At 38.4% G+C, this 72,089-nt stretch overlaps 1 long non-coding RNA gene across 1 annotated transcript; it reads right to left on the bottom strand.

The window, feature by feature from the left end:
- Positions 1-11,877: 11,877 nt before the first annotated feature.
- Positions 11,878-54,756, bottom strand: LOC142034038 (uncharacterized). Its single transcript, XR_012651437.1, has 4 exons — positions 54,634-54,756; positions 41,072-41,206; positions 33,446-33,515; positions 11,878-12,192 (listed from the first exon to the last, which is right to left on the bottom strand). It is a non-coding gene; the product is annotated as an uncharacterized LOC142034038 (long non-coding RNA).
- Positions 54,757-72,089: the final 17,333 nt, after the last annotated feature.

The raw sequence follows: 72,089 nt of genomic DNA, 5'->3' as shown, positions 1-72,089 counted from the left end.
AGTTCTTAAGACTGCAAACTCTGGAAGCTTTGCACACAATTAGAAGTAAAAAATATCATAAAGCGAAGAAATCATGAATATTCAAATATTTCTAATGTCACATCAGATAAATGGTATAGGATATTATAGTAAAATTAGCATTTATACCACTCTTCCTCAATCTGTTAATGAAAGCTGTAGGTAAGCACAGACTTATGGGGAAGAAGAAAGGCATCTTGCACTGCCAGTGAAGCTCTGATAGGAGAAGGATATAAATCTTTGTGAATGGAGGAACCAGCATTTTCTGCTCCTGTCCCTCAATTTTAGAGTCATTCCTTTCTCAGGGCTTTGATCTCATCTCCTCTGGCTTCCTTCAGACAGCCAAAGTGTCAAGAAGATAAAAACCCTAAAAGCCCTCATACAGCACCAGAAACTATTCCACCAGCATGGTCCTGCTTCTGCAGCTACTGTCCTCACTAGGACGCTGCTGCCTGATGGCAAAAGGATGTTTGTCAGAGCACTATCAAAAATTTACCATACATCTTTCTGGTGATGCTACTACTTCGATTTTACGTGTATGTCCTGCTTTTTTTTTTCAGGGATAGATTCCTAAAGACAAATTCAAATTATAATCTTGCAAATGGAGAAGTGCAGCAAATTAAAATTGAATGTAAGATTCTTAATATGCATTGATTTCCCTCACAAGACAATTCCTTTCATGGCATCTTTTAAGCAACTGAAAAAGCTTCTCTTATTAAGATTGCCCATATTAGACCATTTGTGAATTCTTTGCATTAACCAGGATTAAAACAGAACACTCAACTTGGCTTAAGAGTTGCTCTGCACTTTCACAAATTTGTTTTGGAAAGCTGTGTTTGTGAGTAGCTGAAGTAACTATTGTTTGCTTCCTTGTTTCTTTCTCTGCTGTCTGCCTTCCTCATTTTCTTCCCTTTCTTTAACAAGGAGTCACATGTGTTAGTCTATTTTTTTTTCCCTCATTTTCATTATGGTTTCCTACAGCATGGCCTGTAGCAAGAGTAGTCATGATCCCAAATAAGTGTTAAAAAGGATGCAGATGTTAAAAGGTTCAGTTGCACTTTCTTATTTCCTTATTCTGTACTTTTAATTTCAGAAATTATCAGCAGTGCCTGCTAGACCCCATAGACTCTTTCCCCTATCTGATAGAAAATGAATATGACACAGAATATTTCTGGTTCTCTCTTAAGGGAGTGGGTTAAACGGGGATCTTGAGATGGCAAGAGAAGGGGAGAGTGATACAAGGTTGGTATTGACTAAGGGAATGGAAGTGGTTTGGAAAGTCCAGAAAAAAGTAGTAGAGGGCTGATTTTTGTTCACAGCACTTCATTTGGTATTACAATGGCATATTTCTGAAGAGGACAAAGGCATGTTAAATAAAGCGGATACATCTAGATGTAGACTCCAAGCTACAAATGTTTGCAGATACAGCAGATCCAGAACTTTGTGTCATGAAGACTCGTTTAGTAACATTGCCAAATGCTGTATTTGAGGACCAGCACTTGCTATGCAGGACTTTTCTCTGAGAGATGGTTTTTGGAGCTGGCTGAAAACCAGGTTCCTCTGGGTGCCCAGAAAACTACCACCACTCCCCACTTAGTTTCTCTTAATGGGATATACATCCAAATCAGGATGAAACAACAGCATTTGGTGGTTTGGGGTTTTTTTATTATTATTTTTCTGGTCACCCAAAAGAGCTCTGGACGCTGCAGCTGCTCAATGAAATTATTGTGCTTGTCAAAATCATTGCTGCTAGCAGCTGTGAAACTAAGGCTGTCAGCTGCAATGACCAAATGCAGAGTTTTGTATCTGCAGGGTTATATGCAAGGGTACATTTGTCCTTGAGTCATGGACTTGGTAGTTTTCAGGATTTGGTGCTCTGGAGCAAAACCCTCAGGAATCCCTCCTGCCATTGATTTGAATGAAACGTTTCAGACTCAGTGATCTAGCATTTTCTGTCAGATCTTTGTTCTGCCAGGGATTTGCAACCAACTCTAGCAGATATATTACCATCAATCTTGTGAAACAGTTGGAATGTTTTTCCAAGATGTATGTGATATCTATTCTCTGAAATACAAAGATAAGAGAGAGGGGAGGTCTCATAAGACATTTTAATGATTTCCTACAGCTACTGTATTTTTTTACAGATTCCTTCCACTTTTCAGAATGACTGAATTCACCTCCCTTTATGTTCAAAAGTTACATTCAGAAAAGTTGCAAAAGTTGTGTTCAGAGAACTAGCTTTCATGAAACTTTATTGAAGCTGCAAAGAAGGTATAGATTTTTGTCTTCAGTTCACAAAAGATGCACAGTCAAGAAAGCAAGAGGTTGTAGGTGGCTTCTAAGTCAGTACTGCACAAGCTTTCTTTCTATGTGGAAAATTGTGGGAGCATATCTTAAAATAGTAATCCACATGGATGCTTCATCTGTTCTAATTGGAAAAAATGTGTCAGTTTGGGGTCTTTCACTTCTGAAGAAAATAAAGGTAATTGGGTCTCAGGACTTACACAAGCTATTCCAAACTTTTTTAATAACCTAAGCAGATTTTACTGTGCCTCCACTTTTCCACTACCAAGACCGTACACCACAGCCATCACAAAGTGCCTACTGTTTCCCTCCCTGCCGGTACTCTGTTGAGGACCATTCTCTCCGTGTTGGCAAATGTATTGATTCTGCTACTAGAAGAAACAAAAAAACCCAAACAAACAAACAAAGTTGTAGGTTGAGGATAAATTATAACTTGTTCTGGGGCTTTCTGGGGGTCCACAAAACATTCTTACCCCTTTCAAATTAGTATTTCATCTGATTACAAGACAACTGTAATACCACAAGCAGTATGACATTATTTAGCATACGGTATTCCTCTTTTGGCAAGTAGAGAGAATCACACAAGTTTTTCTTCAGTACTAATGTGTAATAGGCTTGAACTGGAGTGTGCATGTTATGGAAGCATGCTCAGTGTCCTGGTTTCAGCTGGGATAGAGTTAACTGTCTTCCTAGTAGTTGGTGCAGTGCTATGTTTTGTGTTCAGTATGTGAAGAATGTTGATAACACACTGATGTTTTCAGTTGTTGCTCAGTAGTGTTTAGACTATAGTCAAGGATTTTTCAGCTTCTCATGCCCAGCCAGGGCACCTGACCCAAACTGGCCAACGGTGTATTCCATACCATGTGATGTCCCATCTAGTTTAGGAACTGGGAAGGGGGGGGCAGGGATTCGCTGCTCAGGGACTGGCTGGGTGTCGGTCGGTGGGTGGTGAGCAATTGCCCTGCACATCATTTGTACATTTCAATCCTTTTATTACTACTGCTGTCATTTTATTAGTGATATCATTATCATTATTAGTTTCTTCTTTTCTGTTCTATTAAACCGTTCTTATCTCAACCCAGGAGTTTTACTTCTTTTCCTGATTTTCTCCCCCATCCCACTGGGTGGGGGGGAGTGAGTGAGTGGCTGCGTGGTGCTTAGTTGCTGGCTGGGGTTAAACCACGACACTCAGACAATTCTTTTTTTATAACTCTCGCATTTGGTAGGCAAGCTAATTTATGAGTTTTGCTATACAGGTTCCAGCTCTTCAAAGTGTAATATTTTTCCAGTGACATTTATTCATAAAGCTGTATTTTGCAGACCAAACAGTTATGACTAATTTGGAAAACTTTTCTCTGCACTTTAAATGTATGAGTTCACCCACTATCAGCACCTGTCAAACTCTGAGGTTTACTTATCAAGTAATGAAGTCTCAAGAATAAATGTAGCAACCAACTGGCTTTATTAGAAAACCAGGCTGATGACAGTGAACACGGAAAAAAGTATCTGTACAGAAATGTTCAGGGAAATGTGACTGATTTGACACTGCAGAGGACCACAAAGGTCTTTCTCCTTTTCAGTTTCTGTGTGTGGCCAAATACGGCCTCAGTCCTTACAGTTCCTGGGTGACGGGATTAGGAGCAATCCTGTGCACATTGATTCTGAGTGGAGGAGGTTTGACACCTCTTCACTTTCTTCTGTGTTTCCACTTTGCCACAGGATGTGAGAAATGTGATACATATGTGCACACATCCTATTCACAGTGTACTGCCCCTTTTCTACGGAGGCAGAGATACTGTGACTTGTCAGGACCTGCTCTGCATAATTTCATGGTGAAAGAAGAGCATCAAATCTCCCACACTTCATCAGATGTGCCTCTCCCTGTTTCTGATGTCCAGAAGCATGGGAGGTTCTCATAGTTTCATGGCCTCTATAAACCATTTTTAATTAATTATGTACATGCAGAAACAGCAGTTTAGGTCTTGTGGAACTTCATTTGTTGCACCAGGTTTAGTTAGTTCTTTGCAATACTGATATTCCTAATTTATAGATGGGTGAGCTCTGAATCAAACAATTTTTCTGTAGGAAAGATGATTTTGCAAATTGGAAAAAAATTAGTTAACTATGGTAATATTTTATGATAATTTGAAAAAGAATGGGTATGGGTCTTGATTACAGTTTCTATGTGTGTTAATTTACAATAGTTCAGAAGACACTACTCTCTTCAACTGGTAGCAGCTCACTTTTAACTTTTCGATGACAAAGGTCTGCACACAAAATGCAAAAAGTTAACAAGTCAGGCCTATTAGGTCTCAGAAAAGCGCTGAGAGCCATAGTATTGCACAGGGCTAATGTAAGTCTGTTTTAATAATGCTTTAATTATACATTAATTATTTATTCATTAAGTTGTTTATTCTCATATTTCATCAAAAGTCTCAGGTGTCCGTGCCCAGAAGCTGCAGTTGTTTCAGTGGCTGACAAATCTTCTGGCAGTGTAGTGCTGTGGTGTATGATTATATTTAGGCTAAAGCTGATGAGATGACGCTTTTAGCTGGAGGAGGAGGTCTCTGAAATTTCACAGCACTCAAATTTGTGAATTTTCAAGCTTCTCTGACACCATAACTGTAAAGCTAGTATATTACTAAGGAGCAAGTACTGAAGTATGAACATAGCACTTCAGTTGGCTTCATCACATCATATTTAATTTTGAAGTAGTAAAAAAAAAAAGAATATGTCTCAGAGGTGTCTTTTCCCCAGCCATGGAAGAATCCTCCTACTGAAGGAGTTGGCAATCTTTTAAGAGCTTTTCTACTTAATGTGCACAGAGTAAGCTCATCCTCAAAGTCCTCTGGAGTATTAGTAACTATCTATGTTGTGCTTCAGCATTGCAGAATCAAATGTGTCTTGTTCTGAGACATGGAGAATCACAAGATGTTGTGATTTAAACCTTATAAACTGTGCGCTGAACACTTGTCTGCAACCTGTAAATAACGAGTGGGGTTTATATCATTGATGAAATCAAGCTCTGTTCTTTCAGTTGGGCCTTTCTTTTGTTCTTTCCTGCATTGCTTTCTCTTTTAAAAGTATAATATGCAGAAGATGGGGTGGCAGTATCATAGCAGATTACTCTGATTTTCTGTGCAGTCAGCACCTAAATCAGTATATTTTCTAATACTATTAACCCTCATGATTTCAGAGTTTAATAACATATAATGCTTTTACCTCTTCTTTGGTTAGCATACAGTCTCCAGGCTACCTTCTTTTTATGCAGGTTATTAAAAAAGAGAGAGTAATATTTTGAAAACTAAGCTTTATTCAAAAAGCTGCCATTCTGACTTTTCCTCCATTATTGCCTATATTTATTTTCTGCCATGTCACGTTCATACAGATCAGAAGTGTCACAAAATCTTATACAGCGTAAAATAACGATAATGCACTTTAGATTATGATCAGCAATTGAAATCCCCAAAAAGAGTTTGTTGATTCAAGATTTTGGGGGTAGGGGGGCAGTGGTGTTAAATTTTTTAAAAGAAAACCCTGGCAGTCAAATCTATTTATTCTGTTTATTAATTAGCAAACAAGCCTTTTCATGAACATGGTGAGTTAATTCACAGGTTAGCGTAAAACCGAGAGATCTTTACATGGTCTGTAAAATAGCACCTGTCTCCTGCAGAGACCCAGTGGGTCCACGGTAAAACTGTTCATTTGTTTTCTGCTGGGCCTGCTTATAGGTTTAATATTTCTTCTGCTTTACTACCATAGCTACCATTTACTGCTATCTCCTGTGAGCATTTCCTTCTCCTTCTGAAAGAGACCCAGGAGTGATTGTTTTCATGATATTAAGCAGAAAGATCTTTAAGACATAGAAATCGGTGCCAGTGAGATTCTGTCCATGTACTTGTGACATCTGTTTTGATCCACAGTGCTGTTGCAGGGACAGTTCTGAGTCCCAGGTAACCTGGGCCATCAATTCTTCCGTAGCTTTCTTACCAAGATTTGTTTGCAGTCACTCTCCTCATATCTGTTATATGATAGACAGATGGATGTTTATGGAAGGTTTCAGATCTGCACCGTTTCTTCTACCTTAAGTTTTATGAACGTCTGCAGATTTTTAATTGCTCGACAAGCAGGATGTTGTAAACAACCCATATTTTATGTATATATGAAATGTAATCATGAGGTTTATGATGTTATTGATTGATGGCCTTGAAAAGTTGAGCAGGGAGGGTTAGAAGATTTGAGACTTGGCAAGAATGGAGTGCTTCTTTGTGATACTTGGTATCTTTGCAGTATGCTTTACATCTCAAAAGTGATTTTTAAAAATAAATCAGGTCTGTGGCTGTTCCTCAAGAACCCCTAAGTTGCTGGTGAACATATCAGCAGCCTCAGCTTTCAAAGGTGGGTCTCCTAAGAGAGGTATCAAACAGCACAAGTTTTCAGGCCCCTTTGCCACATTTTATCACATGATTATTGTCCTCTTTGGTCTTCTTTAGAAGGCTACATAGCTACCAAATTTTGGCTGACTGCTAGAGACATGACCTCTCTAAGGGAAGTCCAAAAGAACTCTAAAGCCTTTGTCCATACCCTAGAGGATGGTAAGGGTTTAGTCCCAAAAAGCACTAAGCATACTGAAATTCCTCAAAGGGTCAGATGCAGGTTAACTTTTGCAGTGACCTGCACTGTTTTTAAATCACAAGATGGAAGTTCATTTATTTTTATAGATAATTCACAGGCTCTGTATCTGCAAATCTGATCATCAGGGCTGGTCATATAAACAACATTATGGCTGCTTAGAATGAGAGCTGGTTGGAAATACTTGAAAATTCCTTTTTTTTCCTTTTAAAAAGCAAGGTAAAAAAAATTACAAACTGTTTCTACATTAGGATCAATTTTGGCAAGTATAGATTAAGGAGGGAGTAAATAAGGCATTTTCATCTGCTGTTGAGCAAAAGACATGGACAGCTCCCTGCTGCATCTCTCTCTCTCTCTTCCCCCCCCTCCTTTTTTTTTTTTTTTAATTTGCAGAGAGAGATGTATTTGTTCTTGCTGAAAACTGAGAACCAAGTCCATCTAAGGTCCACTAGGATCCCTGGTTACTTTGAAAATGTCTTAAATTCCTAAGTGGGCTTTCTGAGGCTGTGTCACCAGATACACCGAAACACAAGAAGTGTGATGGAATCACATTGGAAACCTCTCAGCCCTTTCTGCTGTTTGGGGAGAGAGGGAGGGCTGTTGGGGTGGAGGATGGGGGCTTGTTTGTTTGTTTAAAACAGACCTATGTTAGAACTATTTAATTTTGAATACAGATTGTTTCCAGAGGTCAAACTATTTTTCAAGCTTTAGTGAGAGTGCCTACAGGCATTGTGGTTATGTGCCTCTCATGTAAGTGAAGAGTGTTGTCCTACTGTTCAAGTGACTTTTCATATATGTATTAATGTATTTCAAGACAGAGGGAAGCAATGCTGAACTCAGTCACCTCAGGGTAACTAAGGAGAAGTATTTAGGATGGCAGAGTGGGTATAACTAATACAGCAGCTGGATGTCAACATCACATTCTCCTCTTAGCTGAAGTATAACAAAGCTGACTTTTTTTTCCCCCAAATTACTTTCCTATATTTCTTCAACATGTAAACCCAGCAATCATTCTTTTTCAGAGATTCTAGTTTTGCAGTGCATACCCCTTTTAGAGTGCTTTTTCTGGGGAAAAAAAATGAAGGCTCAAGCTGGCCTACGAGTATAATAGACTCCTCTAAAAACGCTTTTATTCTATGGCAAAGCCTATTGTTTTGTCAGAGAACTTCACTAACTTCAAAGGGATCTGTGCTGAACTACAGGTGTTGTTTTTTCTTTCTGTTTGCCATTGTTTAGAAGTATTGTCTTTGCAAAGGAGGTTTAGTTACTATTCAGTTGCTTTAGTCTTTTTTTTTTTTATTTAGTACAATTGAAAATGCATAGGAGTACAAGTATACCTTCAAGATTAGGTGAACAAAACCCATGCTCACTATTCTACTCAAAACTGTCTTTAGCCAAGCACCTATTTGGCAGCTTTGGCATGTAAGTGATAGCAGATTAAAAACATTGGGTCCTAGTGCCCTTTTCATTCCATTAAGAGCTAACATGTATAATTATAAAAGCAAATGTGCAGAAGGCAATCATGTAAATACCAATAAAGGTTTTTTAGTAGCAAAGTTGATTTCATGTAAATAATCATCTTAATCTGTTTTAATTAAAAAAGTCTAATTACAGAGAGCAGCTTACTTTGATCAGTGTATTTAGATGAATGCTGGTGTATGTCAGCCAGAAAAAAATAAATAAGAGGGAAATATTCTACATAAAGAAATCCAAAAATAGTGTCAGCTAACAAGAGTTGATTTAGAATACTGGCACTGAATATGTACTGCTGGATTCATCCCAGCCATTTAGAAAGTGAAGGACAGCTGAAAATACTTCCAATTAAAAAAGGTAAAAAACCAGGAAAAAAAGGAAAAATCGACATATGGTTTTGTATAAGAAACTCTGAATGCAAAGTGTGTGACTGACTGCAGTCAGATTACATCATGCATGCCCTGTCCTTTTGTGTGGGATAGTTCCCCACCAGGGATGACAAGGCCCCTTGTCCCCCTTCCACCCTGAAAGTATCCTTCATGTACTCACATACCTCTCGCTACTGAGAACATTAAGCAAAGGCTTAGTCTGGGTAACACAGATTTTCAGATATTTAGAAGAAATAATAGCGAACTAGTGGTAAATGGTGACTTGATGATTATCTAGAAAATTATGGAAAAACTGCAGTTTCCTGCTACTCAAAGGCAAGAAAAAAATGTTTCAAAACAGAATTTCAAAGCAGAATGGACAAAATACTAATTAAGCAATTTTCTGATTACTACTCTTCTTATAATAATTCAAATATTTAAGAAATCCTTTGAAAATCAAAGATTAACAGAACCATCATCAATAAGAAAAAACAATACATAATGAATAGATCAAGGCAGGGTTTTTCTCCCACAAGGTGGATTAAAGTCCACTTAAGAACAGATAAGAATTGGCTTTTTAATTTTAAATGTCATTTTTTTTCCTGCTGTCCTTTGAAGATAAGATTTACGTGATCACATTGTCTGTTTGTCTCCTGCTCCAATAAACTTTTGACCTTTCAAGAGATTTTAAGCCAAATTTGACAAAGGATTAGAGATCTCAAAGCCTCTATCATGTTCTTAAAAAAAAAAATTATCAAACAAGGATAGCAAGGAAAAAGGGAGATGACGGCTTTCTGTGAATTTGATGCCATTGAAACATGAGAGAATCTACCAATGCTCTCATGTGAACATAACCCCCCCCCCCTTTTTTTTTTTTACTGTACATACTGCAAAGGGAAGGTGAAAATAACCTATTCCAAAAAATATATTTATGATGTAACTCTATCACAACATTTTTAAGAAGGTCCATGTGTTTTTGGTGCAGCAATTGTTGATATTAGGTCATTTCTACAATAATGTGGAACAATCTCAACAGATCTTAGAAGCTGAAACTTCTCAGTCTACCTCTAACACCCTCAGAGGTGAAAGGGTGTAGAAGTTTCATGTTCAAATTCCTGCTTTATTTTAGTTCAAACCAGGCATTTTCCAACCACATCTTGAGTTCCCTAGCTTTCTAGTCTGTCTCATCATCACTAATGGGCATTTAATTGTTCACTGGGTGTAGAATAGTACAATACAAACTGTCTCTATAGCCCTATGGGTACAGTATTACAGGGAAGATGCAGATGAATCAGTCTGAAATTGCTGACAGAATATCATCAAAGAAATCTGGAGTTTATTCTGCTGTGAAAAAGAGGAAGTTTTGAATTTCATAGGAGAAGGAAATAATTTCCTAAGACCCTGACAATTCAAAATTCAGCTGTATCTCAAGAGCTAATGTCTCTACCAAACCTTGTAAAAGAAAAACAGTGGTGCATTTGCACTCCCTGAGTTGTCACGTGTGCATGTGCATCACTCAGCTGCTAATGGGAGTCAGATGAAGGCAACCTAATGAGCAGAATCGAAGGAGCTGTTGTAGGCTGCTTTAGGACAAAAGAACAAGAACTAAACTGGCTAATACACTACTAAAGGTGTAAGGAATAGCCTAGTGTCTTCCCAGGGGTGTAAGCTCTAACATGGAAGCTCCTTGGCATGTTAGAGATATACTAATAACTGTGGGAAAAGGGCAAAATTTCAGATATCACAAAAAACTTCTTGGTGGTGAGATGGATTCAGTTCCATAGCAGCCCCGCTATGTATTGGGTTTGCATGGCAAGATTTTAGTAGCTGGGGGGCTACAGGGGTGGCCTATGTGAGAAACTGCTAGAAGCTTCCCCCATGTCCGATAGAGCCGGCTCCAAGACGGACCCACGGCTGGCCAAGGCCGAGCCTGTCAGCGACGGTGGTGATAATGCCTCTGCGATAACATATTTCAGAAGGGAAAAAAACCTGCTGTGCAACAGCCAGAGAGAGGAGTGAGACCATGTGAGAGAATCAACCCTGCAGACCCCCAGGTCAGTGAAGAAGGAGGGGGAAGAGATGCTCCAGGTGCCAGAGAAGAGATTCCCCTACAGCCCATGGCAAAGACTACGGTGAGGCAGGCTGTCCCCCTGCAGCCCACGGGGGAGCAGACATCCACCTGCAGCCCATGGAGGACCCCACGCCGGAGCAGGTGGGTTCCCGAAGGAGGCTGTGACCCTGTGGGAAGCCTGCGCTGGAGCAGGCTCCTGGCAGGACCTGTGGCCCCATGGAGCCCACATAGGAGCAGGTTTGCTGGCAGGACTTCGTGACCCTCTGGAAGGGACCCACGCTGGAGCAGTTCGTGAAGAACTGCAGCCCGTGGGAAGGACCCACGTTGGAGAAGTTCATGGAGGACTGTCTCCCGTGGGAGGGACCCCATGCTGGAGCAGGGGAAGAGTGTGAGGAGTCCTGCCCTGAGGAGGAAGGAGCAGCAGAGACAATGTGGGATGAACTGACCACAACCCCCATTTCCCGTCCCCCTGCACCACTGGCAGGGAGGAGGTAGAGAAAATCAGGAGTGGAGTTGAGCCTGGGAAGGAGGGAGGGGTGGGGGTAAGGTGTTTTTAAGATTTTTTTTTTTTTTTATTTCTCATTATCCTACTCTGATTTGATTGGTAATGAATTAAATTAATTTTCCCCAAGTCAAGTCTGTTCTGCTCATGACAGTAATTGGTGAGTGACCTCTCCCTGTCCTTATCTCAACCCATGAGCCCTTTGTTATATTTTCTCTCCCCTGTCCAGCTGAGGAGGGAAATGGCAGAGCGGCTTTGGTGGGCACCTGGTGTGCAGCCAAGGTCAACCCACTACACTCTAGAAGGCTATAGCTGAAGCTGTGTTGTTCAAATTACTGTAAGTTAGACTGGAAAGAAGAAAAAAAAGCTTTCAGTCAAGGCCACTCTGTCCAGTGACAGAAGATTAAACAGGTTACTATTTTATATCTTTTCCCAGATATTATTATCTTCAGTCATAGATCATCCTGCTATTTTTCCACAAAAAACAATTGATTTAAACATGTCTTGGGAGGTAGAAGTATGTTCAGCAGAGTGATTGGTCTAGTAGAATCATAGGCTGTGCTCAGGAGCCGTGGGAAAACATACAACTTGTTTAACGTATTACGGATTTACTCTCTTATGTGGATATGTCACTACCAGTGGCAACAAGAAGCTGTGGCTTCTGATTTCAGACACTATCTTCCCTTAAAGATGTAGCCCCTCTTCTCCCACCCACATAGGTTGTGGTCATTGAGATTTGTGTTTGTGGTCAGGTGCATGTGTACCCACAATACTCGTGCATGCTTCCATCCACACGAAGAAAAAGGGAAACTTGCTTGTAGTACCTGTGAATGTGAGAGACAGTTCAGTGGGAGAGATTGAGAGTTACACTCCACTGTGTAGTATGATCAATTGCTTTTCTCTTTGAAAATGAAGTCATACAAAAGCACAGTAGTGTAGTTCTTCTATGCTCCATAGTTTTGCTTTACTTTTAGCCGAATCCTATTTACAGCAAGCAATGGATTGAAAAGAGTATCTAGCTGAGGTCAGCACATTCAGTGCTTACTCACAGACTGGCCTCCTGGTTGATGGATAGAGTACAAGTTTTCCTTAAAGGTTCAATAAGGAGGACTGAAATTGATGTCTTCACCCCTGTGGTACCTGCTTGTATGTTCAGCTGAAAAAATAAAATATGGCTTCCTGTTGTAGAAAGCATACAAAATATATATAGCTGCCTCAGACTTTAGTAGCAGCATTTTATTTATGCAGCTACAAAGCACACTCATGTCTTTAAAGTATCATCTGAAAGAGTAAACACAAATATTTGGAAAATGTTAGGAGTTTGTTGAGGAGTTAGACCTAAAAGAGTTGGGAGCAATGCTACCCTAAAATGCTGGGCTTAATAGGCTTTTGATTTTGGGGAGAGGTATCACTCAAGGAGAGAGAGGACGATTGGATAAGGTTTTATTTTGCTGTCAGAGTTTTCATATCAACCTTGCCCTGAATTCTTTGCAAGAAATGTTATGTCTTTCTAAAAGTCTTGAGTGAGCAAGTCGGTGTGCTGTAAGCAGAAATGTGCTGTGGGTCTCAGTGAAATGACTCTTTTGACTATGAGTATCAGCTCTTACTTAAAATAGCATCATTGTCATTCCCTAGGAGGGGAAAAATAACAGCTGACTCTCAAGAAAAAAAGCCATCAGCATGTTCTGCAAATATAGATGAGAAATGTCCAATGTAATAACCATAAACATCCTGTGGAAATATAAGGTTGCAATACTAGCAAAACAGTGTAAATGCTAAAACCCTAGTACAGATGAAAAAAATCAATCTCAGTTTTTCCCCATGAGTATACTGCTATACTGAGTGTTGTCTCTAGGTACCTATCACCTTTCAGAGCTAGCTTGTGTGGGGAAAGGCGGATGAGGTACATGCTTTGCCAGTAAGCAGCGCATTATAGGCATTTAAAAACACCAAAGATGGGATTTAGCTCATTCATCTGAGCTAGCTGTCAGGAAAAAGGCAGTTCTATTTTTATGTTTTACAAATCGGGCATTGTAAGAGCTGATAATCACTTACCTGCCTAAAAACCCTTATGGCATTCAATTTGTTCCCAAGAGTACACAAAGAGCAAACAGTGAACAAAACACAGAGGAAAGTGTATTTAAGAGGGACCCAGCATGGAGCCCAAGGACACTTCCAAAAAGCATTGCCGTGCTTCAGTCACTTGCATTTTGTTGTACCATTTATGCCCGTAAATACATGGAATATTTTTAATGATGCAGTACTTCATTGTTTGTGCAAACCCCAATATTTCAGCAACTGGAAGACACAAACTGAGCAAAAAATATCAGTATACCTCCGACATAAACATCTCTCTACCCAAAGGGCTTTTTATCAATCCTAGGCATTAGCATACAGCCAAGCAGTAAGGGTCTGTGAGTCCAGTACTAGCCCCTCAAACTTTTGCCCATACTGAGTAGGTTTTCAATAAAATCAGATTTAGTCTCCTACTCTCCCTGCTTGTCTCTCAGCTTTGAAGGTCTATGTGCATGTCTTTGCAGCTGATCGCAGACTGCAGCTGTCTCCTCCTTGATGCAGTGAAGCTGTCTCTTTGCTACAGCTTATCCTGTGGGACCACAAGATAAATGAATATTTCCCAAAATCCTGGTCCCTATTTATTTCCCCCTGCTGGATAACTTTTATATCTATGTCTTAGGATGCACAGACTTCCCCAGACTTAGACTCTATCTTTTGGTCACCCTGAAATTGTAGGAAGCCTGTAGTACGACCAGACATGAAAATACACATGCTGTTCATTTTACCAGTACAGAGCAGCACTACTTTCCTCTATTCAGAAGGATGTATTCAGCTGAAGCTTTAAGGAGTCTTTAGACAAGGAGAATGAGACAAATAAACTCGTTGTCAGGATGTTCCATGGATGACTTCCAAGTATACTGTGTGCTCTAACAACTGCAAGTGTGGGTTGACCTTGACGGTCTATGAAGCAAGACACTTCCAAAAACACACTCTTACGGAGATGGGAGTTTTCTTGAATTTACGTTCAAACCAGAAAATGCCACTTACTGAATCACATATGCTACTTCCTACAACTAATTACTCATTATTATGTTTGATAGTGTTCATTCTTAGTTTTAACTCTTTGGCTTGCAGTTTTGTAACCACTGTGTGTGAACTCGTATGGCTACAATTAGGGCTGTTCTAACAATGTTCCACAATCTAGGAACAAAAAGAAAGGAAAACATTTTTCAGAAAATATCATCATAAAATGTCATGAAGTCTTGGAAGTAAAACTTCCTATTTTTTTTCTTTGGAGGTACAGGGTGACTACCATTCTGGGTTGGTTTTTTTCTTCACAAGATAAAAACAAACCAACCCTAAGCCCATGTTCTAAGTGCTGTTGCTGAAATTTAGACAATACAATAGTGTTTAGAGAGTAATATTGCCTTTAAATAGCTTATGTAACACAATCACTTTAAAATGAGGTATGTCCAATATAAGGAAGAAATCATGGTTTTATCAAACCACTGAAGGTGAGTCCAGCTACAGTGCGTGCATGTATATATATGTATAAAAATATATCCTTTTCCCCCTAGGCTTCCTCTATAATGAATTGACAGAAACAAGCACTTTTAGAATGTGAATCTTCTGATCTATTTTCTACTTCAAGATGAGATGAATCATGCATTATAAATGCTGATTTCTTCCCACTGAAGAAGGGGTATATATATTCTCCATATAACAAAAATAAGGGTGACATATTCAAATGCAGATGTCTTCATTTGGACCATGTAGAGTTAAATAGACTCCTATTCCCACATGCTGCAAAACCTGAAAAAAATTATATTTCTGTAGCCATGAATGCAAATTTATAGTATCCACAAGTGTTGCCAGGTTTGCAAATCTTTTAGCACAAGTATGAGCTTAATTTGAGCATCAAGACACTTGTTTTATAGTCTGAATAGGAATGACACTCTCCTGAAAATCTGTCCCTCTCTGGGGATGCTGAGCCCATCAGAAAGCTTAAATTGAACTGATACATGTGACCCTGCATAGCTTGAGAAAGGCACCAAATACAAACCGGTCAGAAGTACTAAATAGAAGTTCATTTGATCGATTACTATTGATTGTTGAAGATATATCCAAACAGTTATCTTCTCTTAAACTAGAAACTGATCAATACTAGCAGATAAACAAGGATAACTCCAGGAGAACTTTGAAGATGATATAAAAAAATATTAAATAGACCTGTCTGGAAGAAATGTGGCTCTTTCACAATACAAAGAACAACTTTAACAGAAACAGCTGTGTATGTGAAGTGCTGTGCTTGCTCTTGATTATAAAGGGACTGATGATGCGGGAATGAATGTCTTGGCTGAGTTCAATAATAAAAGATCCTTGCGTTAACTTGGATGGACAAGTTCTGGCAAGGTTCACTTCCTCAGTTAATTTTCAAAACTTCAGGAGAGTTTCAGCCACATTCTCAATTGATCATTGTTATGCTATTGAAATCAATGACTTGTCACCAGTTGCTCTCTGGTGATACATTACTTTTTCTCCATCTCAGTAAAAAGATTTGATTTTTTCTTGTTCAAAATCACTTCAAAAAGGCTATATAATTTATCTGGTTTTATTACTTAAGCATTTTTCCTCTTTTCTTTGGAAAGGCCTTACTGGAAAAAAATTTCTCCTCTCAAAGTGATCCTTCACATTCATATATAACTGTGTTCCAGTCTTAGGACATGTTTTATATGGAGGTCTTTTTTAACTGGAACATATATCACACACTAGAATAAAAATCAAAGAGCATGGGGGGAAGCAATGAATAAAACTGTAAAGGACTCATACCCAAAATAACACAAAGAGGTGGGAATATCAAGATGATGGTGGTCTGGATCTGAAAGTCAATGACTGCTTGAGATTGCTCGTTCTTAACCTTTAACATTTATGTCTATTTTTCTTCCTGTTCTTGAAAAACTTCCACAGCATAACATATCAAAAAGGCATTTTACATTACTTGTGTTATAAATTTAGTCCAGATCTTTCTCTTTCCTCAGGATGCCTGCACTTCATAAAGTGAAACAAATGAAGCATACCCCAGCACCCATCAAATTCTTTTTTGATCTTCAGGCACAGGCTCAATTATTATTAAAATGGGTTTGATTATTAGAAAACAGTACATAGTATTTACGCTTTTCTTTCCGCTCTTACAGACTTCTCCAATTTATATTGAAGATTAATGATATGCAAATATCAAGATGTCCCATCAGAAATGCTTTCCATGTAATTTATTTACATAGCACTGATAAAATAATACTGAAAGTCATTTGAACATTCATTATTATTGTGTTCTGGGGGTTTTTATTTACTCATTACAGGAAATGTGGTGCCAGATTTGTAATTTTGGAGATAATAGCCTTTTGTCTAGATACATCCACATTACCAGCTATAGTATTCAGTTCCTCTGGGACAACAGCTCAACTGTAAGATTTTTTTTATCTGACCAGTCATTTTTTTCCCTCACTTACCCAGAACTTCCCACACTTAGAATAGTTGTTTTTAAATAGTCAGTTCATGTGAATCTGAATGAAGGCCTCTTAGCCACTCTACCTAGATCAGTCTGTCAGTGCTTTTTTGAGATGTTTTAGCTACTGAACTCCATAATATCAGGCACTGTTTCCTCTCTGAGTTACTGTGTTTCCCTTAAGCAGTCTTTGTTTCACTAGCTCATTCTTGCTACCTTTTGATAGTAGCCAAAAGGTTGTCCTACAGTCCTAAAGAAAACACGTCCAAGGAGGAAACCTGTAATTTTATTCTAGTCTACAATAATTATAAATACTGAAAATCCTTACTCTACGAAAAAAGAATCACAATGTGCTAAGACTCCAAGGGGCCAGAGTCCTTTGTTGACGTAAGTGTAGAAATCTTTCCTGTAAATTGTCCCTTCTGCTTGTATTTCATTTTTTCTTTGGACATTTTTCAGTTTATTAGAATTGGAAATATTTAAATCAAGTAGAAACGGGGGGGGGGGAAACACATGTATTTACTGTAGTGACCAGAAATATTTTCCCCAGTAGATGTTTATACTTAATAAAACCTTTTGCAGCTCTCTAAAGGCAGGGAACTTAACCTTTCTTTTAACAGTTCAGTGAACAGCTGCAGAATTAAAATTTAGGTTAAATATCTGTGATCTTCCTTTTGATTTATTTAAAGATGCTACCTGTTATGTGAATGAAATCCGTGAGAGCCTCTCCTTAGAGTTTACTGGGAATAAATCAGCCAGGGCACATGCCTGATTTCAAGAGGGACTTGCAGAATACCCCGGTGAGGACAGTGTCTGCATTCCCAGCAATTCTTCACTCTATTCAAAAGCCCAAAGAGGGATGACTGGAGCACTGTGTGATTCATCACGCTTTTGAATAAGTTGAAATATAACATATACTTTATCAAAATTATTTGAACTTCTAATGGCTTAAAATAGTAACATACTCAACATTTGCAACAGATTTTTTTTCCCCATTCCAAGAGAAAGTCAGGAGTACTGCTCTTCTGCTCTGATCCGTTTTCATTAAAATGTTTTAAAGTATATAAAAGAGCTGTTATAGAAAGAAGTTACTACCTTAATCTGTATTTGGCTAATTAAGGATACCCTAAATCTTGTCGGAGCGTTAGTCACAATCTAGTCAAATATAAATGTTTAAAATCATTGGCCTGCATTAGGAGCTTTGTGAGATTTCTAAAATCATTCCACTGTGCTGTCACACATTTGCTAAATATTCCCCCTGTGTTCAGTGCAGACAAGGTTGCTTCGGTATCAAGTTAGAGACTGTTCCCACTCACTACTTTCTTAAGTGTTTGCTCCTATCGGTCATTTTTGTTTGTTTCTGATTTATTTATTTTAACATTGTGAAGTGATCAACACTGGCTTTGCTGTCAGAAGATCCCATTTGTGTATGAATTCTTTACTTTCATTTCATAAGTTTGATTTATGACTTGCCTTTGAACCTATTCATTTTATCTTCTACTAACTGTGAATTTGAGATAGAGCTGTACTAATTTTTCATCTTTTGCTACATAAAGCTTTCTCCTCTATGCTGCCCTTTCATTCCTTGTAAAATGCATAGCCTACAGACTAAGACAGACTGTCTATTCTGCCAGCTAACGATAGCTAATGACACTAATGAATAGATCTAATGTCTGTATGTGCAAATAAAACTCTTCATCATAATGGACATACCAGATTAAAAGTTACAGGGAATTCCTAAATAGAAAGAAATATAAAGACACTTTTAATAAACCACATGCTTATTGAGGGCACCATTTGCCAATTTTGCTTAGCTGGAAAACCACCCAACATCTCTCAGAAGGATCATGAGAACAAATTCATCCTAAAATCTGTGAATAGTTGTTTTTCTTTTAATATCTTTAATGTCAAAATGTATTCAGACTGCTTGAAAACAGTTAAAAATGTCACCCTAAAGCTTTTTCCTACATAATTTGGAAAATCAATTACTAAAAAATAATGAATACAAAAATCACCTGTTTTGCATAGCCCTTATTATATTGGAATGTAAATGTAGTCAAAAGGAGGTAGGTATTTAGTTTGATTAAAAAGAAACCTGAATCTCTAGGCTGAGATTTACAATACTGTTTATATCGTTATGATTGGCTGTAGAAGCAGAGTTACCTTTCTAAACTAAAATTCTTTCAAGACTACATTCCTTTGAATTAACCTCTGTCTTCAGCAGTCCTAAGCAAATTTATTGCATTATTTATTTTTTGATTACTTATTTGGGTGGGCTTATTATGAGGCTGGTTACTTAGATAATAATAAGATTCTGTAGCCATACATGAGAGATGGACTGTAAGATATACCAGCCTAGAGCTAGCTAGGTTCATATTAGCTTCAATTAATTTAATTCAGCAAAGTGTTGGAGAAGTGGTTTTGGAGCAATGTAGGTTTTAGTATTAATGAAATTAAAAAAAAAAAAAAAAAAAGGCACATTGAGATGCCCTTGCCTTGTCCCAGGAAAGATCTTTGCTCAGGTGTTGACTTAAGAAGTTGTATTACAGTTTGGCTTGTGGATTTAAGTAATCACCAGATATATGCTGGGGGTGTGGAGATAGTAAAGGATTGCCAAGAAAAAGATGAGCAATGAAAAGTAAAAAACAGAGAGAGAAGGATATGAAGGGAAATAGAAAGTGAGAAACTTTGCAGGACAGAATGCAAGAAGAAAAAGAAAAAAAAGATTAAAAGAAAAATAAAGAAATTAGCTTTTCTATCTTTCAAAGATTTTGTGGGAGAAAAAAGTCAATGAAACTGAAAGGTATTGAAATTCAAAGGGCTTTTTAATTGGGATGTTCATGAGCAATTCCATAACCCTGGAAATAAATTTTTCCAGATGGACTCTGAACATCATGCCACCATTCTACTTTGGGTAAAAATCCTCTTTAGTAGCAAGTAGCAGACCACAACAGGGTCTGAAAGCAGGATATAAACAAGTAGTTGGTTGGTTGTGCTCCCTCCCTGTCCCAACTTTCAATGTTTCAAAAGCTTCTACACCTGATAAAGAATTAGTCGAATTGCCTAAAAGTTTTTCAAAGTTATTAAAAGTATACAATAATCTGGAAAAGCAAGGCAAAACGAACAAAATAAAGAACAGAAAAGAAATATTGTTTCATTCATCTGAAAATTAGATATAATTATTGATACATTATATCTTTATACTCTGCTATGAAACATTTTATAGAAACAAAAGTCCATGAGTAAGTTTTGCATGGTAAGCAGATATGCAATTAAAGGAAAACAGTTTGTTACTATAACAGCTTCTTATTGACCCTTTTATCGAACATAAGAATCTCAGAAGTACTGTATATTTTAATTGTATTTTACAGAGTTATAAAGTGGACAGAGGAAGTGATACATAAACCTGCTTTTCATATTTAGTTGGAAATACTACACATTCAGTTTCTGAAAAGCAGTCTTCGTTTTTGTTATATTTAAGATCTTCTTCACCCCTTTTGAAAGTCAGCAAATATAAAAAAAAATTAAAAGGTATTTTTTAACAGCTTTCTGGCTCTGTTCCAGATTCCTCCTTTACTGCATGCAGACAATAAGCAGACTTTCCTGCTACTGGTCAAAAACCATATTGTGAAGGTCGCAGGCTTCTTGGTGAATTCTTGTTGCGCCCTAACAGAGCTGAAGGGAAGCCTGTTAATACAGTTACAGCCATGGCTGGAAGAGGTAGCAAAGTGCAAAACCAGACCCAAAGCAGAGTTGGAAAACTCCTCCCAGAGGCTTATCTTTAAAATCATGCTGAGGCCATTCTTGAACAGTCTTGCCAGAACAACGCTGTGTACGTCTTTTAACGTGCACCCCTCGTAATCATGTTGATGCAAAACTCTGTACTTGAAAAGCATGCAACTCTCTGACTCTGTATTCAATAACCATGCACTGTTGTCCAACCACTGCTGAACAACAAACATTTAAAAAAAACACAACAAATGGTCTCTCAATGACTGACTTCTACTAAAGAGTTCAGCACTTCATGATAGCCTTCTCTGAAGCGCAGCAAAGTGTGCTTTTTTTTGGATCCAGGTACCACACATTAGGAAAGCATTATGAACAGGGACTGTTTAATTGGGTTAGGTTTTGTCTAGGTCTAATACAGACATGCTTAGTGTGCGTTTAGCTGAAATAACCCTATTAGGTTTTTCAGTTGCACCAGCGGAGGCCTAGGGGAGCCAAAAAGGCTTGTGCATGTTTGGACAGAATTTTGTGCAAGGTAGGGGAACAAGGCTGATGGGATCTGACAATGCCCAGTGGGGACGGGGTAAATTCATGGAGAGAAGTAGAATTTGAAGTTTAGTCACAGCATAAACAAAGACTCTGTCTTAAATCATCTATCTATCTTTCACTGTGACAGGTCCCCGGAGATGCTTCCCTTCACCTTTGTTAATCACATGCAAAGGATCAGAGTTAGACAAGCAGATAACTGATCTTTGTTGGCTACAAACTAATGCCTTCAAGGTCTGTGCTGCGGCTGCTTTTTCAGAAAATCTGTTAAGCTTATTCTCAGATTCCCTTTATTGGCATTTAGTTCATTGCTACTATCTGTTGGATTATCCATTATTTTTTTTCCAATTAAAGAAATCGTTAACACTCTGTGTCGGGTTTGAAGGGCATTGGGATATTTTTGCAGCCTGCACATTTTAGACATCTGGACAATACTTACTGCAAATGGTCTGGGTGCGGTTGGGGGTTTCTTTTTCCTGTTTTAGATTTATCCTTTTTTAATTAGGGTCACGTATCTTATGCATGTCTTGTCAATATTATAGGAAGGCTTCCTGTCTGTGCCAGTACTGCTGAATCAGGACCAGAGTAAAGGAGGGTTTAGTGGCAAGGAGAATCTAACCTGCCAACCAGCAACGAGGAAAAGAGATTCTGACCCTTCTTTGAGTGTTGGCTGGTGTCTCCCTGGGTCTGGCAGCTAGTCTGCCCAGAGCATATTGCAGAGTTCTCTGAGAAAGACATTAGGAGCTGATCCTGTTTCACCATTGCCTAAGCTTTTATTTTCATCATTGATTATGAATAAGAAGAGGAGATAGGTAGGATAAGATTAATTTAGAAGAGAGGAAAGGCTGCAACAAAAGCAGTATGGAAAAAAATGCAGAAAAGACTTTTCACTGAAATCCTCCATCTTGTGAAGGACGATGTTTGCCTGCTTAGTGTCTATACATAACGCTTGAACCTATTCTGCTGAGGAGACAAGTATCTCAGGTCTGATTTACCCTTCATGAACACATAGTAGGATAGGGCAGGCACGTGTAGGTGTACATGCATGCTATGAAAATATTAGGTCAGTATATGAAAGAATCTGAATTGTCTGACAACACAAAATACAAACTTTGTGCTGGATCCTTACGACTTCTTTTTTTTTTCCTATTGGACCCCTTTTCTGCACTCTCCTTTCCTGACAGCAGTGTTGTAAGGTATGTTGAGCTTCTGCATCCTTTAACTCGCTAAGAGATGACAAATAGAGTATCTCCAAGGAAGACCTAATTTATGGCACAGGAACCGTAAGGAGGTTTGCCTGAACACCAGCCTGGGCATCTCTGGTGCTGCATGACCATACGGCAGTCAGGCAAGTCTGCTTCTAGCAGGTGTGATCAGGCAGCAGGAGGGAGGCCATGAGACTACAAAAGCAGTGGGAAGGGGCAGCTACAAGGATATTTGTGCTCAGTGTGCAGGCCTGGGAAGGTCTGCCTGTGCTGGGAGTTGTTCTGGCTTGGGTTTAGCAGATTCATGGATTTTGGCATTCTGTTGCTGTGGAGAAAGCTGTTATCCCTCCTGACAAATCTTCTTTAGTCATAACAGCAGTTCTCTCTCCTTGACTCTTATTTCAGAAGATGATTTAAGAAAGCATTTAAGAGCTGTAATGAGGACAATAAATGATCCCAATGGAATTGATACGCAAATCTTTTTTTTGTACGTTGTTGAATCAGGTTCTCAAGTCTTATTTCTAACCACAGTGGTAGAACCACAGTTTTCCTACTGCTAACCACTTCCCCCTACCAAAGAGATTTCATTTGGGAGCAACTAATGCTTTCCCAGTAACCTACAGGGTACTCCAGTTGAACATTTCTGTGCTTAGTAAATATGCTAGTCAGTTGCTAAGAAGAGTAATGAATCCTTAAATGTACATAAGAATGATTTATGGCATAATGTGAATTTACAGCCCATTATGGGAAATAATTACATTCCACTAATTACAAAATTTAATAGTCACTTCAGCATAGGGAACAGCAGTATGAGCAAGCAGATTTGCAGCCGTGCACTCAGAAGCGTGAACTACACGAGAAGCAGTTAGCTGAAAATCAGTTTGCCATTTAACCCCAGCTCAATTCAGAGATCTAATTCATGACAAAGTTGTTATTGAATTAGTTCTTTCCATTGTCAAATTTTCTAAAAACCTGGAGGAAATGGGATCGTTAAAGAGACTGACTAGAAGTATATTAAGAAACTTGCTTCATCGTTCTTCAAATCCACCATGTTTCTGATAGAGCTCCTCAGAAGGAAAACCAAGACTTTTACCCATAGCGTGGGTAGTTTTTGTAACAGGTATATAATAATATACTTCATCCTGTGGGGTGCAAAGACACTCCTTTGTCACACACTGTTGCTCACACTGGGCAAGCAGTGTAGGACTTGGTTCTTTCCTTTGAACTGTATAAATGATTAGTAACTGTCAGAATCAGTTTTGTAAATGTGGAGAGAATAAAGCCCAACATGCCTGCTCTGAGATTTTCAGCTGAAAAGTAGACAGTCTTTATTCTACTCTTTGATACCTGATTCACCTGTCAGCCTCTTGACAAGGCTGAACACAGTGGTGCGGTCTGTAGTCTCTACATGTGAGATATGGAACCTAGGAGACAGATTTTGTACTAGGATCTGTTTAATAAAACAGAAAAATTGACAAGGACAATTTTGGTTTAATAGAATAGCATCTAATAGGAAGTGGAACATGTTAACTGAAATAAAGAATTTGATCCAGCTTGCATTATATTTAGGGAACTGAATGTGATGCAAAAAGAAAAGCCACCCATTATGTGGAGTGTTCTGTTTAATCTTCATAGCTCTTGTGGTTTTTAAGAATAGCTGCTTGACAGATTATTTGTTCTGTGTTGGACTCGGGAAAGTAAAACCATCTTTCACTGACCAAAAAAAGTTCGAACTTAACAAGATTCAGATGGCAAGAGCAGATTGTAAGCAAATTGTCAGTCAGTGGGCATATAATGGAAGTATGTGGCAAAACTGTTATTTTTGGATGTATGCATGTTCCAGAAGAGATGTTGTTAAATGATAATACTGTCCAGAGCTGATGAATTTTCTTGGAGAACAAGACAACTTCAAGAGCACAATCAGTTAAACAAAGGCTCATTTAAACACGGCTGCAGCTTTTGATTCTGTAAATTTACAAATTCACATCAGTGTGAAGCTGGGAAAGCAACATTTGAGCTAGTAGTGGATACTAGATGCTCTTCTCATATTCACAGGGTTGCAAATGATGGTCTTGATCTCATCAAGACATAGTAGAAAAGAAGTATACTTTTTTCATAATTATAGAACACCAAAAAATATTTTTATGTGTTTGAAGTCAAAAGCATTACATCAAAACATAAATTCCTTAACTAGTTTCATTGATTGTGCAAACAGCTGATCTGGGATTAAGGTTTTTTTCATTTTTCTTTTTCTTTCTAAGCATACTGCAAATTTAAGATTTTACCAAAGTTTTTTTCCAGCTTTAACAGAAAAAGTAAAAACAGTCTTATGCCACAATGAAAACACATATGCTTAATGCCATTGGGCGTCACTGTTATACCTTTAGCCAAGCTGGTTGATCTAAATGACTTTCATGGAGGCTCATAGACTCCTGTCTCAAAGGCAGATAGGCTGCCCTCATCAAAACACATACTGGCTTTTGGAAAAAAATGGTTATGCATCTATCATGACATTATATTGAGTTTTTAATCTGAATCTGACATTCTGGATTTACTTTGCTCCATCTCCATCTGGGATCATATGATAAAGCAAGCTGAAGAAAGGTGCAGGTAGAATCACCTTGATTCACTAAGGAAACAATCAATAGCAATTTGAGGGCTTTTTTGGTTGGGTTTGGTTTTTTGATGCTGCCTTCTTGAACTATACAATGTGAGCAACCTTTTTGTTTGTTTGGTTTTTTTCCCCCGTGTATCAGAAGGAAAGATGCTGTCTTGGTATTTGAGAAAAAAGAATAGCTATCAAAAAAGTTAACCAATTTCTATTTTGTTCATGTCTATAAACAGCCTGGATCTAACGTCAGAGGAATTGCGAAAGAGTGAAAACAGCATCAGGTCTGCAGTACATATGTGTGCTGACCTTCCCTCCACAGCCCAATTGTCTTCTGGAAGTCAGCATATTCTTCGATCTTGATTCAGCTTGTTCAGTCTCACTCTCTCGCATCTGCTGCTTGCCTAACTTGCTTGCCATGAAATTATCAGTCAAGCAGGAATGCTAAAAATTATCTACCTTTAATTCTCTGTTAGTTAGCTTCCATCAGGTCATATGATTTACAGACCCTATAAGAAAAATGCATTTATTTTCTTTTCTACCTGCTAATCTACATGCAGATTGAGGAAGGTGCACTTCTTCTGTGCAATTTTGGCGTTGGCTATTTATTCAAAGGAGCCTTTCAAAAAATGATAGAAGTAAAAAAAGATGCATAGAAACCAGGAGGGTATTCAGTTATATGATGGTACTTGAACTTCTGTTTTGGAAGTTGAAGTCTAAGGTTATCTTTTCTAATACACACACCTTCCCAGGATTACAAACACAAGGCTAAAGTTGTTTGGTTTTACCTCTGTTTACAAACTGACTGCAGCAAATTGCAATATGCTTGAATAAATATGTTCAATGTTATTTATTTAAATAAATACTTGCAAAACAAGGAGGTCAGATCCTAGGTTTTTCCAAGTAGCTAGAGTACAAATGAGTCTTGGTTTATACCATCTGGCCTGAGATCAGTAGTTCACAACTACTCAACACTTGATATTCAGACTGCTTGCAATGACAAGCAGTCTAAGTGTTGTTTCTGTGTCCTTAAGGGTGACCACCTCTTAGATCAAGGTTTTTGGCATAAAAGGTTAAATAGGAAGATTCTTACAATATTAGGTAGCCTTGCCACTGACTTTCTTTCAAAACTGAAAAATAGCTTTTACTACAACTCCAGCAAAAGCTGCTTACCTTAATGATTGATGCATACAGTCAACAGTTGCTAAATGACACAGTGAGGGACCATTAAAATGAGTTAGCTGATATATGAGCATTGGCCTGAAATTTATGACTGACAGAAAATGGACTGACCAGACTCCAAGACAGCCAGGATTTAAGTTCACAGTTCAGCTATAATTATCACTGCATGATACCGTTAATATTAGGCAACAGTCTTTCCACTCATATTCTGTAGCCTTGGTACTCTTGGGTGTATTTGGGCTTGGTCACATCCTATATAATTAGAACTGCAGAGATCACATGCCTTAAGTATAATCTTATTTTATTATGTAGACTGTTTCTCCTCAGCAAGGAGCTTCTCCTTAGGGCCTTGAACTTAATATTCACTTTAGCTTTACCTAGATTTTTACAGATTAGCGAATATGAAAAACCTAGGAAATCTCTGTGTGAGTTATAAAAGAAATGTGTCCAGGAGTGAGCAGTATAAAAGGGTGTCATACTTCAGAAAACTTAGTCAGGTTACTGCAGCCTGTCTTCCCAACGGCACTGCTGAATAAAGAGTACAGAAGTAATCTTCATTTTGGCATGACAAACTTTTGAGTGCTTGATATTGAACTCTTTGTATTCCTTTTAGCACTCTGTGTTATAAACTCTACTTTCGGCAGATTGCACAATGCCTATTACCAGTGTAGACATTTGACCATACCCACAACCGCACTTTTAGAAGACAGGCATTTGCACCTTACTTGTTAGCAAAGAGTAAGAGTTGATGGGATACTACCATTCAGTAATACAGCAGCGTATGCGTGTTATTATTTATCAAATATTAATTAATTGCACTTATGAGAATTCCTTCTATCTTTACGTGTTATTCCTAAACCTCTATTGCAAATGTAATCGTATCCACAGGTCTTGAAGTACTATCATAACATTTGCTACCAGCACATACTTCTAGTCAAGAATTATTTGACATTAATCCCATATGTAAAAGTTCTGTATACTATTTTGTGGTGAGACTCAGAGCTATAGTATCTGAAGCTCCTTGCATACACATACTTGTGCATGCATGCACACACCACAAATAGAACCACCCAAGATATATGTGCATTCATTTGGGATTATAGAGTTAAATATATTTGGGCCACTGACTTAGCTGGTGTAGAGATCTCATTTTTCATTTAGTATTTATTAAAATGCATAAGTGTTTAGTTGTGTAAGACACCTGTATAATAATTTATTGTAAATTTGTAACTGATTTCAGATGATCTCTACACTTTCAAAGGTAATGGCTCCTGAAAAAAAAAATGTCCCTATATAGCCTGTATCCTTAAGTAACCAAGGTAAAAATGGAGTGTTGCTGGGGTAAAGGAGCATGTATAATTGACCAAGAGAGGGATTATAGAGGGGCTTGAAGTTAAGCTTCTCTTTTGTTGCCCATAAAGTTGTTTACCCCAAGAACCATCCTGCAACCTCTCCTTATTTATTAAACAGTAAATTATATATTAGAAAATATGCTATCTGCACAACTTGGCAGATTTTTATTTTTTTTTACCCTTTCCTGAGGTCACAAACTCAACCAAACTGAACCTTCAATAGACCTGAGAAAATTCATTGTTGGTGCTCATTCACCCTTACTTTAAGAACAGAAGTGAAATCATTAGCTAGTTTCATATATACTTTCAGACAAGCAGCAGATGGTCAGTATAACTGCACTATACCGCTAAATAAAACAGGTCCAAGGACTGTTTTCTTGTAGCTAGATTGATCCTGTCAAAATAACTGCATATCACTTGACCCCTCTGGACCCCATGCAGTGTGTCATGTCCCTAAGACAATATTTGTATATACGTGTGTGTCTGTATGTGTGCGTGTGCTCATTTCTTTTCAGTTGAGAGTGATGTTTTCATAGCATGAAACTGAGGGTTGGCATCACATGTCCCTGAAACTCTGTGCTGTGCGTGTGTGTGTTAGGAACTAACTTCCCTCACTGCGCCACAAGAATTTGGGCAACTTATACCACAAAACAGTTTCCATAGGCAGTGTATGCACAAATGATGAGTGCAAAGCTTTTTTGAATTTGCTAATGCACATAGTAGCTAACTATGAATAATGAACTACTAGGCTAAACATTAATATGCTCATTACCACCTGATGAAATGCCTGATGGGGCTTTACCAGCCAAGCAGTTGTCAATCAAATGGTGATGGGTCAGTCTCCTTTGCTTCTTAGAACGGGCTGATCCTCCCATGTTGCTGAAGTAACATCTTGTGAGTCTCTGCTGTTTTTTCTTACAGTTCTATACATTTTCATGTAAATATTTTTCCTCTTGAATTCTTGAGCTGTTCACGGCTCTTGTCTCAAAAATTAGACAACTTCTTTGTGGTTTTACGTGTTTTATCACGCATAGCCTTACCATATGTACTTTCTTACACCTTAATAATAGTTTCTCAGTAAGAGAGCCACTGTTATGCAGCTCCCTTGCATGGCAGTAGTCCTTGGATCACAGACCCTGAACCACTGACTGAAGCATACAGAGGTGAGGGTACAAAGTGTGCTGGGATACTGCTGAAGAACAGCACATGGTAAAGGGAGCTAAACCTGGTGCAGACTTATCCCTACGATGGGAATTGTCCCTAGGGTGTGCTGCTCCTCAAAACAGAGCCGCGTATTGTCAGGGCCAGTGCTGACTGGCATAGCCAAATCTGTGCCAAGGAGCACAGTTGCAGTTCAGCAGTATGGATGATCGGCTGCTGCAGTGTTGGAGATTGTCCTTGGCACCATTTTCCTTAGAAGTACAGAAAAGGCTTTCAAGGCAGGCCTTGCTTGGGCCAGCTAGAGGCTAGGGACTTCTGGACCTAGTCTTCTGGTTTCCTGAGATCTCTGCATTTCTTTGGTCAGCGTATGCTTTGAATCAGCTGGTGGTTTCCTTGCACTAGAGGAGAAAATCTGATGGAAAGCACCTGAAGGTCAGTGTATTGCAGGCATTTAAAGCCCTTCTGTTTTAGAGAAGCCAGTTATTTCTCTTGTAAATGGAAGTCTTTATTCTCCAGGATGCAGTATTGAGTTTTAGTTCCATACTGTAACATCTGTCCTTTAATCTGTTCAAAGGAAAATTGTTTATTTCACACTGAGACTGAGTGATATTTAGTTTTATTTGGGAAACGTTAACTTGCGTGCTGTTAAAACTGTAATTGGGTTATTACTTCATAACATTTTCAAATTCTTCCTGTTGTCAGCTGAATCATTCATGTGCCAGACCATTTTGTTGAGCTATCCTTTCCTCTTTCTCAGATACCTTACTCCTGCAACCTGAAATGTATGTATCCAAGCTATCGATTGTCTCAAAAATCCATTATTACTAGGTAGATCTCAACAGCATTACAGCTGAAGTTGACAAGCAGATGATGGATTGTTCTCATTAAACACTGATCCTTTAAACAGTGTCCCAAACTTTCAGGGATTAAAATTAGGATCCAAAGTTGGACGAATGGAAGGCTGGAAAGATTAAATCTTCCCATGGCCCAGAACTACTGCCCAGGTAATGACTGAATCATGAATTCTTCACTAGTTTATGAAGTTTTGGAGGCTCCTTGCTTTCGACTGCTCTGGTAAGGGAAAGCCTCAGATCACTTTACTGTTCTATAAAGTGTGTTTTTCACATATAGCAGCATAGAAACAATTTCTAGTCACGTTAAAACCTGCAAGGGCAAATTAACCAAGTTCCCTCTTGCTGTGTATTAATTGCTCTAAATTCTCTTATTAGTTGGGTGGTTTTATGTTACATTGGAGCTTTAGTGTACATATATTCTAAATTATTAACACCACCTTCTTCAGTGTGGGTCAAGAAACTCAAATCATTATTTTTATAGAAAAGAAAAAAATGGTTCTAACCCTGAATGTAGTTTTGAGGAAGTAATTGTTATTTTCCAAAATCTTTTTCACAATGGAAAAAGAGTTACAAGTCGTATCCTCATGAATCTGCCCAAACAGGCATAATGCCTTGACACACTCTAGTAGCTCATGGGAGGTGAAATCTGGCTGGAGACCCCAGATCTCTGGGGAGAGCTTGTACGTGAGGCACTTAAACTATAACTCTGATGATGCATGGCAGTGCCAGGAATTGGATCATGCTAATGTCAAGTATCCTGGTTTTGACTGAAAAATGTCAGCGTTACATCTGGCATCAGACTTTTTTTATTTTTATAGCTGATAAGCTGAGGGCTTTGAAAGGGCTTAATCATTTTAAACTTGGGTTTTTTTTCTGCCACTGTAATCTGATACCACTTCCTTGCATAGTGTTGCTGCACTATTCTTGAGGCATTTTTCTAAACTACTGTAGCTGGACTGCAGACAGAGTAAGCTTTAATGAAAGTTTATTTTAGACCCAGTGCCAAAAGAGGAAAAGAAAAAATGCAATTTTCTGTCAGTCTTTTAAAGGAAATCCACTAACTGGGACTTTTTTCCTTCCTGATTTACTGGTAAGTTTAAATCTCTGTAAATCATTATCGGCCAGTTCTGTTTCAAAAAACAGACACTCACTGCCACCTGCTAGCTGAAGGGGCAAATAAGGCTACTGATGTGGAACAAGAGAGTCTGTGTGCTCTGTGTGGTATGAACTAAACATTTGCAGTGACACATGCCATGGTCCAGGGTAGAGAAAGACCCTGTAAATGATCTGGTACTGCCAAGGTGTGTGACATTTCAGTGAATGGATGACCATCTGTACACAGATGACTTTCTGTGCTTGGAGAACCCCTGGGTCAAGATGGAGTATAATCAAGTCCCACTTGGTAGCTTAAGTTGTTTAAGGATTTTCAGATTCAATCCCTGGCTCAAGTTTTCCCCGATGTGGGTATAAATGCATCTTGAATATTCTGGCTAATGGAGGGATAGACAGCTCTGTGTTTAGAACCCAGTAAAATATCTCTCTTTATCCTCCTGAATACACCTTATGAAAGATTCTTCATCTGTGCACCACTACCTGCCAGGCAAGATACTGTGACATTCCCTCTTCTTCCCTTGAGAGATGTTTTCCTCTTAAAAGGACATGGGGGAAGGGGTTTCAGAGCTGTACTTAAAATGGCACACTTCATAAAGGCATTATGCTTTGATAATCTTTTTCGCAGCACCTTTTTCAACTGAACGGTGCATCAGGCTCCTGTCAGAAAGCCCCTCTTCATCACAAGGCGTGCCGTTCCTCAGCAGGCAGTCCAGCCGTGACACGGAGGAAATAACAGCTTGCCACCTATTCAGAGGTAGAGTCACCTTGGAGGATCTGTGCTACCTTTATTTTTCTCCCTTGAAAATACTGTCTGGTGTACATAAGCCTATTATATATTTTCTTTTCTTCTGAATGACTAGCAAGCTACAATTTGGTTTCACTTACATTGCTGTCAAAAATGCAAACACTTTGGATACAAATCTTAACCTTAAACTGACTTGAAACAAGATGAAACAGTACAAAAGAGGATCAGCAAACAAGCAGAAAAAAAATAGTTTGTTTTTTCTTAAAAGGTGTCTGTCCTTATAGCTAACTATATGTGATAAAGTATGTATGTATTTATTCAGAGTAGTTGTAAATTAGCATTTACTAATATATATTTATTTAGTAGATTATTCCTTTCTATGTGATTTGTATCAAACTTTATCTGAAACTTTGACTTTTATCAGGAAAGCCTAAAAATAGAATTTTAAATTTGCAATTCAAGCTTACAATTTAACGAGTCTGAGCTTTTTGTAGGCATCATATTGCTGGGGTAAAAAAAAAAAGGTTATTCTAAAAAAGGGAAGTGCTATTTTTAATTAGTGAGTTATCTTTCCAGGCTCCAAATTATCCTGGATTATGGGACTACTAGTTCTTACTCTTCATTTACAGCTGTACCATACAAGGAAAACATTTTTTCCAATTTTTCAATTCCTCAGACAATTCTCTAATTTAAATTACTCTCTGAACTGGAATACTTTAATGAACTTACATGCAAAAAAAAATCTAAAGCAAGTTTGTCTGCACAGAGGCTATGGCAGTAAAAACTGGTTTAACTCTTCTAACTGTTTAAACTACCTACTCATATTAGAAACCAGTTTCTAGTATTTTATTGGTTCAAAAATCTTTAAAGATCAACAGATACTATCAGAATTATTTTACTTAAATTTTAGAAAATATAACAAGTAATAGGTAAGGTAGCAAAGTATTCATTATTTTTTAAATTATGCTGATACATTTATCTGAAGTAAAATAAAACACTTTGTTTAAATGAAAATCAATCGAAATACTATATAAATATTTTTATAGTAAAACTAAATGTTTCCTTAACAAAGATTTTTTCAGCAATAGACGCCACATTGCAAACTGTGTATCAATATTGTACATTTACATGTGCTCTGTCTCCCAGAAACTTCATTATCTTCAGCCCAGGTGCATCCACTTTTGAAGAATTTGGAAAAACATCTTCCCCATGAGAAGAAATTAGTTCATTTAAAAAAAAAAAACCAAGCAACTATAAGCCTACTACTCTGTTTAAATTTAGTCTATATGGAGATCGAGGTACACAAACACCATCTGAGAGGTGCTGAAGCTTTTATTCTAAATTCAGATGAACATTAGCACAGCAATAATAATAATAAGGGATTAGCATTGTGTAACGAAGTAGTGAAGTAGTATTTTGCAGCGCAACAGTATCATAGCCACTGTAGTGAGTGATTGCTATGGTTACTCAGAATGGTGTGCACCGTGTGTACGCTGGAGAAGTTATGACAATAAAGCAAGAAGTCATAGGAATTAGCGAGCTCTTCATTATTATCGTTGTAATGGCTCCCCAATGGGCAATGTACACTAGGAAAAAACTCAAACACTCTGAAAAGTAGTTAGTATGAACACACTGGTACCTTTCCCCCTAGGTTAATAATTCACCTATATACATAAGAAGTACTAGAAGGCCCTAATCTATGCTAAACTAAGCAATTTCATTTTATATCTTCTTTTCTTTCTAGAAAAGCCTCTTGATAAAAACATACTAGCTGAACTGCAGGCTACATTCTTTTCTCGCTTGAGTCACTGCAGTGAGACAGGGAAGAAGAAAAAATCCTGGAGGACCTCCTTGAAGGAGAAAAATATTTAAAGTGAAAATGACAGAGAAGCAAAGTTTACAAAAAAAACCCCAACTTTCTTTGCCACCACTGACCACACAACTTTTGCTGTTTGCAACAAAAGTGTAGGACCTTTCTGAGCTCTTCTGCAAGCTTAATGTTGCAGGTCCTTTTGTAACTAAGGTGAAGTTAAAAGAGGTCACAGATGTGCTAAGAAAACTCACTTGCATAAATTCTGCAGCTTTTATCTAGTGACATCCCTTTTGGTGTTTTAGCCTCCATCGTCCCTGAGACCTGCAGGACACAAGACCATGAGTAAGCTCAAAATAAATGGAATAATTCAATACCCTCAACCTTAAATATTCAAAGTTCATAACTTGTCTCCCTCCCCCTATGCTCTCTGCATACTGCAAATTGTTGTGTTTTTTTAATGTAGTGATTTTTTAATTTTTTTTTCCCTAGCTAAATGTGTGGATCCCTGTATTTGCTTGCACAGCAATGTGGTCCCAAAATGTTCTCAGTTCATTGATCTGGAAACATTTTTTTATTAAGTAATGCCAGCAGAGATACTTACAAGCATGTGAGATGCAGTAAATTTCAGGAGACACAGAATAATCTATGAGACTTTGCCACATCATTTCTGGAGTGATTTCTACATATCCCTCAAAATATCCTGGAACACCAATGGATTTGCCTTGCTTTTCTTTTTGCTTTTAAGTCGTAAACATGAGGTCAAATGATTCTTACGCTGAATTATGTTTGCCTTTTCCCATTTATGGTGCATGTGTGTGTTTGTGAGGTGAAATCAAAGCAGCCACGCCTTGGGATAGCAGGATGTCAGGGCACAGTCCCTTGTCTAGTTGCTGTTGAGCCTTAGGAAGGACTTTGCAAGAAAGAAGCTACTTTTACGAAGAATTTTTAAAGCAGGAGGAAGGTTTAGCCAGCTAAGCTCAGAAGGGCATGATAACAACAGAGGAGCTGGTGGTTAGTAAAGTTTTTATAACAAGGTTAAGTAGCAGTACTAAAGTTGTTTAGCACAAAATCCTGTTTCTCCCTCATCCATTAGGTTTCCCTAGCCCGAGTAGCAAACAGGCAGTAGGTAGAGAATTACACCCTTGCAAAAAAATCCCACAAACCAGGAAGAACATTTAGGATGAACCAAGAAAAAGAACAATCTCATTATCTATCAAAAACTTTAGTCCTCTTATAATGAATATTGCATACATTTTTATCAGGCTTTTACTTGTTATATTTTGTTAGTACTGATTTAAAGTATATAAAAAATAGAGCACTTTTTATTTTCTTAAGAAACTGTGAGTTTTAAAACCACCCAAATCTTCATGTAAAGCAATCCAAATGGAGCAATTCATTTTCAAACTACAGCAGGTTGGGCAGTATACTCAGACAGAACTCACGTTTCTTAGAGCTAGAGCATAGTAAATCAACTAGTAGAACATATAGAAGAAGGTAGTATGTTGTTGAGAATCAAAAAATGTGGTTTGGAGTCTCCTATAAATCATCAGGACAGATACTTCAACTTCGTTAGTGCTGAAGTTATGAATTATAATAGAATGCACCAAGAGCGTAATAAAATCCCACCTGGAGAATGGCCTCTTTCAACCCCCATAACCAGAGCGATTCAGTTTTCATAAGCCAATGTTGGAAACTCTATAAAACATTTTGGACATATCTCACAAGGAAGCAGTCAACATTTGCTGACACAATCATTCAAGATGTCTGTCTCAGAAATTAATATCAGAGTTATGTTAACCAAATCATAAAAATCCTGAGATCAAAAATAAGCCATAGAAACAGGAAACATGTAAATGTCTCTTAAACTGTTTTTCTTAAAAAATCAGTCTTTCCTTCTCAGAAGTATACTGCAGTTTATAAAGGTAATATATTCAGGCCAAGGACTGACTTAAAGCTGCAATGTGCTTTCTTTTGCTATTACTAAAGCCTAAAATGTGGTAACTTCTCCTTTTCTAGTTAGGTGTTGTCACTTGTCTTATTTCATATCGCTCCTCATAGCTGCACTCATTCTGCAGTTTAATCAGAAATACACATAACTTTTATGCCTAAGTTGGAAATCAGGGTCAATTATCTCTGTTCAGCTTCTGTTACAAATTCAAAACTAAAGGAAATTTACCATCTGCTGGGCAGAAGTCAGCAGAGCTGCAGGTGAGCACTCATCACCTCCTTTCATCTCTAAAGAAATTTTATGGCTTGAAGACTCCTGCTCCTTCCTTGCTGCAGGTCTCCGCAGAAGCAGCAAGTTATCCCTTTCTCATTTCAGGGACTTCTCTATTGCTAGTAATTCCTATTCAAATGTTTCTGCTTTCCACAAGCTCATCTCTCTTCCCATCCTTAATTTTTGATCAAATGTTAGGAAAGGCATAGGGTTGCGGTTCTTTAATTTTTAGATTTTGTAACAATGAGATACAGGTTGATACGTCCTAAAAAGCATCAAATGCAATTCTTCCTAAGAGATTGGAAGTACAAGGGAAAGAGGCAGCCATGCAACCTCCTGATGAAGCTCTGTGGAGGTCCATTCAGTTTCTGTTAAAACGTGACTGTACTAGCTAGGCTAATTACATCTTACGTACAAAACTGTCTAATTTCAGCTTGAAAAAGCCTTCTGTGGGGGCCTACCAAAACGAAACTGCTGCTTGACTCAGTGGGAGATGTGTGGCAAGACAAGGCTGTCTGCTAATATTTAAAGCTCAGTGGTGAAGAGGAGGGCTTTCTTCAGGCAGAACAAGAAGCTGTAAATAGAAAAATGGCAGGCATTTGAAGAACTATAATATTGCTGAATGCAGGAAAAGATCCATGACAATGAGATTTATTATGCTGTGGAGCAGTCTCCTGGGGCAAGATGTGAAAGCCCCAATCTTTTAGCACAATTTGAAGCATAGGGAACAAAAGAAGATATATTGCATGGGAAAGCCTTGCTCTGACAGGAAGATAAAACAGATGGACTGAGAGATCTTTACAACTGCAAATCTATGATTCTCTGACATGGAGGTCCCTGTTGCTTAATTAGTTCCATTAGTTTCAGCTGAACTGTTATGATGTGGTACTTATTGTGCAAAGTAAAATCGATAGACGTGTGTCTGTACCACACTGTAGGCTACACTGCATGCAGTATAAGATGGAGGGGGAATTCACTAGCAATGTAAAACTGTCACATTAAAAAAAAAAAAAAAAAAGGAAAACTGCTAAAATTTAAAAAGTAGCAAAATATGTCCTGCACAGCATGTTTATACCGGAGAACATAAAACCTTGCTGTTACGCTGTCCAGTATCACTAAGTTCTGTTATCACTCCTTAGAGAGAAATTACAGTTACAATAGTGAGTATCATAAATAGGACACCAATTGCTGACCACCAGTTTCCAGGGAGGAAAATGACACAAGCATATAAACAACTGTGATTTTAATACAGACTAAATTATATATAGTGTTTCTAATATATATAAATTAATGTATAGTGGTTGAGCAAGTTTATTAGTATGGCAATTGTAGTACAGCAATCTAATGTGCAATGGCTCTGTTCAGTCCCTGTTTTAATTTTCAGTGGAGAACTTAAGGGGAACTTAATGGTCATATGTCATGAAATCTTTCTGAAATCCTCAGTTTCTGTTCAGTTCCAGCTCTCCTCTTTAGCGAGCTTCAGCTCAGGCCAGTGAAGAAAGCACTGTTTTCTACCTGGACAATGAAGACAGGTATAAGCTGTCTCTTTCAAATTACAACTGGAAAACTGCCATTAGTAGAAGCTTCTTCTCCTGCCCCCTTTTTTCTTTTTTTTTTTTTTTCCAGTTGCGTGCAAAACCCAAAACAATCTCAAGCAATGGGAACACAAGCCTTTTTGACTCTGAGTCTGCTCAATCAGTAGGGATTTGCATCAGGAAAGAAGATAACTGGTGGCAACAGTCTCCATGTCTGCTCAGTACCTGGCTTCTCAGTTGGGATAACTAGTAGAGGGTGGGACAGTTTTAATGCTATGAATACCTTAGCGAACTGATAATAGGTCATTTCAACAAAAAGTTAAAACAACATAGGATAGTAAATATTTATAGGTTTACTCTCAAATAAGAGTAGTCTTTACTTACTGGAAAAAGATACTGATATTTTCCTTGAGAAACAGAGGGTTTACTCCTACATAATTGGAGAATTCTTTAATATTCTAGACTACCTATTTCATTGCATGTACAATAGTTCTATCCTTTATGAGCACTGACAGAACAGCTGCATTTTGCTACTTCCACAGACAGGAAAAGATAGAGAAATCAGAGTGTATCTCTAGTTTGAGCTGAGAGCTCATTTCTAGTCTTGTTTGCTGCACATTTTTTATGGAACTTTTTGTCAGCCTGTGCTTGGTCTGCTGGTAAAGTGAGTTTAATGGCTGTTGCGGGGTGGTGAGTTTCCAGGTCCCATTGCTTGAAAAACACCTAGAATGCTTGCATTAAGGAACTTCAGAGTATTGTATTATAGTGATCACTATCAGGCTTAGTCACATCACTTAGACCTAATAGAATTGTCTGAGTGTAGCTCATCTGAATTGCAGGCCATAGATTCTTAGTATGTTTAGAATTTGTTTATTGATACTTGATTTTAAAAAAGTGACTTAGATAAATAATGCAGTAAGTAACATGAAAAATAAGAAAGTAAGGTTTCCTCAGATTACCAATTTTACTGCTCTTTTTCTTAGAAAATATTTATTTCATTTGCCTATTTGTAAATCAGGATAATGATTGCAGTGTGCTTTCAATTTTTAAAAAGTCTTTATTTAAAAATTTGGATTTTCAGCCTTGCATTCTTATCACATTTAACCTGCCATGAGAATTCAAAATATTAAAGGATACAGATCTTTAATGAATGTAAGTTATTTTTTCTTATAACTTAATTGCCCAGATCATTTTGATGCTTCAAGGCAATGTTTGAGCAGCTGTGAGAAAAATTTGCATGTCCACAGAGTGCAATATTGTACACAGTACAGGCATCTGCAGGGAAAGCCAGCCCAGCTGAATGTACTTACAGCTCTGCTCAGTTAAATAAGGTGTGTACTCTGCAAAAATGTGCTGTTCTACAAATAACTTAAACTGCTTTGCAAGATGGATGACTATGTAAAGAGATGACCTGCTTGCATATCTTTGGGCTTCGTGCCAAAAGAGATTTGGATATTACAAATCATCTAATATCTTTTACAATGCTTGGAAGGTTAGAATGGCATCCAATTTGAGCAGTTGTTTGGAGAAAGATGCCAAATTTTGTCTCAGTGACATAAAATACCTTAGCATGAAGAAAGTACAGTAATAAAACAGTAAGAGAAAGAGATAAACTGAGACCTATTACAGAAAAGAAAATGACATCTCTTTCTATTTATTGCAGGTGCTGTGTTTGACAACTCTGGAAGATGCTCTTTTTAAGGCAATCTTTTCCTAACCTTAATTAGGTAAGTGGTATATCCTGTTCTGGAAACACATATTTAATTTCATCAGTATGTCAAGCAGAGGCCAGATGGCTTTAATAGGAGACAGTAGAGAAATATAAAATGAACCACAGCTTTAGACTCTTAAATCTGCTTCTAACAGGCTGTCCTACAAAATGAAGGTGCCCTAGATTGAGCTGCTGAACAGTTTTAAGACTCAGTGCAGGCTTTTTGCCCAATGCCATTTAGCTGAGGTCATGGACGTGCATCCTCCCCCAGGCACAGATGTGTTTGCTGACAGAGCAGCCGTCAGCCCTCTTTCAGTGAGGAGCTTAGCCCTGCTTCTTTGCTTGTGGTTACCACCACAGCAGACCCAGCAGATGATGTGAGCACTCTCTCGCACATTTCAATGAGTATGAGCTGCATCAGTTTGAATGGTTGAATGAGAAAGTTTTGCTAATATTGGCTAATTTTCATTCATTACCCTAGAGGGGAAGGGGAAGAAAGGGGGGAAGGCAATCCCCCTTTTTTCCAGAACTGTATCTCCACAGTAAGTTGTATTGATCCCCAACAAGGGACACTCCTACAGCCCCATCGTAAATGGCAATATTCTCATGTATCCTACATGACAAGATTAAAGTAGTGCCTGCATGCAGCAGTCACCACAAAGTTTTCCTGTACTCTTCCCCACGGTACTGGTTCTTATAGTAATGGCTGGAAAGCTTCTGAGGATGGCAAAAAACAATTTTGTAGCCAAATGGTAGGAGAAAATAAAGCCTAAAGAGGTGAAATAACCAAAGTGGCCTAAGAGATACAGATAAAGATAGATCCAAAAATCAAATGCCCAGAATCACAGCTCATTATCTTAACCATTTTTTGTCACAGCATTTTTCGATTTTCCTGAGAGTACCTATCCCATCACTAGTGAACTTCTATGGAGTAAACAAATGTATTTTCATTTGCATCAAATAAAACTTGTGACTAGGCCAAGGAAACGTAAGTGATTTGACTAAAAACATACCCAGCGTCTGGGACAGAGTTGTAGTAGGAAAATAGGCATTTCACCTCTTTGTTTGTAGCATTATTTTTGGCAACTCCAAATTTCCTTAGACACCTGTAAATTATGATTTCTCCTGAACACTTTTGAGAAACAACTAACAGTAATTATTTTGAACTACTGACTTCACTTTATTCTTGTAGCTGAAACGATTGGCTTACATCCACTTGCAATATTTCCAGCTTTGCTCCATTTATATTACCTTCTATTTTATATACTTCTGACTGTTATTTTCCATAATTACTAAATGCCAGTACAATTTATGTTATTAATCTGGAAACCTATTTGTTTTTATTTTGATTTAACATTACAACTTTGGGTTCTGCTAGTTTCTTAACATTACTTCATTTTTTAAAGTATGAGGAAATATTTTTGAAGTACTATAGATACTTAATTCCAGTTGTTCTTTCAGTGAGTATTATTTAATATTTAATAATGGGCACTGATTTTGATGACAGGAAACATTTTCCCAAAAAGTGCCTTTTCTATTTAACCTTATAACTTGTTGAGCAAGTAAACTGAAACAAGGATGAAATGGACTGCATGTGTGAGACCCAAATTTCATTGTCAAATTTTTGTGGTCTTTTTCTGGTCCATGCCAAGTAAGTTAATTCATTTTCTTTCACAACATGCTTTTGAGCAACAGCATGCCATTAAGTATCTGACTTATTAAAAATAGAGAATTAAAATAACGGCATTACCTTTACAAACACTATTGTCTTGACACTTCACAGATTATATTTGCAAAGATACTTGGGTTCTGGTGCATTCAGCATATTCTAGACAGTGTAATTGAATGCATTTCAATCTAATTCTCCTAAAGAATTTCAACAATGAAAAAAAATTTAAGACGTTGATTTTACTACACATTGGGCTAGTAAAAGTGCTGAAGAACAGAAGCTCTGCCTTTTAGCTTTGAGTAAATGGACTAAGAGATTTGTTTGCAGAAAGGGGACTACAAAGCCAGAAAATAGGAATAGCATAGCAAATAATGTTAATAAAAATGAGTGAAAGTGTGTCAAAGTAAAATTTAAAACTCTCATCTAAAGCTACATAAAAAAAAATAAATAGCATGCTACACTAGTTATACTGGAAGTACCAATAAAAATATTACTTCTGCGAAATATGACCTCTGAAAACTGTTTTTTTAGAATGCTTACTGAGCACTGAATACTTAGTGACTCTTTGAAACCTGCTGGTCAGAACATCAGCGAGTCATTTTAGTGTGCAAAGCAGTTTGATCAAGCAATTGATGAAGCGGGGAGCTGAACTCTGGCATCCTAAATCATACATACGTTGTTACAAACAAAATTATCTTGTATAAAGCTGTGTGCTACCATGTCCAAAATGCTTTCAATGCTTACCTGATCTTGCACATCTTTATTCTACGCTGCAATTTAAAAGATGGATCATCCTTCTGACTCATTCAAACAGGATATGTTTATCATCCAGAACTCTGCAAGTTCCAGTCCTTTTTCCGAGACATTTCAGTGATACTACTATGAAGAAAAAAGGAAATAAAGTATGTACACTCATTAACCAATCATCCACTTACAAATGAAATTTCTGCCATTTAGAATTATGTGGAAAACAAAATAAAATTCAGGAATGCAGAAGAAATTAAGAACTCTATCTCAACCTGTCAAACACATTATTACATGCTTATATGCATTTTTTCATTATTGTATAGTGTAACAAAGACACCATTGGAAAAGTCTACTGTACTTACAGTTTCAGTCTGTTTTTTTCTAACTTTGGAAACATTATAGAGCTTGAGCTATAAATTATAGAGAGCTGGTAAATGAGTCAAAGCAGTTCAGGTAACTATTGCTCATGTATCATAGAATAGGCAGTAACACACATTAGTTTGAGATTATCATGTATCATAATTGGCTAATCCCTTGTACTCTTCCCTTTCCTCCTTTAAATAAGCTACTTATGTGTACTTCCTTATAAACTCTATCAGCTAATAATTAACACACTATAGACAAATGGATCACATTTTGTATTCAAGTTTCATTTCCCATGAAATTTCATTTCTTATTTCTCATGAAGAAAATATAACTGTCTATATAGTGGGACATTACAATATATATTTTTATTCCAGCAAGCATGACACCTTTGATTATAGGAAGTCAAACATACTGTCTCTGTGCCAAAAATTAATAGACCCTTCTGTTTCATTTCATTGAGAAGTTCTTTTACCTTCAAGTGCGTGGGAACCTTGCATTTGCACAAAGTATAAGAAAGAAAGCAAAAAGAAAAAACCTGGCAAAATTTCTGTTATCCAGCAGAGCTGCTTGAATGTCTCTTCAACATTTACCTTTAACCACAACAGACTGGAAATGTGAGCACTGAAGTAAACTGATGGTGTTTACTGATGACTGATACCCATTGGAGTTCTATAAACACAGGCATATTCATAGCCTGTCAAGCAGTCCATATTGTAATCAAATGATACAAGTCACCTACCAGAATAAAAAGTGTGGACAAGACCAAGCCGTTTTAGAGTTATGGTGTCTAAAACTGGTCTCTTCATTGCATACTCTTCTAATGTACCTTGTTTTACAGCAGTGATGAGGTGAACTTGATAGGGATTGGTTTTCATGCTTTTAATAATCATGTGACAGGCAATGTACTAACTGGCCAACTTCTCTGAATATGTCTAAGCCTTTAAAGACTACCACTCCCAAACCAAAGTTGTGTCCACGTTGATGGACTAGTGGATAAGTAGAAATTATGCATTAACATCACTGCTTACATAATCATACTTCTAATGAACAGGAGAGTACATAAATGACATTGATATTATTTTGCCCATTCCCTTTAAGCTCATTTGCCTCATACTCTAGATGTCAGACTTCCATAGAGAAATCAAGCAGACTCTTTTCATGGAAGCCTTTTAAGACCATGCAACGAGTGGGAAGACATTCCATGATGATAGGAATGTGGAGTTTAGTTCATGCCTGTCACTGAAAAAGTGCTATTTAGCAAGACAGTAGTTATTGAAATTGAACTTAAACAATGCAGTCATTTGAAAGTAGTTTAGGAAGGGCAATGGCTGAGTGGAATTAACTTAAAAATTGATCCATTAGAATGTTTTTAAATATATTATCTCATGTGGGGTTCTGATATCTTGACTGATGTGACAGGTCCTGATTGCTAAATAAGATCTCCTCCCCTGTCACAAGTTTATAGAAAAGCTACTTGCTATTTTGATACGATTAAGATAATGCTTGTATAAAAGCCTATGAATAAATAGAGTATGCTCAATGATTTCCATTATTAACACAATTCTGTAAAACTAACATATGCCTAGGTTCCCCACAGCACAACCAGTCTTGCTGCTTAGTATTTCAGAAAACTAACCTATGTCAGCAGACAGACTCATTGCACAGCCCAAGATTATGATATCCTAAGACAGGATATAGGACAGCCTCTATGTGTATGTGCACATGCATCTGTTGAAGCTGTACTGCAATCAGGGATGTTACTGAGTTCAGATTTTCATGTAAGAGTAATACAGTTGGATATATCTTGATAGCACAGTTGAAAATGGAGACAGAAATTTGTTTGCTAACCGATACCTAATTACTTACTGTTGCGTGCATTCTATTTAATAAGTGCACAGATCAAGAACCTATGGTCTAAATCCTTCAGTATTCTTTGCATTGTGAAAGTCTGAGAACCTGTGTAAAATGAAATGCTACAAAAACAGAACTGAGTACTTAAGATCTTAGCTCCCATTTTAAAAAGTCATAAATGACTTCATAAGAGACCAGACAATGGGGTATTTCAGACGTTCAGATCAATTTACTTCCATAGTGGACACATAAAGCAGAAGAGCTGAATTTGATGCTGAGAGCTCTTATTCATATATTTAAATTAATATCATTTCTATTTTCCTTGGTGATTGAATCTGCTGATTGCCAAAATAATCTGATTTATATTAGAAAATAAGCATTGCCTGAAGCAGCGCTAACTTCTAAAGACATTTTTGTACAAAACTGCAACACAATGCCCCTGTATTTTCTTTAACAATGGGATTTTTGAACTTCAGAAATACAATTGCCTACTGCTGCTTGGTTATATACACTGCTACTTGGTTATATACACTTTGTGCTATACCAATTACTTAATGTTATTTATTTTTATTTGATAGAATACAAGACAGGTCAAAAACTATAAAAACTTTCAAGCTGCTTGAAAGATACATTACAGTGGAAAAAAGTTTGTTCATTAATAATCCTGATACAAAAATGGAATTTGAGAATGTTCAGTCCCTTCTCTGTTTTCTTCTCTAATTCCTGGCAGTATGAATTAGGTTTTATATAGAAATGGATCTCCTTTGTTTTTTATAGTAAAGAAGAATAAAATAGGGGAGATTATCATGTCAATAAATAATAAGTATCCTCTGCCTTATCATTCCTCTAGGTATTTAAACACAATGGTTTTTTTGAGGAACTCAAATGCTTTCCAACAATTTTCAGAAGCTTTGCTTATCCTTTTCTAACATATTCCTCCATCTTTTTGGGGAGGGAAGGCAAGTTGGGGAAGGAGGCTTGGTTGTATTTATTCACTGACTGCTGCATTGCAATTTAAGCCCTGCCTAGAGAACAAAAAATCTCAGTATTCAGTAAAAATTCCCTGCAGCTAATGAGTCAAACGTCTGTCAGCTGGGCTTTTTAATCTATTTATAACACAATTTTTGCCCTTCTGTTTGAACCAAACCATATGGATTTCATCCAAAGATTGTGACAGTTTGCTACCAGACAGTTATTACAGTCATGAGTACACTGAAGAACCTGGATGGCAGAACAGGTACTGATGAACTAGACAAATGTAGGATATGAAGCTGAACACAGACTTGCAACAGACATTGTTCATTTAAATTTATTTTTCTTAAATTTGGCTTGATAATTTCTCTTTATAATATAGTACAAGGCAGACATTTTCCAGATTTGATGCATTTTCAGTATCAGTGGCGCATTGCGTACAACTGATTCCTTTCTCCACTGTTTTTCCTCCATTTTCTTCCAAGGCATAAATAAGAGAATTCAGAACTTAAACAATTCCCACCACTACGTGTCAAATATTTTAATTGAATCATAGAATTCTTGTTAAGTATTTACTAATACATCACCTGGTATTACTAGATACTCAAAATTGTCATACATATTCTGGTTTTCTACTCCAGCTATATCAATTACTCAAAAAGAGAAAAAGCCCTATGTAAGTTCTCATGGATATCCCTTAAGATTCCATATTTAACAAAACATAAATTTGGTTTAGTATATAATAGGAAATGTAAGGATATATTATGCAGATCTCTTCAGTAATTGAATAGTCTTTAAGGTATAGGTGGAATTATCATTTTCCTGTTAAATAACATAGTAGACCAACACAGTATCAAACTAAAGGACGTAGCCAAAGAAAAACTATTTGGAGTTCCTGAATGTATGTGTTAGTACTTATACAAACTGAAGATACTCTAGAGGCTGACAAGGAATCTGGGTAACAAAGCTCTGCTGTTGAGTGTCAGCTGAGTTCAACTGACAGACTAGAAATCATCTGAAGTGGTGGTTCAGCAGTCTGGGTAAACTTAGAGTCATTGGTTACAAAATGGTTTTGGCTCAGGGTGAAATCAATGAGGAGAAACTTCCACACTGAGATGCTTGTTTCCGTTTGTAGCAAGTGGTGCATAGGTCAGTGAAAATTATAAGCACAAGGTTCATATTCCCTTAAAACTAATTAAATATTCATTCTGGAAAAGTATCATTACATTTTATATGCCCCTGACTGAGCTGGATCTAAAGTGTTTCTCCTCTTCCCTTTGCTTTCAAGCAAAAGTTGGCCTGGAATGAATTCATCCATTTGGGTAAGATCTTTCTGCCCATCACACTTTTTCTTTCCACTTTCTTGTCTCTGAGGCTACCAAAACCTGCCCTAGCAGAGATACTGGCATAGCAAGTATTAAGCATGCCTCACTGTTTTCCTTGCTCTTTTGAGGTTTTGACTGTTCCCTGTCTGTCACCTTCACCACTGTGAGTGATGATGTAATTCGTAGTTGTCCTCACGCACTGCCATTTCCCTCCTCCCATATCTTTCTTGATTAACATTTGGGTTTATATATGCCATTGCAAATGAGTTCACTGTGGTTATTAGATTACAGTTAACTTGATGCATAGTAAGTGTTTCTTACAGCTTTCTTCGTTTTAATACTAGTGTTTGCTGTCTTTTTTTTTTTCTCCAAACACTTCACTGTGCACATATTGTACTCTCCTCAGTCCAGAATTCTGAAGCACAATACTTTCATGCTTCAAAAGAATTTCCAGAGTTTTATTTTGAACCTTGTTATTTTGATAGTTCTTTATTCTGTCAGCAATGACTGGAATAGGACGGTACTCAGGGGAAAGAGAGGTACGTACCACTACAAAGTCAGTATATTTTCCAAGATCCCTTATGATGGGGTTATGACTGTCTCTAAATAGACTTGTCTAACCTCACATTCTCTCAGTCATTCAAAAGAAAAGATCTACATTCAATCTTCATTCAGTCCCTAGAAGAAACCAGACAAGACATCCTAACAAAATAAATGTAGGAAACAGCACTCTATTCTGCCATTTATGCCTGAAAAGGATGGAAAATCTATAGCTTTCAATTGTTTTTCTTCTCTCTGTGCAGAGCTGGGCGTTCTGTATGCAATAAGATAGACACTTCCAGTTTTCCTGAAATGCTGTTGAAATTTGTCCTTGGTGCAAGCACACCAATGAATGGAGACACACCTGGAATTAATATGACTCACTATTCCTGAAAAAAGGTAGAAGGGTCCCATAATGAGACCATACTGTTTCTGCGACTAAGGAATCACGAGTAGATGGTAAATGTTAAATTGCAAAGATTAAATTTCGTCCCCAAATAGAAAAAGAATGGTTGTTGCCCCAGAGGACTGACAGCAAGAGTGGTTTTACCAAAAGCTAACATGAAGTCACTTTTGTTTATCTTCTGTTCCTCATAAACTGACTATAGTAGGCACAGGCATTTTATTGCGTCTAGCCCTATATAGTACATGACTACCACAGCCAAACCAGGCACAAGGCTGAGATGCTCCATATCTTTTGCTTCTCCAGCAAATCCAACAGATCTCAGTCCTCATCTCTACGTGTTTTAGCCCTTGACAGATCAGTCATTAAGTAAAAAGCATCTGCTATTGAATAATGCCTTACCAAAATAAAATTTAAGCATATTTGTAACTGTTCTCCTATGGCAGAGAAAGGGTGCCGAAGGCTGACCCAAATCCATCTGAGGATCTGCGTGACTTCACGTTGCCTGTATGGAAGAGCTCCAGCTTGCTAAATGCCTGAACTGAGAAAGATTGAAATAAGGTGAGCGAAGATTCGGGAAAAAGGAATTACCTGAGGGTGAGCAAGCTGAGGGGAAAGGATATGGTTAGCTTGGTAAACTTTTAAAAGCTGCCACGAAGTGGAGTCACCATTACAGTAACCAGTAACAAGCACAGCAGAGCATATTACTGTCATCATTTTCTGTGCACTGAGCAGGTAATACTCTTTTAAAAGTGATCTCTGAATGTGCTTGTAGTTGCCAGAGGACACTGTTAAGTTATTGCTTCGCTCATGTTTGACTGGGACTGTTTTTAGCTTTAGTCTTGCTGCAATGTCTCACAGGCTTATTTTATAAAACATCTTTCCTGTATGGCCTTCCAGGGGAGGCATGGGTGTCTTCTGCTTATTGTCTTTCTGTCTGTACCTCTCCTCTTAAAGGTTTCTTTCAGTGAAAAGCATATCAATAGCTGTCATATTATTTTTATCTAATTCATTTCTGGCCCATATTTATGAATCCATGCTTTCTCACTAGAAAATAAATTGCAAAATCACTGAGCTAGCAAAACAGCCAGGAGCTGAAAGGAAGAGAGTGGGAGAGAAATAAACAAAACAAAAAAAAAAGCGAAGTTTAATTGAGATAACGGTGACCTGTATGTAAGAAAGAAGAAATAACATGTACAGTTTCAAATAGTATATTAGGAATCAAAGGGTCTGGATTGTCATGTGGATGTGGTGTTGCTCACCTACGGGCTCAACATATTTATGTGCAATCTTTCGTGTACCAAGCCAAACCCATCCCACCACCTATTGGCATTTCAGAGCTCCATCACCTATGTACTAGTACAGATTATAGCCTCATAGTAAAGCCTTGTATGAACATAATGCAAACAAAGCTTCTGAAAGTGGTTTTCCTTCACCTTATGAAAAGACAACCAAAGGAATTAGATTATTTATAGGTATGATCTCCAATAACACTCAGTTATCGTATAGCTTTGCCATTTTATGCCCTGCACGGATGGCTGTACAAGCTGCCTGCTGTGCCTACAACTAAGCAAGTTCTTCCCCCTCCCAGTTATGTCTACCTGGGCCTTCCCTGCTTGTTGGCTAACACTAGTGAATTAGGAGGCAAGCAGCTTTTTTTAAATGAAACCAGTGTTTTGAGAGAAGAGAGTCTTTAGGCAAAAGGATGAAGAAGGAAAAAGAACAGAGAGCAGTTTTGCTAAAGAGCAGAAACCCAGAAGGTTGTCCTGAGGTAAGGGTCGATTCTGCTCCCACCTTCACTCTCCCATGCTGTGCGCAAGGCACCAGCATCACTCCTCTGCTGGCTGAATGCTCTGAACTGAGTTTCTGTAAGCACAGAGGAGTGGCAGGCCAATGAGCAAGGCTTCCAAACCTGCCGACTGGGAGCTTCCAGTGGACAAATTCATCTGCAGTATAGCAGGAGTGGGCAGCCTGTACCATGTGCAGGGTGGCACCAGACTATATGATCTGCCACAGCTGAGACCCACTTTGGAATAGCAAGTTGAAGCAAGTCATTACAGTTTACCTTTAGTCTGTGAACTAAATTGGGGAAAATTGCATTGTCTTTAAAACAGTCATATTTTGGTGACTTCCACCCATTTCCATCTATAACCACAGAGTTAAGAGGCTAACCTTTTGAAATTCAGAGGATGCTAAATATTTTCTGCAAAGAGTGAAGGATGTTTACATGTTAATGTTCTATTTTTTCAGCTTACATATTCACTCAGAACACAAAATAAAGACATACTGTATATTTGTCCACATTTAACAAACACTTGTTTTAGCCCCTGGTTGGCTGTGTGCATGATCCCTATTTCACACAATCTTATTTTTCTTAGCTACTTCCTCCTCCAGAACTTCAGGGCTGCTTTAACAGTGTTGCTAATCACTGCCTTCTGTAAAGACAGCATCTCCCAGAGGAATTTGAATTACGGGAAGAAGAAAATACTGCTACTTGGGATACTGTGCAGAGAAGCGGAGTGATTTTTAAAATGATTACTGGTGATATCGAGTGTTGAGTAACTGCACTGTTTATCATCTAAATTACTTTTATCTTGTACTCCAGGTCATTCACAAAGTCTAAATCTAATACTGCTTTGTCTTTTATGTCTCAAACATGTGTACCTTAAAGCATGTGGTACTTTAATTTTATTGGTCTAGTCTGTTCTGCCTAGTGAAAGAAATGTCTTTAGAGCTTAGACATTTATACTGTCTTCAAACTGAAATGTCATGATGGTATATGTTTGCAGTTAGACATTTTTAAACTGTCTAAACTCTGTAATTCTCAAAATTTCAAGTTCCAATACTTGACCTTCATCAGGTTAAATGTGAACCGAACGCAGTTTTTCTCTAATACTTCTATCAAACATGCACAAGTCTTCTGCTTGGTAGAGATATGGTACCCTACATAGCTTTCTGTTTCAGTGAAGGCTACTCAATCAACTGTGTTTGGTGACATTTTGAAGTGAAAGAAACTACAATTTTTCAAACAAAAGCTTTCACCAATATTTTACATTTTGAAGTGACTGGGTCCTCTGAGTTGATTATCTTTTCACTATTTATAGTTGTTGTTTACTTTTCCCTACCTTTTAGAAACAACCAGAAGAGAACTGTTCCACATTTCCTTGCAGTCAGTGCCTCAATCAACAGCACTATCAAGTTCTCACAGAAGGCACCAATCAGGCATTTTTTCTGTGCTGAAGTTAGTTGCTAGCAGAAGTTTAATATCTTTTTAGGATAGTGGCTTTAAGCAGCAGAGAGAGGCAGAGACAGACAGAGGGACTGCAAAACAGCAAAAGGCTATCTTGCCATCCAAAATGACCATCTAGAGTATATGGGAAATTTGGCTGTGCAGTATTGTGAAACTTTTTTGCTGAACTTGCAACATTAGTGACTAAAAGGAGATGCAGAAAATAGATAGCCAAAATCAATTTTAAAAATTTTAGCTTAATAGTGAAATACCTTTCATGATTTCACTCTAACGTAACTAAGTGGGAGAGGGGAGAATGGAGAAAACTAGATGGCAATGAAGCTGAGAACAAACTTCATGGTGGTTTAGAGAAGTTCCCTAAGAAACACTAGCCAGCAGATTGTTTTATTGGTAATAAGGATTCATAATCAGATTTGATCCCTCAATGTCACACGTGGAGGTTTGAGGGCACTACACAGTGTAAATAAAAGCTAGCAAAGCATGTGGGACCCTGGGCCTGGCTGCGGGACCTTACACTCTGCAAGGTGTTTCAAGGCTGATGTATTTCTTCCATTACAGTAAGGAAATCATGTGGGAAAAAGGGGAAAAAAGGTGAAAGGGATATTTTAGGCAAGGAGTAGGTGTGGCTGAAAAGACCTGTGGGTAAATGGGATCTCCGTCACGCAAACCTGACAGGGTAATTTAATCTGGTTTCCTGTGGTGTGGTGTGTAGATCCTTCTTGCCTTTCAATTAAATATGCAGCGTGGCACAGCTGCATAGCCCAAGTCAAGGTGCCTAGTGCCATTGAGACCATTACGTCACCATTAGCCATAATGCGTAAAGACAGATTTACTCAATTATATAACACTTTTGGCACCAATTCAGCAACTTGTGTACCATGTGCATACATCGAAAATGGTTAAATCACCTCTGAGATGATTGTACTACCTTTGTGCTTACACATAAAGTATAAACCTTTCTTGGATCATGGCTCATAAAGGTGAACTATCAATAATTTGGTCTAATTAGAGAGTGAAGTGACCACTGGGCCCAGTGATTAAAAGTTCCTTTTCTGTAAACTAAGGATTACATTCACTGACATGTGCTCCAGCCATGGACATTATTCTCTGTCATTTATTCAAACATACTTTCAAAATAATCCCCCTTTTTATAAACATGTATGTGGACACAATTTTTACTCCAGTTGCTGTAATTGCATCTAATCTAGTCAAATTCATTTTTATTAAAGTTCACACTGTGAGACTAATGAACCTGAAGCACTGGAATCATTCTCAGTACACACAGTTAGATCTATTTACTGAATCTCCATTGTCTCATGCCCAGAAGGAAAAAAAAAAACCAACCACCACCAAGATGCAAAACACATCTTCTTAGTCATCTCCCCTATAGGAAATAGTTTAAATTAACTGTGTTTTAACAGATAGGGGAATGTAAGCAATGTTTCCTTTACTGAGTTTTAATAAGAAAGAATGGTTGACTGATGAAGAGTGGTTTAAGGGATAATAAAACTAGAAGGAGAAAAGTCAGCTGCTTGGGATGGACAGGTAGATGATAGTTACAGACAGCTGATGTACTTACAAAATTGATGTATCCAGAAGCTTAAGAAGAGATACAGTCATTCTGGCTGACAGACAGCTGTCCTTTCATATTTTTTCCCCAATGGCCTGTAGGCAGGGAATGATCTTCTAGAAATCATTCACAAGGTCACTTTTCCCCTGTTCATCCAGTTCCCCCTTCAAAACTTGTTTTCCTATGGCACATGCAAATAACTGGCCAACAAGCAACAAAGAGACTGAGGGGGCTGTGTAGGTGAAGCATATGTAGCAAGGAAAATGGGTGTATTTCAATCCCTACTAGTCTTCACAACATAATACATCTATCCTTTGAGGGACTGCCAGATATATTACTAAGTAAAGCAAAATAAAATCACACTTTTTTCCAATACGTGAGTTTTATCATGGTCTCTTTGCTCAAAAGCCCAAGTAAATAGATCTTGCTATGTGATGGTGAAGAAACTTTTTGAGATTTGGGGAGCTGTTTCACTTTTCACTCCAAAGAAGACAATCGAAGACAAGACTAGACCTTAAAACTGAAAATCACTATCAAAACACTTGTGTTTTTACCACCTTGTTCCCTAAGCAGGGGGTGCCTATCTATCCCACTTCAGTACAGTGCTCTCTTTTGAGAAGGGAGCACAAAGAGCATGCAAAGTGCCAGAACTTCCAAATGAAAGCTCCTCCACAGGTGACAAAACGTATTTTGCCACTTAACCAATGAGAAGTGATTCCTTCCTGCGCTAATGACATTTCTGCACCTGGCAGAACAAAGAAAGACCTCTTCTCACTCTGTCTGCTTTGTGTCTCCAATAAAATATCAATTTTTTCCATAACTTTAGACTCATCGTAAGAGGTATCAAAGTAGGTTATCTCCTCACATGTCTGAAGGAAATGGCTTTTATATCACATCTAGAGTTGGGCATAGTACAGAACTACTTTTCCATCAACAATTTTCATTGACATTTTCATTGCAGTTTTTCAGTCATTTTTAGCCACTGATAATTATGGATCATCCAACACAAATGCATCAATAAAGTATTGCAGATAATCCTCAGTAATGAGAATACATAAAATCCTCTGCTCAATAGGCTATGCAATCAGGTCAACCCCTGCAAAAATAATTTGAGATAATGCAATCTCTATGACAATTCATTTAAAGTGGAATTTGTTAATGTTGGATGAGATCCTTGACTGCAGTAAATCAAGACAGCCTCGCTGACTCAATGGAATGACACTGAATTGCACCAGATGAGTCAGTCTGCAGCTTTTTGTAACTAAGGGTTGCTTTTCATGAGCTTTGTTGCTATTGTTATATCCATTATAAGTTTACTTTAAAACATTTTTTTTCTCAAAGAAAGTTTATTTATATAAGATATGTATATTTAAAAAGGCAAATTATTACATCTGTTTTCTATTTGCAGAACATAAAGTAACAAAGGTTTTACTTAAGTGGATGGCATTATTCAGTTTCTCTCTCATATTTGGCTAGCAATGGATAAAGCTATAGTATTCAGGGTCACTTGACTTTGTTGCATTGTTAACATTCTCACTTTTGGGAAGTATGTGGCAATTTTGAAGTAGACCGCACATTTTCTGCGTTGCTTACCTTTCAAAGCTGCAAGCATGGGCAAAGACATAATTTCACAAAGTCCTTAAATATATGCCAAAACCATGAATCTAAGATATGGTTTGGGAAGAGCAAGAAAAAAAAGTGTCATTTAGTGAAGTCCCTTTAATTTCTCATGTCCTGTGATTAAACCTTACTAAGAGGTTGGACAGAAGAAAGAGCCTGGAGTGTTGTGTCTCAGCTTTTTGCCTTTAGCTTTTCCATTTACTGTGCTAATGAAGCAGATGTAACAAGAACCTGTATAGGTAAGTAAAAATAGTGGGGAAGGTTTGATTTTAACATTTTTTACACATAGTCTGTTTTCAGATCTAATATACATATCCCAAAATATATCACAATATGTCCCACAGCATACAAAATTAATAACAAGCTGCTTTCTTTTATAGCCCTCTATGTTCAGAGGGCTACAAAATTGCCTTGTGTATATGTGCTTTCAATTAAAATTTCCAATTTCCAGGTCCACTGCTTTGTCTCCACAAGTACAAAAAAACAGCCAAAAGCAGGGAGAAATGACTCCATGGAGTTGGACCTCTGTACTCATTATGAGCTGGTTAGGAAGCACCTGCTATTCACCAGCTTAGAAAACAATTTGAAATTCAAGTAAGTCTCAGCAAGAAGAGCATCAGGAAGCTAGGCAGCTAGCCAGTTTCATATGCTTCATCTCTCAAAGATTTTTTTGCTCTGATGCTCTCCCACACCACCATACACCAATTTTTTTTCTGCTTTTCTTTCTATATTTGAAGTGGAAACATGTCATTGTTTTAAATGTCTCCTACATATTTTCTAGAATGGAGATTTTAATGCCTTGTAATGAGAGAAATTATTTAGCAAGGTAAGGCTTAGGAATAAAACAAATATAGAAAGCTAAGCCAGATTTTCTCTTCAAAAGAGCAAACATGTAAGTGTTAGTGAAAAATGTGCCTGGGCCAAATTAGGTTGAAAGCCTGGCATATGATATAAGGACTCTGAGCACATCATTTCCAACTTTTCTCCGGTATTCATTGTAGCAACAATGTGAAATTAAGTTCAACTGTGCAGTAATTTGAGAAATGCTTTATAATGATAATGATCCATTCAGTATCTCTGCCTTAGACAATTTTTTGGCCAGTTTACAATTTCTGTTTTCTAATAATTATGCTCAACAGAAAGATCAGGTAAATCTGATGTAAATTTATATTTTTTGGCCATCACAATTACAGATGTGTTAGAGGAAGCAGAGATGCTGTCTGTGAGTTCATGAATGTGGATGAAAACCACACTCCATACTGTTTTAGAAACAGTGTTGAGGTGGGCTCAGGCCAGGCACTCTGACTTCCATGGATATATAAAGCTAAATCTTTGCAACTTCAGCTGAGCCTTTCAGCATTCCTATAGGTGATATGCACAAACTTTCAAACCTTGGGACCTGTCATCCTAAACTAAGTGATCTGATTTTCACTTAGAGGTGGGAAAGCCATGTTTCTGCAGTCAGTATTTGGGTTTCACGCCTCTAAGTTTGGTTCCCTCTTTTGCTGCAAGCAGCATGGCTTGGATATCCTCAAATTAGGGATGGTTTGAAATTTTTAGTTGTTAACTCAAACTGAAACTTTACCTGCTATAGGGCTTTGTTGACTCTAGGGTCCTAAAGAATGGGAATCCATTCAACTTTTCCTGTAGTTGCTGACTTACCTAAATGTTGCACCTCGTCACCACTTTTGTGCAGCCTCTACCATTTTGGCTTCTACCTTCTCCTACCGCTGCAGAAATGGGTGCATGGTTCTGTTTTGATGAAATGCAGAAACCAAATTAAATGAGACCAGTAATCACAACTATGTGAATATCCATTAAAAAGAAGTTCTAAAGCAGGCAATATACTGAAAACACATACAAGAAGAAAAACAAATCTGATACTCTGAGTGTTATGTGTAGATTGAAAGACAGGGTGGGAAGGTTTGACTTTATGATGTGTACTGATGTGGGAAATTAAATTGGTCAGGGTAGCTCCAGGGAGCAAAACATGTTTTTCCTTAAGGGTATATAAAATGTCATATTTTCATCCAAAAATGCTAATACGTTACTTCTTTGTTAGCATTTTGTACTTAGTATTAACCTGCAATTCATTGCAGGCAAAAAAGTATTTGTTTCTTTTACTTCAAAAAGTATGCTGCACTCTTTGACTGAACCTCCTTATTGACTGAGCTACTCCAAATAATCTGCAGTTTTCAGGCTTTACACTCACTTCTTTGTTATAACAACAGAAGATAACAAGAAGTACAACCACACAGTAGAGCTGCACCTGCTATGAGTGTGCATGTGTGTGGTGCTGGGTTTCAAGAGGGGACAAATGTAGTAACAGACCAGGAAGGATTTTTTTTTAAGCCACTGACATACAGTTTGTAGTCTCAGGCTGCAGGGATTACTTTACCCTGATGCATTTGTGCTGTGTTCACCCATGCAAGTTTAAAACAACTACCGGATTTGAGCTGGGCAGGGAATTTCAACTCCTTGTCAGTTTGGTCACAAACATTGGCCCTCCTGTGTAGCGGGTGGCCTGGTCTGCTTCTTAAGGACATTCAGAGTAGTTTTATTAATGTGCTCTCCCAGGAACACAGGGTGCATTATCCTTCCTCTTTTCCTGAGGCACAGGACAGTTGAGACTTTGGTCTTTTACTACAGGTCAAATGAGTATTTGGAAGCATTCTGTGACTTGTAGCATACCACACTGTGTGAAGTTGCTTCTGAATTAGATATATATAGCCTGGTTGTCCATGACTGCAAGGGATGGGACTCAATGATCCAAGTAATTGTTTCCAATCCTATGTTCTCCAGCATCCAGAAGCACAAAATAGCTGGTAGATGAAGGATGGCATTTATCTGGCCAAAAGCAGTCATGCACACTGTAGGTGAGTGCCTACATTTTAGCTGATCAGCCTATGATCTTTTTATGATGAACCAATATAAACAGGCACTTCTGAGGTGCAGTTCAACTCACCTAAAGAATATGGGTAAAATACTCAATGAGTCACACCCTAAAATCAGGACATTCACTTTAAAGGAATTTAAGGACACTCAGGTCAGTTGTAGACAGCTACAGCATAAAGTTAGATGAAATTATTTCAGCCAGTGATACTTGGTTGGAATTTAAATAAGACATGCAAAATCACTTCTCTGCTGTTCACTGGCAAGATACCAACTGGAAGACTGCATCCAGGTTTTTGACGTTACACTTCAAGAAAGGTGTGGACTGGTTGGAGAGAGTCTATAGATGAGTGAGAGAGATTAAAGGCTTGAAAACCAAGAACTACACAGAAAAGCTAAATGAAGGCTAAATACAGATTAAAGGAGAAAAGGACAGGGAAAGGGAAATAGGAGAAAATAGACATTAATACTCAAGTGTATGAAAAAATTGTTAAAGAGACTGTATTTTATGTCCCTGCTGGATAGAACAAGAAACATGGACGTACCTTGCTGCAAAAAAGATGAAGACTTGACCATGGCTTTGTCAAGGGAGTGCAGCAAGAGGAAGCAAGCCCAGAGGATCAGTCTTCCCCAGGGCTCCTCCCTGCTGTTGGAGGTGGAGAGTTCAACTGTGCCAAATCTCTGCTTGGTTCAGTATCTGCTGGTGGATGAGGGGGAGTAGCTGAAAGAATGCCAATCCTCACCCTGTTCTCTTACCTCTCTGAGTCCCATTTCTCACCCTGTCCTCTCTCCATGATGTTGAGCTATGTCTTTGTTCCCTTCTGCTGCAGCAACAGGCAAAATTTGTCCCACAAACACAAACAGAAAATGTGCTTGGGACTCTGCTGAGAGCCTAGTCAAGGCTATACAACGCCAAGAAAGCAGAAGGACAAATGGCCCCGTGTGTTAGCAGGTGACTAGAAATGCTCTGCACTCTAACTAAATCAAAGGGGTTTGATATTTTGCACACTTCCGATAGCAATCTCAAGGAACGAGGAAACAGCTGACTTTCGCTGCTGTTTCTCAGGCTTTTCAGGTGCCGCAGCAACTGCTTATGTTGAATATTTAACCACCTCACTATTACAGATCCCAATTTACTGATGTTCTGACAACTTTCCTTTATCTCTCACCCTTTCATCACTCAACGTGTAGGACAGGCAAGAGAAAGTGTGGGAAAAAAGTCAGTCAGCATACATTAAGAGCCCACAGAAATGCAGAATGAAAGAAGAGGAAAACTATGCAAATAAGCATGTTTGACTCCTTGCTGCTAACCTGCAAACCAGAATGAAAACAGCCAGAAGCAATCTGAATGGAATGAGAGAACACGTGGGAGGACTGTGGCTGGTTAAGTGAAAGGGAGATGTTTAGAGAGGTCTTTAGCTAGCTAACTTTATTTTGTGAAAACACCTGCCTATATTTTAAAGCATATTTTCAGTCCAGCGTTCTGAGTGTATAATTGTTTGGATTTTGTACAGACTAAGGAAAGTGCTGTTAAAACATCTCTCCTTGAGCCTAACACTGACACTCTTTCAGATCCCACCCCGGCAGTTTTCTACCCCTCCAAGTGATGTGGAAACTGCCTTCCCCTATCACCTCTACTCCTAAAAAAATCATATGCAATCTCTCACACCCTTCCCTGGCCCTTTTCCTTCTGCACAGGACCCAGAACCCCCTCCTGGTCTCGTGGCCTCTTTGGACCTGTGATGCCTTCCCATCACTACAGTGACCCAGACAACAACAGCTCAGAAAATTCTCCTGATGCTACAGGAGTCAGCCTGACCTACAGTGAATCAGCTGGCCTTGCCTGACACGTGGGACCACACATGACAGAAAAGCTTTTGTGCTCAAACAAGTCCCTCCAAGCCTTCTCAGCTGAAGCCTCCCAATTAAGTTATCTGATGGCAGATGCACTCTGTCGCACAATCATTGCAAGACGGTTATAAAGATCACACAAGACACTTAAAAAGTCTGACACATCATGTGGGACTGCCATCTAAATCCTATTAAAAACTGCACTAAAAAATGCATGTGCAACTATCTGCAAACACACTTGTGTTTGCACAACAAAGGTTGCGTAAAGTTTTGCAATGGTTTTCAGCAGACTGGTTCTTTTATTGCCATTTTCCTCTTCTTTTGTCCTGAAAAATTCTATCTTTGCAACCAGGTTAACAAGCCAGACACTGAATTAAAAAACTTTTGCCTCCTCAAAATTCAAAGTAGAACAATGTCTGCAAGGCTTTATCCCTTTTTCTTTTCTCACATGTACAGTTGGGAAGTGGAAGCCCTAGGAAGGAGCTATGCCTTCTTACCTGGAGGATATCCTTAAGGTAAAGGACCTCCTGCCCATGTTTCATTGAAGTTAGCAATTATATAGCTCAGTCCTAGTTTCTGTGTCTACAGTACTGACATACCTTTCCAGTTTCCAAAATCCTCTACTCATTTGGCTCAGGAATGTCTACTATAGCTTTTCCTCTTTGCTTTAATATTAAATAGGAGAGTTGTACTTCTTAAATTCACATAGAACAATGAATGACAAAAGTGTCTTGTCATTCATTTTAAAGAAGATTGAGGTGGCTATAGCACACAATTACTAAATTTAATGAAGTAATTACTTTTCAAATCGATTTTTAATTTCCTACAAAAAAGTTCCCATTGTTAGTAATGGAATGGGAATAATTAACAGTTTCTACAAATTAAAACTACCCACGCTATATTGCACGCTTTGAGATGTTGTATAAATTTTTTGTGTTCTTTGCAAGGAAACTGATTCTATGTTGAATAAAACTCAAGCTACTCATTCCTTTCTGTTGATGTTATCAGCTTACAATAGCAGTTTATACTGTCTTCTACCCCGTGCTTCAGTATTCTAGCTGCTGCCACTCTGGAAAAAGACCTCTAGGTCACTGTGGACGGCACGATGAAAATATCTGTTGACATGCACAGTGATGAGAAAAGCAAGAAAAATATTAGTCTCAGTAAGGCCAGAAAAGATTGCTGAAAATATTCAAGGATCACTAATCACTTCAGTGATGTATTGTCAAAAATGTCTTTAATTCTCTGTGTCAACACACAGCCATCACATTGAGGATTTTTTTGTTGGAGAGATGTCACATGCTTCAGGATGTGGCCTGCCTTTACCTATAAGTTTGCATCTAAAATTTGCAGGTTTGGGGAGTAGTAATACCTCCACTTAAATCCACCAATAGAATTAGAACAGTGAACAAGTTTGTGGGCACACAAGTCTCCTGCAGTGGCAGGGTAAAAAAAAAGTTATAGGACTAGGATTTAGGCGGTTGTACAAAGATTTTTTCCTTTGGAGTTTACACTTAAAGATAAATATCAGAATATAAGAGTTAGTGAGTACATTTTAGGCAACTTCCCTTATTTTGTTGTAAATCATTTTCAGAGTAGGAGAGCACAGGTGCATTCCACAAGACACAAAAACATCCAGCCTTATTTAAAAAGTATAATTACAACTGACAGAAAGATTTTAAAAGTTAACACTGCAATGCATTTCCCAGTTTTAGTTTACCATCAACACTGCAGACAACTGAAATTACAAATTAAACAGGTGTTTATAAAGCTAAAAGGCACCCATGTTTACATTGGCATGGTGAAAAGAAAAGAATATGGCATGGAAAATGGTTAGCGTGTAAACTCATTCCTACCCCTATTATGATTAGACTTCTTGTTGATGCTATTCCTTAAATTGCCCGTAGACAAAATTTTTGTGGCTTCCTCTGGTACGTCTGATACTGCTGACTAAACTAGGGGGGCACTTATATTTTGACTGAGCAAGCGTACCTGGAGTAGATTGACAGGATGCCAGCCTCCACCATGGGAGCTGCACTTCCATCTAGGTGGGTTCTTCTCTTCAGATCTGTGTGTACCATCAACCATGAATCTTTTTGCCTGTTTATATTCTAGTATAGCACAGGAAAGCAGTTCAGCAGCAGTGTCAGATGGCTATTTGTCTGGTTATGTTGCTGTAGAATAATATGTGTTCTATGCTGAAAGTACTTTTATTGAACTTAGAGTCTGAAGACCAGGAGTAAAGTGGTTTTTTTCTCTCAGGCAGAATCCTATGCCAACAGCAAGTCGAGTGTGACACAGGATACAGTCGTTACTGCCTCTTCAGGATTCACTAGGCTTTGTTACAGCATCTTTCCTTTCCTTGCAGTTCTACAGCTTTGTGTTACATCTCTGGCTTCTTTTTTCTGTCTGGGCAGAGACCTGACTTTTCCCACTAGCTGACCTTGTCAAGTGTTCAGTTACTTTTGTCTCGGTGTCATTTCATGCTAGCTGAATTACATGTTTGAGCCTTCTTGTGAAACCATAATATCAAACAGGCATAGGCTCCTCAGAAACCATAGTCCTCTTCCCAAGGGAAGACATCTTCCTCAATGATATAGGAATCTACCTAATACCTGGAAAGATGTGCTAATATGACAATTAAAGCTTTTATTTGAAAATTGACTTTTCTTTTAATCTTCATTGTCAAAATTCAAATTTACACCCAAGGGTACCTTAAAGGCTTAGATATTAAAAAATAACCCAATATAATTACTATTTTAAAACATCAAGAAGTTTTAAGATTAGGAACTTGATGGGTAAATGCTTCAGTTTGGCAGTACTGCAAAAAATGTGGACTTTTTCTGCACAGCTTGAATAGAAAGAAACCCCTTTGAAGCCAAAGTCTCCTTTCCACATTTTTTTTCTGACAAAAAGTGTTACTGGGCCAGTTTCCTTCATTAGATTCAGAAGCTGGCATATCATATAATAACAAATCAATGAACTAAACACATTCTAATTAATCACTTCAGGGTTACTTGATTGACCACACAGTCAATTCCTTGAATAAATCAATGCAGGGTGAGAAAGTATTTAACATTAAGCTTTTTGGGGACTATGGACTGGAATTTAGAGGAAAGGAAAGCCACTAGAAACCACTGCGCTAGAAAGAGCAAATGCATTCCTCTTTGTCAGCAAATTACATGCTTGATATTGCAACCACTTGCTACCTCTTGACTTCAACACAACTACTTTAGGAAAAAGCACTTGATCTGCAATAATTAATATTATTGTCAGTTACTATATTTTCACCACAGTACCTCATTAACTGTAATCTATGCAACTGAAAATAGGAAATCTTTCCTAAACTGACAAAGAACCAAGTTCTGCTCCAGTCTTAATAAATAGCACTGTGTCTGCAACAAGATCACAAGAGCTCACCCCAAAATCCTGCCAGCCCAGACACAGCATCAGCTTCGTAGGCTAGTGAGATTGTGGCCCCAGCTCTTCAGCTAGGGTCTACCAATGCACTGATTTGATCATGCTTTCTTTGTTCAGTGTGCTAACCTGAACCACGGACTCAGCTCTGACATCAACCCTATGGAGAGATCCTGGTGTGGGACAGATGCTTAGTCACGTTATGACACTCATTTATTGGGAAGCTTGGGATTGCATTAAAGAAAGGAACCACAGTGCTGAACTCTTGCTCAGCTTCTTTTATCTCCTGCTCTGAGATAGACTACTGCAAACCAGTACAGAGACTAGCTCTAGTTTGTGAGGAAAAAAGGTTATTTTTTATCATGGTGCCTTAGAGCTTCCAATCAAGGAGGAAAAGTAACATATAATGGAGGGGTATTTGCCCTCCTTTCAGCTTCACAGCAGCTTCTGAGACAAAAGTGACTAAAGTGGCAGCATTAAAGCATGCCACTTTATTTAAAGATGTTATTATGCAAGTAACCTTTCTGAAATCAGCTAGTACTTGAACAACACTAAAATCAGCCAGTATGGCTTTGGCTGTTCCCTAGATGACTGTGAAGGGGTGCTGACATGTACAAAGCTGTCTGGCACCACATATCCAACACTGACAAGAGGTTATATTTCAGGTGTGTGGGGAGAGCCGCTGATGGCCAAAGCTCGTCCTTTATCTCCCACCAAAAGGTGGGCCACAATCAAGGGACTGGAGCATCCATCATATAAGGAGAGGCTGAGAGAGCTGGGACTGTCCAGCCTGGAGAAGAGAAGGCTCAGGAGGATCTTACCTGTGCCTGATGGGGCCAGTAAAGAAGACAGAGCCAGGGTCTTCTCCACAGTATGCAGTGAACAGACAATGGGCAGTGGGTACAAATTGAAATACAAGAAATTTCATTTAAACATAAGAAAAAAAAAATATAGCAAGGGTGATCAAGCAGCAGAACAGGTTGTCCAAAGAGTTTGCAGTGTTTCCATTCTTGTATATCAAAATCTGGCTAGGTATGGTCCTGGGCAACCTACTCTAGGTAACCCTGCTTGAGCAGGGTGGTTGGACTAGATGATCTTCAGAGGTGCCTTCCTTCCTCAGCTCTTCTGTGATTCTGTGATACTGTGAAATAAATTGCAAAAAGAAGTAAATGGTAATTTAGAAGCCTTAAAAAAGAATAGTGGCAGGTAATCTCTTCCAGGATAGCTCAAAAGATTTGATTTTTGTCTCCCCTTTTCTGCCTACATTTTACCATCAACAAGGACAAGATATAAGAGCAAGAAAAAGGAAGTATGAAAAGGTTGACCCCCAAAAGGCCAGCTGTGTCATGGGGTGCATCAAGCACAGCATACCCAGCTGGTTGAGGGAGGTGATTTTCCCACTCTACACTGCACTGGTGTGGCCCCACCTTCAGTACTATATGCAGTTTTGGGTGCCTCAATATAAGAAGGACATCAAGCTATTAGGGTATGTCCAGAGGAGGGTGACCAAGATGGTGAAAGATCTCAAGGGCAAAACTTGCGAGGAGCGGCTGAGGCCACTTGGTTTGTTCAGCTTGGAGAAGAGAAGGCTGAGAGGTGACCTCCTCGCAGTCTACAGATTCCTCAAGGGGGGCAGCGGAGGGGGACGTGCCGATCTCCTCTCTCTGGTGACCAGCGACAGGACATGAGGAGATGGAATGAAGCTGCATCAGGGGAAGTTCAGGTTAGACGTTAGGAAAAGGTTCTTCATAGAGAAGGTGGTCGGTCACTGGAGCAGGCTCCCCAGGGAAGTGGTCACAGCACCAAGCCTGTCAGAGTTCAAGGAGCATCTGGACAACACTGTCAGTCATATGGTTTAATTTTAGGCAGTCCTGCAAGGAGGACTTTTTTCTAATTACAGGATTGTTTTTTAAACTGAAGCATAACAATTAGCAATTGCTTTTTTCTTTTTTTTTTTTTGTAAATTGGAAGTAAAAGAAAAAGCTTCATTCTAGGTTTGAACTATTTTTTTTCTGATTTGTTCCCTGAAGGTGATTTCTGTCAAAGGGATGGAGAACCCATGGCCCACAGACTAAGTTAAACCCACAAAATAAATCTGGCCTGCCTCTTGTTACCTGGCCAGTAAGGCCCTTAGTGATCAGCAAGAAACAGACTGTCCTGGATTATTTGTTCTTTCACACACTGGTGTAGACATTCCCTAACCACGTGCCAGAAGTATTTTTGCCATATGGTAAAACCTATGGCAATAGGTTTCTCGCATGATGTGATCGGAACCCATCTGGGAATTTCTTGGGCACTCCATCATGTGAACACAATATGGATTGGATTAGCCTAAACTTTCTGTCCTCTGGTTCAGTGCCAAGCACATTAGATCTTAACCCATGGTGATACGTGTCTTTCTCTTATTCAGGTTGTCATTAAACTGATGAAGAGGTAAGGTGCAGACAAACAAGGTCTGACAGACGTGAGATCCTCTGCCTGCCACCACCTGCTATTCGTTGTTTCTGCATTCTCATTCCACAGGACACCAGTAGGCTGGAAGGGTCAAATTCATCTGAACAGATGCAAACATGTTAAATTTACTTGATGACTCTCAGTTGTAGCTCTAGACATGTAAAAATGCCTGCAGTTTAAATATCTTAACAGGAGCTAGTTTTCTCAATTTTAAAAGTCAGTGGAAAGAAATGGTTATTTGTGGAATATGAGTCATCTCATTTTGAGGTAGACGACTAAGACGGATCAGTTGACTATCACCTCCCTACCACTGACTATTTCTTTGCAAATGGAGACTAGCATAAAGAGTTCACAAGTGGACTGCTCTATGGACACATATCCTGACACACTTGGTCAGGTGAATCCCAGTAAAAACCAGCATTGAATGTATAAGCAAATATTTGCCTAGTACATAGTGTCCTAAGGAGAAAGGGGAGACACCACAGGTTACTCTAGAGGACTCCAGCATGTAAACATTGGGGATGCTGGGAACACGTGTCTTACTGACTCCTTGACATCTCCAACTCACTTTCACTTTCTGTGTCATTAACCTCATTCACCTAATGTGAACACATTTTGCTAATTCAAGAAAATAAAAATAGTGGAGTCTTACAGTTAAATTTACCCTGCTTGCAGGCTTTCCAAAGCATGGAAACATCATGACATATATTATTGGTATTATTGAATAAAGCAGCTGTAAATGAGCTATACTATTGTTCTTCTGTACAAACACATGCCTGCAGAGCTGTGCAAAAAAAGTGTAAAAGGTTTGACAATGATCTATCTCTCAGGTAAGAAGATAAATATTCAGTTATTTTTCTTTCCTAACTGCACTTATCTTCTGTGTTTATTTATTCAAGAATGACTCTGGGAGCTTGTTCTAGCCCCTTCGATAAACAAATGGGGTTCTGTTTCCTTTTTTAGAAACTATTTATGCATTTTGGAAAACTAGGAAAACGCATCTTAAAAGTAAACATGCATAAAAGAGCAAAGAGGGCTCCATGGAAAGTGCATACCTAAGAAGACTAATGTTTGTTTTGCAGATTTCTAAAAGCTGTGAAAAATAAAGGCTGACCAAACCATTTTGCATTTCTGCCTTCCCCTGCATTAGATCCTGGGTTGCAGGCCCCTCTTTGGGGTTCCTGACCTTCAAAGCACAGGACGAGACTCCTCCTTTCAATTGACTGTAGTCGGAGGAGAGTTCCTGTGCTTCACTGTCTGGGTATTGAGAACTGCGGAGGAGCCACAGCCAAGCACATGCTCCCAGGCATCCCCAGTAATTTTCAGCTTTCTTGGTATCTTGATCATTTCCCTGAGATGGATTGCATCTGTTCTTTTTAAAAACAGAAGTACTTTGTGAGAATGTTTTGGGGGAAAAAAACAACAGAGGAACAGCACAGATTTAGTAAGAAGGAGCAAGACAAATGGCTAAAAAGAAATCAATAAGTGGTACTCATGAATCAGGAGTTCCTCTTCAAGCACTCTAGTCCGTGTGATTACTAGTCACTTAGTGTTAATTAACCTGAACTCCATTCACTTCCACTGCTTCTGCCCACTGAGGCTAAGCTGGAAGACAAGTATGTAAATGTTCCTACAGGAGAGTGCCCATGGAAAGTACACATCCAGGGCGGTGGAGGTGGAGGGGCCAAAGGAGAAGAAAAGTGTACAGTTTTCACACAAAAACATTCTAATAGATGCTGAATCCATGTGGGTTTTTTTCAGGTCACATTTCAAAGTCAGAGTGGATGCAGAATGATTTAAAACATGATCAGAATTCAAATAAATGCCTATTTACCATGAAATTTGAACATCTAAAAAAATTTGAGACCCTACAGTTATGTCTGAACTACTGGTATGTGTATATAAGCATGTATATGCTTATTATACATTGATGTGTGTATATATCCACATACTTAAAAACAACCGGAGGACCATCAGCAGACAGTGGAACAAACTTGTGACACTGAAGCTGTGGGAGAGCAGCAACCGCAATTGCAGCAATGCCACCGCAGCGTTCACAACCACAGGCTGGGCTCTACCACCCCTGTGACACAGCTGTGGAGAAGCAGAGAGCCACGCTGGCTGCCTGTGGTCTTCGGTACCTTTCCACTGCTGAAGCCTTTCTGTTGGCCTTAGTCTTTCTAGAAAACACGCAGTTTTCAAACTCTGCCAAGAAGATACCCAAGATGAAGTCAGATTATTGGCAGGTGTAAATTATATCTATTGACTTTACACTGTTCTCAGTGAATTTTACACTGGTTGAAGCCAAAATCTTCTGTTCCTTTGCCATACAAATTAAGTAGTTTTACGAAATGCCTCGTAGAAAAGATTTGTGTGTTTGCACGCATGTGCATATTGTGGGTAATATCTGCAGTTCTTAGGGAACTGTTTGGATTAGTCTAGTTCAGCTATTTCAAGCATCTTGATAGTGCTGCACAAAGATTTCTGCAGCTGCAAGAGGTTGGATAGACAGATAACCCTATGCCTCAATAAGAGGGGAAAACATTGGCTAAAAATCACTGAATTTGTCCGTCCTCTCCCAAGTTACATGCACATCAGAGAAATGGTATTTCTAAGAGAAGCTTAAAATAAGGGCTCGTCAATGATTAATTATTAAAGCGCAGATTGTTAGGCTGGATTTCTAATAACTGTAATTTGAAGCCATCTGTCTGACATAGTTCGTCCTATCATTAAATTCTTTCTAAAAATTTTTACATTCTTCAAAAACCAGATAAAGTGACAAGCCGATGGCAGGGAAGGAAAGGAAGGTATTATGAAATCTGTCCTTCAAATATACTCAGTCCTAGGGGTGACTAGCTTATACGTACATAGTATTCAAGATAACCAAACCCTGCAGTCGAATCAGCAAACCATGTGCACAGTGCTTCATGAATCACCGATGCAGCCATCATTTGAGAAAGGAGGAAGACAACAGTTTTCAGAACAGCAAAGGACTGAACAGCAGGTAAAAAGAAAAATAATAGGAATGAGAAAATTATGTTAACTTGGTATGCAAGCAGAATGCAATTAGCAGTTAAGGTGGAATAAATGATGCAGAGTTCTTAGTATTGCCAACAGTAGGAAATATTGTCACCTAGTAAGATGTTACTGCAGACATGCTACTAACGGATGGTATAAGGGACTAAAAGAGTGAATTCTTTTCTTGCACCTGTGAGAGACTGAATTGTTCTCTCGAGCTGTTTGTCTCAAAGATTGTGAGGTGTGTGAGAGACTGGACTGTCATCTCAAGCCATTCATCTCAAGGATTGTTTGACATGAGAGACTGAATTGTGCACTGCTTATCTCGAGCCCTTTGTCTCTGAGATGGCCTGTTTAAGCAGGACACTCCTCTGTCCATAAGGACGATTACCAGGCCACTGAGGCATCCAGGGGAGGAGATGGGTTGGAGCCAGGAATGTGGAGACTACCATTCTCATGGATACTGTAGTCTTTGAGAGAAGATACTGGTTTCTAGTGTTGATCACATGAAGGTTGTGTGATAGATGAAACCTGCAGCGCGTGAGCAGTGCATGAACAATAGGTTTGTGCATGCATCATCGACATATGCCCTATAAAAACCCGTGGAGACAAGCTGTGGTGTGCACCCACCACCGAAGAATTGAAGACTGAGGACCGACGGGACACCGCTGGATCCATGGTGGTGACTATCCTTGCAACTCTATCCTGACTGCTTGCCTGATTTTCTGCCTTTTCTTCCATTCTATCCTATCACTACTATTTTGTACTTTTGATAGTTTTGATAATAAAAAGCTCTTTTGGGTATATGGCATTTGACCTCGTTTCTGTCTTAATCTTGCTTTTGGGATCATATCTTGGAAACCTTCCCAACATTGGATTTGGACAGCACCTAGAAGGGGACATTTGACTGCATTCATTAAAGCTGAGATACTACTGCAGTAATATTTCAGAATTAAAATTATCACTAGGACAAAGAATAGTATGAGTAAAAATGTAGGAATTTATAGAGACACACACACAGGCATATACAATCCCACACATACAAATAGTTTCGTACAATGGTTTTTTAATACATCCCTCTCCGTTTCAGCTCTTGTCAGTCTTGTGGGAATGTGGATTTTTTTTTCCTCAGGTAATCAAAGAATTGTTCACCTTCACTCTTGAATATGTTATAGCAAAAAAATACAGAACTGCTATGGTCTTCAGAAGTATTTTTAACTACAATTTCACCTACAATTAGGAAGTTCTCAAACATCATCAAAGAAAGATATCATTCTGCACATGAAATCACATGCTTTATACAACTGGAATCAGAAAATTGAAGACAATTTGTTGGCTAAAAATCATTTTCCTACTATGTTGATACGTATCAAAAATGAAAGCAGTCAGAAATGATAAACCAAACACAGAACAAGAAAAGCTCATGTGATAAAAACACTAAAAGGAGAAGGCCAGTTCCAAATATTCCTTCGTGAAATACTAAATCCTTGCAAAATCAGTTTATTATCTGATGGTGGGGGCAGATGTCTTACAAAGCGTGTGATACAAATCTCCCAACAAGTGCAGAAACAAAGCATAGAAATCTTATTTTACCAAATGTATCATTTACTGAAAGTTTAAAACATCAGAAAGGCCACTGACCCTTTTAAAACCAGAATCTTTGAATGCATGAAAGCTTTTTCCTTACAGAAGGGAGAAGCTGGTGACAACAAATATGTACTACCTGTTACATATAAAATATGTAATACAGCTAGTGAGTTTATAATGCAACAGTGACTGCTTTGAAAACAGTAGAACTGCATATTTTTGGTTTTTATTTGGACTATAAACATAGATTGGCTCTGACTGCAACCTCAGAAATGCTGGCTGCAATAATGTCTCCTTCACAAAAAAGAAATGCATACCTTTGAAACTCTCAAGGTCAGGTCCTATGCCATTCCTGCCATGGGACATGTTCAAGTCAGATGCCTTGAATACGAGAGTGTTAGAAGCCCATCAATAGTAGTCTTCTAAATTATGTGTCCAGTGAGAGTTATAAAATCCAGAGGGTAATTTGGACTGGATTTAGGGATGACTCGGAAATCAAACAAAAATTTAGCAATTCAGATGCAAGCTGAATGGCATTTCTGTCCTAATTGAAGTGAAGATCAAAATAATAAAACTTACTCTCATGCCTGAACCTTGGCAATTGTCTAAATTGAAGAATTAAAGCATTTCGTTTTCTCTGTAGGCTATTTTTCCCCATCAGAAGCAACTCCCTAAATCTTTTAGACCAGAACTAAAACGTGCATTTTAAGCATCTCCCAGTGAGTTGAAAAGCATTGATTTCAGGGCTTTTTTCAAGAGCTTTCATTCCAGATTGTTACTTTCAAAGTAATGTAAGTAAGAGTCTAGCCTAGGCTAGCTGCACTTGCAGCTGCAGTTTGTATACAATAGGCTTTAGTTCCACCTTATTTATGCTATCGAGTCTGCTACTAAAAGTCTGTTGCATAATGACAGAGACTAATATTAATGTTTGTAATTATGAAAGATGTGCAGTAGTATTTTCTAATTTGTTTCTCTGTCTAAGAAGCTGTGCTTTTTGCACTGTTAACATGAAAGTCACCCCTATTACTATGGCCTCGCACACTAACAATAGTACTTAAAGCCATGGTCATATTAATAATACATGTATGAACATTAGCTTCTTTCTGATTATGACCCATGCAGAAGCAGAATTTTTCACACTGAATAAATAACATAATCTGAACCACACCGTAGCAATTGAGTTTTCCAGTTTCTCTCCTGTTTCATCTGAGATGTTTTGCTATGAGAAATAATTAAAAAAAACAGGGAATTACATGCCCAGTCCTCGTCCCAGCTGCACTCCAGGTTTGTAGCGGCCAGCTCATATAGTCAGCAGAGAGTCCACACTGGGGGAAAACCAGACAAATAAAAACAGACAGTCATAAATTAAGAAACAGCAACCCAAACACTGGGTGAAAGGACAACAGGGTAAAATTATGACTTGGACGTAGCTGGATGGAGATATGCCAGGTGGGGATTTGGGCTACAGACCTGCATGGTGTTTTTGAGACCCAGCAAAGCTGTGACACTGCTAGAGCAAGATCTGCATTGTTTTCAAGATGTGTGTGGAAATGTCACTGCTCCTGCAGCTTGCTAGGAATGCTTTAAAAAATTCTGGCCTGCGGCACCGCTGTGCAGTACTGCTGCCAGCACAGGCTGCTGCGCATTTCACTGGCCATGTTTTTCATTCTTAATTGGTAAACTCCCTTGGGTTCCAAGTTTGCAAAGCCTTTTGTCTCTATAAACCTAGGTAAAAAATGCTTCATAACTCTTCTCTTCCACATAATATAAAAGCAGGGCTGGAGATGCTACTGAGTCTTATTTTCCATTGCACCGCACACAGTCAATGTGCCAATTTTTGTTTTGTGACTTGTTGCACAGGCATTTTTCCTGCCTTCCTTCTACTGCCTCTTGGAATCTTTCACTTTCTTTTTAAAGCTTTCCTACAAAGAGATTGATACTGAAATGTTTCAGACAGCTGACAATTTGGAACGCTGTGAACATAGGTTTCTCGCCAGCTCAGAGCACAGTCAGCTGTTCTTCTATTCCTCTTTAAGTTGTATCACTTATTCAAAATGAAACCGCAGAATGGGCTCTAGTTTGCCATGTGGGCTGTATGTAAGGGACGACACAAAAGGTATACTGACTCATGGGATAGCGTGGGAGGGCCTTTTATGGCAGAGGAATAAGAAGAATTTCTCTGCCTCACTGATTTTTAGTAGATTCACATATAATAAGTATAGGATCCACAAGGGCAAAATGGAGATATTGGAGGATGTAGGAATCAACAGCTGAAGCACTGAAAATAAAGTGGCAAAGACTTATTTTTAACTCTTTGGGATTTTTTCTTTTTATTAGGGGAAATGAATAGGGAATTTGATCTTGCACTGCTAGGTTGACTGAGCATTACTATTTTCCCATAATGATCGTATTTTGCTTGGGAACCCCCCCAGAAAGAGTAATTTGTATAACCCAAGGCTACATGCTGCCTCTGGACTGAAGTTCTTCTTTTTTCTCTTATACTTGGGATTTTATTATGGTGCCCTCCGACCAATTACTTTTTCCCCCTTTCAGAAAGTGTAATAAGTGATCCTTCAAAGATCTAGTTCTCATTTGTAGTGTCCTGGTTTCAGCTGGGATGGAGTTAACTGTCTTCCTAGTAGCTGGTACAGTGCTATGTTTTGAGTTCGGTATGTGAAGAATGTTGATAACACTGATGTTTTCAGTAGTTGCTCAGTAGTGTTTAGACTATAGTCAAGGATTTTTCAGCTTCTCATGCCCAGCCAGCGCACCTGACCCAAACTGGCCAACGGTGTATTCCACACCATGTGACGTCCCATCTAGTTTAGGAACTGGGAAGGGGTGGGGGGGCAGGGATTCGCCGCTCGGGGACTGGCTGGGTGTCGGTCGGCGGGTGGTGAGCAATTGCCCTGCGCATCATTTGTACATTTCAATCCTTTTATTACTACTGTTGTCATTTTATTAGTGTTATCATTATTATTATTAGTTTCTTCTTTTCTGTTCTATTAAACCGTTCTTATCTCAACCCAGGAGTTTTACTTCTTTTCCCGATATTCTCCCCATCCCACTGGGTGGGGGGGGAGTGAGTGAGCAGCTGTGTGGTGCTTGGTTGCTGGCTGGGGTTAAACCACGACAGTAGTAAAGCCATTTTGACACTTTCCCCCCACTTTGGTAGTGAATGCGATTTGGACTCTCATGTTTTTCTCACTAGTAGCAAATTATGGGCAAAGTTGCAGGGATGATGTGGGCAGCATCCAATTTATGGAGTTCCCTTTACAGTGTCCTTGAACCATTCCATTAATACTTACGTAAACACAAATAACTTCTAATGTCATTGTCATCATTTCATGTTCACATTGCCTCATGGTAAATATTTTAACCCCAAAAGGTTGTTTGATAAGGTTAGGCCCTTAGATGTGCTTAATGATGCATACATGAACCCAGCATTTGCTTAGATGCATATTTAAGTATGTGCATAAAATATTTGCAGGATTATCACTGAAAGCATATGCAAGCTGTATGGAAATATTATGTATGTACATACATGTAAATACATGCAAATACATACAAACACCATTCATTATGAATCACATGTAAATACACATGATTTTTCATAATCTATATTTTAAAAAATAGTGATATTACTGTTAAGATAGTCTTCAATTATTAAAATGTGTATGACCTGTACGTTCCTTAACTACAGAAGGCTGATTTAACTTGGCCAAATTTTATTTCTTCCATAAATTTTTGTTCCAACAATTTTATGCCAAAAAAAAACCCTTATGGGAGCAAAACTCTTAAAAACAATTCCAAGTTTTCAGGGCCATGATGGCTGGGTCGATGCAAGAGAAACAGTGCTAGTAGAAAGAGGAATTTTTTCTTTTTTTTTTAAATCCGAT

The sequence above is a fragment of the Buteo buteo genome, chromosome 8, assembly GCF_964188355.1.
Source record: "Buteo buteo chromosome 8, bButBut1.hap1.1, whole genome shotgun sequence".
NCBI classification, from domain to species: Eukaryota; Metazoa; Chordata; class Aves; order Accipitriformes; family Accipitridae; genus Buteo; species Buteo buteo.
The sequence above is the reverse complement of the archived record's forward strand: the minus strand, read 5'-3'. Positions and strand labels throughout refer to the sequence as shown.